A 72089-nucleotide genomic window follows, 5' to 3' on the forward strand; every position below is an offset into this window, starting at 1 on the left:
CATCTAGAAGCATTTTTGATTGTTGTGACTGGGGGTGCTACTGGAGTCTAGAGGGCAGAGGCCAGGAATGTTGTTAAATATCCTACAACGCACAGGACAGCCCCCCAACAATAAACAGTTATCTGGCCCCAAATGTCAATGGTGCCAAGGTCAGGAAACCCTGACCTAAGGATATCTTTCAAAAGACTACAGATGAAATAATGCCATCCGCAGCAACATGGATGGACCTAGAGATTATCATACTAAGTGAAGTAAGTCAGGCAGAGAAAAACAGATAACCGTATGAAATCACTTATATGTGGACTCTAAAAAATAATGTAAATGAACTTATTAACAAAACAGAAATATACTCACAGATATAGAAAACAAACTATGGTTACCAAAGGGGAAGGGAGGGGGAGGGATAAAGTTAGAATTGGGGATTAACATGTACACACTACTATATATAAAACAGATGAACAAGGACCTACTGTATAGTCTAGGGAACTATATTCAGTATCTTGTAATAACCTATAATGGAAAAGACTCTGAAAAAGAATAGATATATACATATATGTATAACTGAATCACTTTGCTGTATACCTGAAATGTTGTAAATCAACTATACATCAATAAAAAACTAAAAATTTAAAAAAAAGACTACGTGGAACACAAACCCATTATAGGTCTCTCTCTCACAAACACATACACTTAACTTTTAGAAAACCAAACACTTTGTTTTTGTAGACACTGTTAAGTGCATGGTGTTCTGAAGCCTAGATCAGGTAACTCTTAACTTGATAGAGACGGTTGTGTGTTTTGCTGGTGGCCAAATGGCCTCTGGGAGCGCCAGTTTCCTGACCACCCCCATCACCCATGCTCTGCGGTGGTCCCTCCTTTCCCACTCTCTGAGACATCTGGAGCATCATCGGGACTCTGTGCCCCCACCGCCCTTCTCATAGTGTGGCAAGCTGCATGGAATCCTCTCCAAATGACCTGAAAATCTCAGATGATTTGTCCCACAGAAATGATGAGTTATTACCTTTATTAGTAGAGGGCTGCTTGACCTAAAAAAATTAATTCCACTTTTACAAACTCTCAGATACAGAAAATGTCCAATTGTAATGTGATTTATCAGTTTCATCATCAGTTAATACCCACAAAGCTGAGCGATGAAGCCATGAGTCCTGTTAGTATGATTTCCGCAAGAACGTGAATATGTTACTTCCAAGTTATTCATGGCACAATATTTGCACAATGTTTGTTTTGGGTCCGGAAAAAGAGGGGAAAATTAGAGCTGTTGTATAACTATCCTAGCAGGGAGGCTCGCACAGTAGATGCTCAATAAATATTTATTTATTTAACAGCAACCCTTGGCTCCTACTTATCATTAAAATTTATAACAGCAAAGCAGCTTTTAAACATGGAATACTGCTTCACAGTCTTCAAAAATGCTTCCTCAGTTCCCTCCCCATTTAATAGTTTTAACAAGACATATTTCATTGAAAACATGAGAGAAGCTAAGTTCTACCCCGCTTCCTGCCCCCTCCAGGGTCCACTGCTTGCTACTGTCAAGATTCCAGAACCCACTTTCTTTCGCATTTTGCCTTTTCTGCTCAGCGTTCCAATCCCACCAACATATTTTATGTTGATGTCAAGAAGACTCCTCCTATAATCATATTTTATTCCACGTTTTAATAAAAAATAAATTGATAAGAATTTTATACCATTAGCCTCCAAATATGTAGAAACAAGAAGTGTTATGTGACACACCAAAGTGAAAAAAAAATTCAAAGCTCTAATGCTCCACAGGAAGTTGCAATGTTCTATTCTTTTCTACAGTCTATGGTTATAGCTACAGTGTCAAAAATCATTTCATCCACAGCATTTTATTTTGGGTCTGTTTCAATAAGGAACAAGAGGTTGCATATTCAAATTTAGTGTCCCCAAAAGGCAGCCACAATTTTCTGTCTCACCTCCTCTGACTTGCTCTGCACCTGAGCCCAGTATGTGTATAAAGTGTGGGGTCACATCACGTGCATGCACACACACACACACACACACTCTCTCTCTCTCTCTCTCTCTCTCTCTGACGGGACGTCCAGTCAATTGAAAAGAAAGAATGGAGCTCTTCAAAGATTGGGAGAAAACCTTTTCAGTGGAATATTTTGTGTGTGGAAGTCAAACTGTTTTTCCCAGGAACACCTCTCAACATTTACGAAAGCCATTGTGATGCATAACTTACCCTAGCAGATTGTACTAGCACTGATAGATTCCTAGTACAGATCAATTTCATAAGAGGCATCTCAATAACAATTCGAAGGCAACCTTCAGGTGCTCAAAGATTGGTGCGCTAAAAATTCCAGTTTAAGTATTAGATGAGTTTTTCCCCTCAAAATAGGAAGCCCTAATGCCATTATAACTACCAGGAGGTATTCAGGGGCAGAACAGCCTTAAAGGGAAAAACGGTAGATAATGAATTAGAGAAAACAGTCTCAATGTGCTCAGTACCGCCTTTCTCTTGCTGTGACCCATGGATCACTCAGTGTGGGAACCACTGCTTTTGAGGTTCTGCCACTATCTTGGGACCTACGGGCAGACTATGACCCAAATACCAAATCCAATTATCAACTGCCTAATCTTGGATAAGTGTCCTAACTTCTCTGAACACCCATTTTTTAACTGTAAAAGTAAAGATAATAATGCTGATTTTAGAGGGTTTTGTGGGGATGAAATAGACAAATACAAATAAAGGGCTTGGAACATAATGGTGCATTCTCCTCTCTGTCTTGGTACCCTTGTTGCTTGCTTCTCACCTCTCTTTTTCTGATAAGCATAAACTGAAGAGCTGTCAAATTATTCTCTGTTTTGCTTTTTAATCCCAGCCACATTTTTGACTTAAAATACTCCTAGAAAAGACATGAAAAATCTTCATTGCAAACTGCAGTGTAAGTCCAAGGAAGTGACTATATGGGGTTCATGGCCGAAAGACCTTATCCCACTGGGCATTAAGAAACATGTTACTAACAAATCTCAAGTTTATGAACTCAGGACTCTGTAAATTCTCTTAACTTAAACACATGCTTGGTGTCTTTGCAGACTGGCAGTCTCCATGAGATTTACCCCTCATTGTGTCATGCAAATAACCCTGAGTATGGACATTCTAGAAGAAACACCAGGAAAACTTCCAACCAATGGAAAAAAGAAAAAAAGAAAACCTAAAGGGAGCAGCATGCATTTTTAAAAATCAGGGTGTAAGAGAATTTTAATGACTTTATTTTTTGTTTAATTAAATTGCCTTTATGATCACTTTGGTAGACATATGGGAACCAAATAACTAATTAAGAACAGAAAGAGCAGTTTTCTCTTTGCCTTTACTAGAGGGTATATAAGGAGAATGACTTGTGAGTAAATTATTAATTCTCAAGTTGACTGAGTGCTTCCTGATGGCTGAGGAAACTTTCTAAGTTTTGTCCACTTGTAACTGGACCCTCCCCCAGATTGCTGATTGAACTTCAGATGGGCACCTGACGCAAGAGTGCCAACCCATTGTGGGCCACAGCCCTGAGTTATGCTAGCGGAAGAGCATGACAGCTTTCTGGCGCTGCCTTGGGTCAAGAACTGTCCTCTGCTTCATACTCCCTGAGTCTGCAATGCACAGTGGCTCTTATTCTGGAGTCCCTGTCTCCCTAACTTCCCCACACATACTCCTGTGATTAACTACCCTTTATCTGAGATACCTTGAGTGGCTTTCCTTTTCATACAACCAGATACAAATTGAAGCAGTGACTGTAAAGATTTCGGAGGATGAACAGCCAAAGTAATCCTGAGAAAGATAAGTGGAGCTGGAGGAACTGGGCTCCCTGGCTCCAGGCTATACTACAAAGCTACAGTAATCAAAACAGTATGGTACTGGCACAAAAACAGAAATATAGATCAATGGAACAGGATAGAAAGCCCAGAAATAAACCCATGAACCTATGGTCAATTTATCTATGACAAAGAAGGCAAGAATATACAATGAAAAAAAGATAGTCTCTTCAATAAATGGTGCTGGGAAAACTGGACAGCTACATGTAAAAGAATGAAATTAGAACATTCTCTAATATCATACACAAAAATAAACTCAAAATGGATCAAAGACCTAAATGTAAGGCCAGAAACTATAAAACTCTTAAAAGAAAACATAGGCAGAACACTCCATGACATAAGTCAAACCAATATCTTTTTTGGATCCACCTCCTAAAGTAATGAAAATAAAAACAAGAATAAACAAATGGGACCTAATTAAACTTAAAAGTTTTTGCACAGCAAAGGAAACCATAAACAAAACAAAAAGACAACCCACAGAATGCGAGAAAATATTTGCAAATGAAGCAACTGACAAGGGATTAGTCTCCCAAATAAACAGCTCATACAGCTCTATGTCAAAAAAACAAACGACCCAATCAAAAAATGGGCAGAAGATCTAAATAGATATTTCTCCAAAGAAGATATACAGATAGCCAAAAAGCACATGAAAAGATGCTCAACATCACTATCAGAGAAATGCAAATCAAAACTACAATGAGGTATCACCTCACACCAGTCAGAATGGCCATCATCAAAAGGTCTACAAACAATAAATGCTGGAGAGGGTGTGGAGAAAAGGGAACCCTCCTTCACTGTTGGCAGGAATGTAAATTGGTATGGCCACTATGGAGAACAGTATGGAGGTTCCTTACAAAATTAAAAATAGAGCTACCATACGATCCAGCATCCCAGTCCTAGGCATATATCTGGAGAAAACCATGGTTTCATAGGATATATGCACCCTGATGTTCACTGCAGCATTGTTTACGATAGCCAAGACATGGAAGCAATGTAAATGTCCATCGACAGATGACTGGACAAAGATGATGTGGTACATATATACAATGGAATATTAGCCATTAAAAAGAATGAAACAATGCCATTTGCAGTAACAAGGATGGACCTAGAGATTACCATACTAATTGAAGTAAGTCAGAGAAAGGAAAATATATGATATCACTCATATGCGGAATCTAATTTTTTAAAAAAATGATATAAATGAACTTATTTACATCAAATTTATGGTTACCAAAGGGGTAATCTGGTGGTGGTGGGGGAAGAGGGATAAATTAGGAGTTGGGATTAGCATACACATATTACTGTATATAAAATAGATAACCAAGAAGGACCTACTGTAGAGCACAGGGAACTCTACTCAATATTCTGTAATAACCTATATGGGAAAAGAAGCTCAAAAAGAATGAATACATGTATATGTATAACAGAATCACTTTGTTGTACACCTGAAACTAACACGACATTGTAAATCAACTATAACAAAATTTTAAAAAATAAAATTTAATTTAAAGAAAGATTTTGGGGGAAAACAGACCTAACAGAATCATCCAGAGAGTAAATTTTTTAATTATATTAAAATTCTAGAATGAACCAAATATGGAATTATTTTGATGGATTATTCTTTCTGCAGGGCATAGAAGGAAAAACTAACCATAACTCTGTGAACTCCAAGCACTTAATTAACCTGATCAAAAAATAATTTTTATCTTATGTTTCATTTGACTCAAGAATTACTTTATTATTAAAAGCCAAATTTCTCTGTTGTTACGAGCTAAAAGCATTATGTATAACATTCTCATCCTCTGAAAGGCTAAACGTACAACACTTTCTGGACCCGTATTAAGTGTCAAACCCTGTCCTAGACACTGTAAGTAGAGAGGAAAGGATAATTCTGCCCTTCCAGTTATTTCCCTTTTAATGTGAGATAAAGACATGCATACAGACTATCATATTTCTGAAAAAATTTGAATGTCTTGACAGATATATGGAAGCACAGAGGGGGCAAGCAATCTGGCACAGAAGGGGCGTGGGCTGGGGGTCCTTAGAGGAACACTTCATGGAGGAGGTGATAAATATTGTTGGCCTGGGAATGAAGGGCATGTCCAGCCATGGAAAGTGTCACGGGAAAATAGGGGAAATAGTTTGGGGTAGGTGGAGCAGGATTCCACGAGAGTGGGAAAAATCTACTGAAGATGAAGAGTCTTCTCTGACATTTACAGGGATCTCAAATTTATCCTGGGGTGTGAAAATGGAAAGAATGAAGGATTTGTTTGAGATCATTCTTATGCCGGTGGTATGGAAGGCGGTTGGAAGGAGCCAAGCCATGTTTAGGGATTTCCCTATAATTGTAACCAGGTAAGAAATAACTGAACCCAGAGTGAGGCAGTGGAAGCAGAAATTATGAAGAAGACACAGATGAGGCATTTAGAAGATAGAACAGGCAGTATTTGGTGACATTAAATATACAGGTGCAAGAGAAGATTACATTTAATATGATTCCCATATTTCTGTCTTTGGCAACTGAGTGAAAGATGGTACTATTTTCTTTCTGCCAGACACAAGCAGCCACAGGAGCAGATGAGCAGACACGGAGGAGAGGAAGGAAGAGCTTAGCTCTGGTTCAGCCCTGTTCAATTTCGCTTCCTAAGAGAGTGGTTTTGGGCAAACCAGTCACATTGCAAAGAAATGTTGATTATTAATAACATTTCTTGTTAAAAAAAAAAAAACACTGAGTCTCAAGAGCAGGGTTAAGGTTGAATTATCCAAATTGTCTTTGGAGATCAGCACATTAGTTTATACATGCTGTAACTTGTCCATACCAAAGGCTTTACCTTGATTTCACTTTGCCCATGTGATGGGTGAATGAGCTGGGCTTAAGTCCAATAAAACTGATGGGCAAATTGCTAACGCAAAGCAATGAAGACTAAGCACAAAGAACTCCTAAGGGGATATAAACTTTTGGTGAGCATGTGAGAAGAATATAGCTTAGTTTAGAGCCAGAAAACTAGAGCAATGGTCTATGTACGAAATGAGGCCAAATTTGAATAAATTATCTGGAAAATTCTCACAATTAGCAAACAGTTTTGCTTGAAAGCTCCAAATAATCAAGGTGTGAGGTGTGCCTGTAGCTTCATAATATCTGGATAACAATTTTGTTTTCTCTTATCCTGTGAGTGATCATAGCTTTCCTCAGAACCAACCTTTTCTCTTCTTCTTCACAGTTAATGGTGTGTACACTGGACCTTCCTCTTGGCCATTTGCTGACTCTCCAGTAGAATGCTGGCACCAACTGGGAGAACATTTGAGGTGTTCTCTCTGGTTCCACAGGCTGACAATTTTGATGGGCCTGTTTTCAGCCAAAGATTCCTCAGTAATATTAATAAAACAATCAGTTTTGTTAGAACTGGAAGAAGCTCTGGTTTTAGACCTCTTAAGGAGGAGCAAATAACGTTTCTTCGGGTTTCCAGGGTGTTGAGTCCCTTTCCTATTGTCATAGGGAAGACTAAATCTGACTCCATATTGGATCTGTTTCTTTTACCTCAGCATTTGTAGTCTACTGCTTTTGCTTCCCGTTAAGAATGTTGCCTAGAACCTGAAATATACAGGAGAGCCCCTTCTCAAGGCTCTGACCTTTAAGGCGATAACACTTTTCCATTCATATAGAGATAAAAAGTTGCAGAACAGAGAATAACTTCTGTCTTGTTGGAGGTTTACAGGAATGTCATGACCTGACCTATGTGGACAGCTGAAGAACAAAGGACTCCTGCACCAAGAAGTTGGTAACAACCAACCACACCCCTCCCTCACCTGGCCTTTAAAATGCTTTGCTGAAACCCTTCGGGAAGTTCAGGATTTTGGGGGGCATGAGCCACCTGTTTCCTTGCTTTGTCCTGCAATTAACCTTTTTCTGTTCCAAACTCCGACATTTCAGTTTGTTTGGTCTCACTGTGTGTCGGACACACAAACTTGTGTTCAGTAACACTATGATTCAGGGTCCCCTAGAACACAAGCCAACACTTCCCAAAGGTGCTGTGCTCTACGTAGGAGGCAGTGTGGGCTTCAGTGCTGGTTTCTGTAGTGCTCTGTCTAGACCCCACTTTAGGAGGGGCACTCACCACCCCTGCTGCCTGAAGTGCTGTCTGCTGTCGGCTTGGCTGAGGCAGCTCTGGAGATCTCTCTCAGCAGAAGAGAGACACCTGTTCACATGTCAGTCCTCCTCCACAGGGGCAGCCAGCATCTAACGGCCTATTGGTGTGGAGGATGAAGATCCAGCCCCTTGGCCTCAATTCTGGGTAAGCCAAGAGAACCACCCCAATGGCAGAGCTCATCGAGGGTTTGGCTGAGAAGCACATCTGCTGTTGCAACCGTATTGAATTCCTTCTCCTATCTGATCCAGCTTTCCTCATTCTGTCACGGGTATAGATCCCAAGGGCACTTTGCAATAAGCTTCCAGTGTGTAAATATACAGCTGATAGTCTGTTTCCTGGGGAAGAAGACTAAGTCCACTTCCTAAATTGTTGTATGACCTGTAACCATGATCAGTCACTGTAATGTTAAGAAGAGCCAGCAGATCAGCCTTCATCAGAATTGAGACCAAGTTACAGATGTATTCACGCATGTGGCATCAGTTAATAATTTTTGACAAACAGTTGTCCTGTCTGTGTATTCTTCCCTGGGTACAGTTGCAATCCAAGAATTATAGCTGGGATTACAAAATGGGAAGCAAACAGCTTGGGGCCAGGTTTTCAGATTCTGGTTTCAGAGCTAGGTGGAATTCGTCTGCAGTTGGTTTTCACCTTGTTGAAAACCAGCCTCAGGAACTCCAGACCATTAAGACATGAGTGCTAACTCTTCTTCATAGGAAGGTGGTTAAAAAGAAGGTTCAGTCACAAATCCAAAGCACCAGCAGTTACTATTTGAGTGCCTTCTGTATATCAAGCCCTTTACATCTTTTTCCATTTAGTCAGGAAAACAGACTTACAATAAAAATATTGTTATCTCCATTTGACAAATGAGAAAGTTGAGATCCAAAGATGTTTCCAATTATTATCTTCATCGTCCTCCCTCTTCCCTCATCCTCTTCAGAAGAAACATGTCTCTCTTTTATCCTAAAAATATTTCCTTTTGCCACTTCCCCCAGACTTGGAGAAAGGCCCCAAATTCTGCTCCATTAGCAGTAACAGCTCTCTCTCCTTTCTTTCTCACATGGTCTTTCTGTAATGGGGTGGACTGGAAAAGTCACTTGATAACATGTCAGCATCCCCAGGTTCTAGATTCTTGGAGTTGCCATAGTTATAAAACTTTGAGCAAATCACAACCTCTCTGCACACTGTGAAATGAAGGAATTGAATCTGTTCCGTGATTTTCTAAAGCTGCCCCAATGAGCACATCTTGACTTCTGATTTGTTCGTGATTTCCTGTGGCAGAAGCACAATTTAGGACTCCGTTGCTGTTTAACGGCCCATAAAATGGGGTCTGATTTTTCAGCTGTCAGAGGTCACATTGCAGAGGAAATAATAGCTCTGAGCCCACGTTCAAACCTATTTATTCTTCAGAGTCCTTTCTGGAATCCAGACCAGTGGGCACGTGCCATATTTTAAGATGAGTTTTCAAGGTCCCATCTCATTATCATTTTATAAAATGTGTAGATATATCTGCTGAAATTGCCCATTGTCATTATAAGAATCAAGTGGACTCAATTTGTTAGGATATCTGGAATTAGAAAAATACACAGAGGTGCCCAGAAAAAGAGTAGGGACAGAAAGCAGTGAGGCAGGAAAGTCAGGGGTACATGGAGATGGGAACAAGAGATGGGGGAGGGGTTAAGAAGAAAGAAGGAAAGGGAGAAACAAAGAATTAGGAAGTAAGGAAGAGGAGGGATGTCCCTGTGCTTCAGTGGTTAAGACGTCGCTCCCAATTGTAGGTGATGTGGGTTTGATCCCTAGTCTGCGAACTAAGATGCTGCATGCCACAAGGCACCAAAAAAAAAAAAAAAAAAGGAAGAAGAAAAGGGAAAAAACTGGTCTGAGTACAAAAAAGGACAAAACAACTGATGAAGCCCTAATTTAGTGTAAAATAAAGAAACCTGAGTGGTCAGCTGTCTCCGTCCTTCCCCCAGCACTGGTAGTGCCTTTAACCTCTGAAGAAAGTTAATCTCCTCGACAAGAAGTCAAGCAAGAATCGAATGGGCGGAACACATCACAGATGTGATAATAAGAAAAAAGCTTTGGAAGAGGAGTGGAATGCACAGAGTGGGAGTAAAGCAAAGTGAGTTCTATGTTTGATTTTGACAGAAGAATTGTTTTTGAAAAAAAATCTGTAATTTCCTAGGCACAAAGCCCTCTTCTGACATATGAGATCATTTATCTACTATCTCTTCAGTGCCTATCTATCATCTAGCTATCCATCATCTAGTTATCTCTATGGCAACGATCACCACTGCATGGAGGTGTTTTGACACCCCAGAACCTAGCTTCCAGAGCAGGGATCTGTCACCTGAGGTGAACACATTGCAAAGGAAGTGTTCTGGGGTCCTTTCTTAAATGCACTGGCATTTCCAAGATAGCGTTTCCGAAGAATGTATTGCTTAGCATTGTAAAGTGAGGTCCTGGCTCTTCAAAGCAATTGTTACTAAGATGTTTCCATTTATTTTAGAAAATAAATCAGGTATAGATTGCTTCTGCAGGTTTGGCTTCCTCATTTCCTCTCTCTCTTTTTTCTCTTTTGAATACGCATTCCTTCCTCCACCGTGCCTGCTGGCAAACTTCCAAGGATTTTTATCAAATGTTCTGGGGAGTGAATTACTCATTTTAGGTTATTTAAATGAAAGAGATGCATAATACCACTTCACATTCAAATTTCATGAAACCCTGCCCATGACCTCTTTTATCTATATGCATCTATATGCTCTCACACCCCAGCTCACCTTTTCTATGAGCCTCTCCCTGGAAGGGACTACACCTAAAACGGAGTCCACTGGACAGTAAACAATCAAAAAGATTTTTTTTCTGGCCACAATTCATAGTTTCAATACTATATATTCTTTCATAATTAATGTGCATTGTAAGCTATGCTACGTCTCTAAATTACACAGCTTCTGATGCAAAAAAAAAAAGGTTTTACTACATGCCTTTGTTACCTTTTAACATAACCTAATGAGTTGTACAAACAATTTAGAGAAACTGAGGACTGGGTTTAATGTCTTTGTAATGAACCCATCAGGAAGAGAGGGAAGAAAGAGGGCAAAAGGAGACAATGGGAGAGAGACCGGCTTCAAAAGCAGGTACAAAGAGCAGTCTTCCGTAGCCATTCATTGGTTTAATTAATGTTTATTGAGCACCTACTGTGCCAGGCACTGGGCTAGAGGCCAAGGGAAAGCCAAGCCCACACCATCTTGCCCTTATGGGACTTAGAGAGGAAGCCATTTGAACTCAAAGAGTGAAGTTAGGACTGGGTGGTAGTGGAGGAGAGATGCATTTTGGAAAAAGAAGGCCTAGAAAAGCATTCGAAAGAGGTCAAAGACAAGTTTAAAAATCTCAGGAAATGTGTGTGCATTTAATTCTGTAAACTTGGGGGGAAACTCATCTAGTTAACATATAGTGAAAATATTATTTACAGTACATTTCCCTAATCATTGTTTAAACCACTGAAAGAAGCAAATGCTACTTTTTAAAAAGGAAGGTTATGGACAAGGCTGAATTAGCTGTTTCTGTCTAGGTAAACAGATGATAAAATATTTTGATAATCATCTCTAAATACAAGGTCAACTGCAATGCACTGCCTACAGCAAAAGTGTATCACCATGTTTCCCATATTTCAAATGTATTCTCTATAGGAAACCGAACATGAGTCAAATCCCACTTGGCTTTATCTCTAAGGTTAAATGAGAAATTGTTGGGGCTTCCCTGGTGGCGCAGTGGTTGAGAGTCCGCCTGCCAATGTAGGGGACACGGGTTCGTGCGCTGGTCTGGGAAGATCCCATGTGCCACGGAGCAGCTGGGCCCGTGAGCCATGGCCGCTGAGCCTGCGCGTCCGGAGCCTGTGCTCCGCAACGGGAGAGGCCACAACAATCAGAGGCCCACGTACAGCACAAAAAAAAAAAAAAAAAAAAAAAATTGTTTGCCCTGAATATTTTCATGAATGTGAATGAGAGGAGGGAATGCCCTAAGGAAGAGCATCTCTCCTCTTGCATCTTCTGCTTCTTTGGGGGATCACTGGCATTTGTTTCCTATTGACTAGATGATTTTTGTTCTCTCAAATATCCACAGACAAGTGCTTTGGGCCTGGTTGAAGTCAGATGTCCCAGAGTGCGTGTACCAGAGATGGGCCTCTAGTAGGGGACTGTGAGAAAGTATTGATCCTGGGCTTCCCTGGTGGCACAGTAGTTAAGAATCCGCCTGCCAATGCAGGGAACACGGGTTCGAGCCCTGGTCCGGGAAGATCCCACATGCCGCGGAGGAGCTAAGCCCATGTGCCACAACTACTGAGCCTGCACGTCTAGAGCCTGCGAGCCACAACTACTGAGCCCGTGTGCCACAACTACTGAGCCCACGCACCTGGAGTCCATGCTTCGCAACAAGAGAAGCCACCGCAAGGAGAAGCCCACACGCCACAACAAGGAGTAGCCGCCACTCGCCGCAACTAGAGAAAGCCCGTGCACAGCAATGAAGACCCAACGCAGCCAAAAATAAAAACAAATAAATAAATTTATAAAGGAAAAAAAATAAAGTATTGATCCCATTTAGTGTGGGGTTCATTTTCTATCTTGGGTGTCCAATGACTCCTAAGCCTTGCACTGATGGCCACAACTCTGGCCATCGTCCCCTCAGCCTTTTGTGCTCTGCATGCCCTAACTTCTGCCCAGTCCCCCAGGGCACAATGTTTTCCCCCCTCTGCCTGGATCCTGCTTCCTGCTGCCCCTCCTAAAGGTTTGGCCAACACCATACACTTGAGGCTGGGCAGTGACACATCAGGAGACCGCTGAGTGGTAGAGCAAACACATAACTCCACCCTTGGACAAGATTCTCTCCAGGCCTTTCACGTGGTTCCTCCAACTGTCTAAACTCTGTCATGACATTGTCACCTGAGAAGTCACTGAAAAGGTGCTGCTTTCAAAACATTTGCTCTGGAGAGAATAACTACCTGGTATATCTCTACTAGCTAGGCTCTGCTCTCCATCCCCATGTCCTTTGGGTCCCTGACTCTCCCCCTCCTGAGCTGGGCTTGGTGTCACTCCACACAGGTGCACAGCCTCTCAAACACTCAGCACACTGTGCTGAGGCTGTTGGAATCTTCCAGGAGACTGGGAGTTCTCAAACATGAGTGCACATCAAAATCACCTGGAAGATCTATTCAGCTTCCTGGGTCTCTTCCCCATGGATTGATTCAGGATGGGGACAGGGTAGGGCACGAGCATTTGCATTTGTAACAAGTTTCCAGGTGATGCTGATGCTGCCGTTCCCGGGACCACACTTGAAAACCACTGTGCTTTCCTTGTATCAATTGAGCTTGGTGTGCTCGAGCTCTCCTTTATACAACACGATACCTTTTCTTTTTTTTCCGTTTGCCTAATTGCCTACTGTTTTCAATTTATATTTTCCTTTTTCTGTTTCCTCCTCTCTTGCCTATGCCTTGGGTCTTCCAGTAACCCTGCTGGGCTTGGTTTAGCTCTGCTCACAGCAAACAGGACAACAATGGTTCCCATCTCTGGCTCCATTATGTTCACCTCTAAAGTATCAGATGTAGTTGCACATTCTCCCAGGCAAACTTATCTGTGATATTTCAAGTGTATTTCATGGACCAGAATAAACTGGCATATTTGAGCAAAGCCCTGTTCTGGCTCTATTAAAGTATAAAAACTGGCATGAAAATCAGGTCTAATGTAAACAGGAGGTTATTATTACTTAGAATCCTATAATGTGCCCATCATATGGATCTCTAGCACATTTGCAAACCCATTTTTACATAATTATGAGAAGAACATGTATTTTATATGAGATGGTGAAATTAAATACAAAATAGAGCATTTTGAAATGGCTGTAATGTTTTAAATGAAGAAATGAAACTGTTTCGAGACATATGCAGGAGAGAAAATTTATAGACAGCAGTTTTTAAGAAGTTCTATTAATTCCAAAGAAAACACAGGATGAAAATGAAATATGCAAAGAATAAAATAAGAGGTCTCCCATAAAGATCAGTCTATGTGATTCAAGTGGCTAGGCTGCCTCCTAACCGTGTGAATTTTACAATGTGATGCTCACCCGTATTAGCATTTCAAGGGCACAATACTTTTGTTACACACTGTTGCGACTGCAGTAATCTGTCCCTTCCTTCTGCTCTCTAATCTCCGGAGGCTCCCAAAGGGAGGAGGATATGGCTGGCTGGTGAATCTTGTCCCTACACCTGTGCCAACCAAGCCTGGTATTTTCTAACCAGTTGCTGGATATTGGTGGAAAAATTAAAGGTACAAATCAAATTCATCTTGTACCCATTCCATTCAGAAAGCATGCAATTTATAATCCAGCTTTTGGAATTGCAGAGTACTTTATTCCATCCCAGAGACTCTAGTGTAATGTCCTACACAAAGGTTATTTCCAGCAAAGCTTACAAAGATCTAAATAAATTTTAGATCAAATGGAAAGACTCAAAAAGCATATATTCTCATTTTAAAATTTAATAGTAATATTTTGTTTTTAATTTTTTCATGTAACATGTCTCCTTACATAAGCATAAATGTATGTGAAATTGTTTTACAAACTTTAAATTGCTATATTAGTTATTTTTACAATTTGCCTTTCATCCAATTTGATCCTCAGTTGTACTGTGCACCTTCTTCCGAGTAGGTGAGCTGGAGATCCACCTATGTGCACAATCTGTTCTGGGGGAGAAAGAGAATTATATTTTCCCCATATCCTAGAGGGAGTTCTTTGGGTGTGTTCTGTAACACCTCTCTTCAGCGGTGCCTGCAGCCTGACTTCGGGAGAATGAGGTCAAGAGCAGCTCCAGTGGGAGTTGCTCTGTTGCTTTGACATTGAGAGCTGTGGATCTGAGACCAGGTGGAGAAAATGCAGGGAAGCTTCCCAAAGTTTGTAGGTGGCTGATGACATGGGCCAAGTGGTACCCGAGGCTGGGAAGGTCCCAATCCTTTAGCAGGATCAGGCTGTATCTCTTGACCCTGTTCTACAAACTGAGGACAACTAAGAGTATTTTCCAACTGGGAACAGGTAAAGGAGGTGATCATAGGGGTTATATGGATGGAACATGAAATAGCACTGAGTCACAGCACGAGAGTACTTTTTCCTCTTAAATTTCTTTCAGCCTTCATTAAGCAAATAGAAAAGAAGCCCTAGAGGTTTCCTAGCCTAAGATAAAGGGACCCAATGGAAAGGATGGGAATAAACAAACATCTTCTCAGCTGCTTCTCATCTACACTCCCTGTGGTTGACTTTCCACATCCTGCTGATGAAGAATGCAATGCTCCCAGCTAAAGACAGAGGAGCTAGGATTTGAACCCAGAATTCTGGTGTTATCTGCATTTATTTCTCCATCTCCCTCTGATTCCCCTTCTGCCTGGACTTTCCATCATGGTAGACAGAGATGTCTGCTTCTATAACTGGTGCTACTCCAATGGGTACATGGAGATTTAAGTCCTGGGGATGCTAACGCTTCCTTCTCAAAGACCTTTTCAATCATCTCTAATAATCTGAGCACAATTCCTCAGCCCAGCTGGCCCTAGAGATGAGCATTGAGTCATGATCTAAAAGAGGCACAGGGTCTGATTTGGACTACGGTAAATGCATCTACAAGGGGGTACTTGTCATTCTACATGGAGTAGGTTTGCAGTCCGGTGGCTGCAGACCAGCATATAAAGATATTGCAGTGGCCCAATGTGCCAAGGGAATGTCTTTTCACTTCTTGGCAAAAGAGGGTCACCAAGAATAAGATTCTGGAAACATATAGGTTCAAAGAAGCCACATTTCTTCGGTGCAATAGGAATTGAGTACATAAGACACCCATAGAAAACCACATGGGGTAGGAAATCTTCTTCAGAAACTGTTGCTTAATGTCAAGACTAAACAGTTGGGCCCCAGGAGATGCTAGTCAACCATCCCCCAAACTTCCACTACCACCACTTATGTTTCACGGATATAAGCATGTGCGCGCATGCATGCACACACACACACACACACACACACACACAGACACACACACACACAGACACACACACACACACACACACACTATCCTGATCTAGTTTCAGTTTTATCCCTGGGGATCATATGATGCCCAAAGGCTGATGTAGGCACTCACCCCTCAAAGAGTATACAGATTCCTTTGAAAGGGAAAAAAACAAAAAACAACGAAAAATATTATGGCTCCCTCCCCAGTCTTGACAGATTCAGTTTATTGTTACATAAATATGCATAAACATGAAATTGTAACTCCTTATGTCTGAAGTGCTCTATATCCATAAACAAAATAAGGTTATAAAGAAAAACAAGTATGTAAGATTATAAAAGAAATTAATAAATCACTTCTCTTCAATATAATGGCTAATATTAGTTTACTGAAACCATATTACTGTTCCCCATGTGAATGTGGTCTGACTGGAAGGGCACAGCTTCTATGGTGTTGTCACATCACCACTGCTTTGTGCTCTGTAGAAATTTATTTTTTTTCACTCTAGTTCTCTATTTAAACCACTCCACAACCCTTAATGTTACAGACACTTCATTGGCACAAACACATTATTATCTCCATATTTAGTCTGTCTCTGTTGCTCCCTGAATAATGTCCTACAATTAAAGTAATACTAGTTGAAAAAGCACTAACTTGATAGTAAACACCATCACAACATGGTCATCCAGATGATCAAGAATACACTCAGATCCATTCTACTTAGATTACCACTGCAATAAAAACACACAGAACACAGAACATCTCACTCAAGGAAATTCACCAGCCCTCAAGAATATACTCAGAGATGCAGATTTGAGAACAATGAACTTAGCTCAGAGGTGTCTAAAAGACAGAATCCATACCCTACAGACAGACACAGGGTCAGACATTTCTAGATTCAAATTCCACCTCTATCACTTTTATTTTTGTGATTTTTAGGCAAGGTGTTTATTCTTTCTTAACCTCAGTTTCCTCATCTGCAAAGCCACAAGAGCAGCCCTTCTACGAACACAACAGTATGGATAAAATGAGATGATGCTGGTCTAATATTTAATACGGTAAGTCCTCAATAAAGTTAGCTATTTCTACAATTTTAGCAACACTCATTCAGCAAATATTTGTTGCGTGTCAAGCACTGGACTTCATGCTGGGGGCTCAGAAAGAAAAAGCAGAGTTTACAACCTCAAGGGGATCAAAGTCTGTGTAAAGCACCTGAGAAGACAGGACAGTGGGACCTAAGTGCCACACGCTAAAGAAATGCTCTAAATATACTTATTGACTGGGGATTGGTTGTCAATCAGCTGCTTTCTTGCCAATTTTAAACGGCAATACAGTCCAATCTTGAGAAGTTTGTGAGGGCAATAGACAAGGATGTAAGTGAGGTTTACCACGGGTTCTGAAACAGGTAATCATTGACACGTTTGGAACTTCATGATTTCCAGGAAAAAGGAGTGAGCTGGAGTCCCACCCTGACACGATTTAGGGTCCCAAAGCTCCCCAAACCTCTGCAAGCAACACATGCCATGGCAAGAGCTTCCTCAATTGTTACATACAAGGAGAAAATGTGTCTCGATTTTGTAGTTCACTTTTGCTTTGAACCAGAACCATTCTTTTCCTCTCTCACTTTTATTTTGAAAATTAAAGCTCAGGAATGTTGGATACTGAAATGAAATGTCCTTCTAGAAAGTTTCCAGCTTCAGTGCCATAATGATCTCAGCAATGGGCCCCAGTGAATGCTAAGTTTTCAAACTCACAGCAAGACTGCAGATTCTGATCTTTGATATTCTGTCATTCCACTCTGCTTATTCAGAAAATGGATCCATCTGTAGGTGCAAAATGCAGTTTTCAGGAAACCGGCACCTCAAAATATTCTGACACAATGTTCCATCAGCAGTCCTTATTGTTAGACAAATAAAGACCATGAAGAGCCAAGAAGACCTGCTGACATCTGCTCAAAACCTGCACCCGCATTTCCTTGTCTCTCCTAGCATTAACTCAAGCTAGAATTCATTTAGGTAATTCCTTAAGCTCAAAACGCTTAGCATGTCACATTTCCACCAAGCCTCATTTATATAATTAGTGCTAACATATGGCCCACAATCAACATCGGAGATTTGGAATCATTTTTAGCATGCCGTTAGACCTGAAGGGGTATGGATTCAATATGGAGGGAAGGGAATTAGGCATGCAAATTCCATTTGCGATAACAAGAGCGTAGCAATGGAAATGTACCCCCAAAAGGTTCAGCTGCTAATCACATAGCAAGCAGAAAGAATTACATTCTTAATAACCTTCACCAAGTGCAATAAAAGGAAACAGAAGTTTGTTTTATGGGATGCTTTTGGTTACTATTGCTCCCCCTAAACTCAGAAGTATTTTACAAACCAGTGCAACCAACTAAGATCACCTCAACAGAATTCTCCCGTGCAGAGTCGGCTTACAGTATCTGAATCAAGACATCCTCTTGGCATCATTCACTAAGAGTTCATAGCCAACACTGTATGATTTACAGCGATCATTCTTTCCCTGGATTGCACTCAGTGGTCTTCCTATTCACGTTTCACTGAATTCTTGTTCCAAAACTTGGTAGCCCAAGTCTACTCTTATTCCTTTCATTTTTTTAGTAGTTAAAAAGCTCTGAGATGATGGCGGATACAAGAAAAAGTATGGCTAATTGATGTAGCCAGGCTCTAGAGTCTTCATAAATCAAAAATTGAATCCATAAGTTAATGGAGAAAGAATTTCCCTAAACCAACACACCTCATTTTTTCTCATAAATCAATATCACTATGCTCTTGATAATAATACTCACCTACACATGCCAGGCAATATAGCGCAACAAATGTAATACCACTTGATCCTCACAAAACCCCTCAAGTTGAAATGATCTTGATTTCACAGATGGGTAAACTGAGGTCTCCTGATCTCAGGTCCCTCAAATCGTAATGGAAGAGAAATACACAGCTTGTGTTTCTAATGACTATGCTATTCTGCTACCAAGTTCTTAATTCCTTGTATACCTTTGAATTCTCTATCTTTCAGCCTCCATGATTAACTAGCCATCAAGTCTTGTTGACTCTTAACACCAGAATTACTCAAATCTGTCTGTTCATCCCAAGTTACCTCATTAGATTAGGGCCTCATTATCTTAAATACAAATTAGAGTAAATAAACACTAAGATCCATTTCAAATTTAAGGTTTGATGCATCTATTTGTTGCTTTCTAGATGGTATCTTCCCAACACTTGATAAACAGAGCTACAGAACTGCGTGGTTTATTATTAGTTCTCAGTACCTCGTGCAATAGTGGCCCCCAGGAGGTGTTAAAATGGACAAATATCTAGATGAACCAGGAATTATGAAACCTGGGTTCAATCTCATTTTTACCACAAAACAGATGTGTGAGCTTGAATAAATCACTTAACTCTTCCAAACTTAAATGAAAACATCTGTAAAATGAGGCTATAGGACCAAAAAAATCTAAGAAAGCTTCCACATCAATACGACCGAATCATTCCTGTAGTACAGAATCTCTGTCTTCCCTTTGGGAAAAAAGTTTATAACCTTCAGCCTGGGATCCTGATTAGCCACACTTTCTTCCCATGGGAATGTTTGATGATACACAAAGAACCACAAGTGCAAAACCTGGAATTACCCCAAAGGTTTGGGCCTCCCAACCTTGTAAACTGGGCAGTTACTTTAGGTAAATGTCAGTCTTAGCTTTGAAAGGAGTTGGAAGCTAGATTCAAGACTTTTACATGCTTGTCTAGGAATGAAGTATTTGACAGTCCACGGGAAAATGAGGCAAAGATAAAAACAATAGTAGTAAAATTTCCATCAGGCCATATTTATTCAGTGTAAAGGAACTTCTTTTGTTCTATGATTCTTCATTTTTGCATTAAAATCATTGAAGAAATAATGAGGTTTTTTGAAAATATCCTTTGACATAATAAACAATTTGGCAATCCAAAGTTAGTCCAATATCTCCAGGAATGCCCAGGAAGGCTCCATTTCCCCTAATAATCACTTATTCTAATTTTGTTTATGATGACTTCCCCACATAGGGTACCATATAGGATACTATGTGCTTCACCTATGACTATTCTTTTCTCTCTTTCAGGGTCTATTAGCTCAGAAGTGAAACCCCTTTAAATTCATCTCCATTCTAAAGTATCAGCAATAAATAAATTTTATATATATATATATATATATATATTTTTTAAACAAGGTGTTAGTACAAGAAGGGGATTCCATTATAGCATGGGATGATAAGCAACTTAAAATTTAATGTTGCCTGGCTTTGTTCTTAAAAGTCCTTTGGGCAACTCCATCTCAGATAATTCTTCACTGTCCTTCTTCTCTACCTGGTTCCCAGTCCTCATTTTCTCTCTAAATTCCTACACTTCTCACAAAGAACATATCAGATGAGGAAACTTAAATGCTCCAAGAGGTTGACTAACTTGCTAGAGTTGACAAAGTCAGTAAGGGACAGAATCAGACCCCAAAGCCAGAGCTGCGTAACTGCAGAGCCCATGCTGTCCCTGGGTCCCATCACTGTCAAGTGGCAGAATGAAATCCTGGGTCCATGCCTTTCCCCCAGTATGTGGTAAGTTAGATTGGCTGCTTATACTAGGAACGCACATAAGCAGGAACTCAGCTGGGTCCAGCTAGAGGAGGGTGCCCGGCAGGATAGTGCCATAGAGAAGCAAGACAAGGAAACAAAAAAACATAGGAAAGGAATTACATGGAAAAGAAATCTGAGTTGTTACTTAGCCAGGCAGTTCACTTGAATGATTATTTTGAAAACTAAAATGATATAAAATCCTTCTGATCCTCTTATCCCGTTGTAAAATATAACAGAAAATGGGATTAACTGAGATCTTTAAACAAAAGACATAGCTCCTCCTTTTCCACACTGCATCTCCTCTCCACACTGTCAACATCACAGACCTGGATCTCAGTCCTGAGAGTTTTTTGAGCCAATGTAGCCATTCCCACCCACAGATCTGCTCCCGTTATTTCCATGGCTGAACATAAGGGACTATTTGGTATGAAATTGTCAAATGCAACTCCTTTGTACTATGAAAACATGAACCCACACGCTACAGCTTTGACTGCAGACACAGACCACTGCCACCATTTAAAAGGAGACGTGTCTGTCTACATTACTGCCAATGATGACTTTTCTTTTCTCCCGAAGTCAGCCAGAGAGTGTTTCAGAGCTCACTTTAACTCTTACACTGCCATCCCCAAAGTTCATTTACATAATAAAGTTAAAGTGGGCTTAAATGAGAAAAATTGTTTTGATGAGAATCATAAAATTTATCTAAAACGAGTGCCATTTGCTTATAAGGAAACGCATGGCACAAACTGTTACTGGTGGGTATAGATTGCACTGTGTTTAACATTCCTCCACACATGTGTGCATGTATGTTAATATCATACTCAAACCACACGTGTTCATGTATGATTACATAAAGGCATTTGTGTGATAATAATGTGCTAACAAATTAACTTCCAGGATTAGAAGAATGGGAACCCAGGGTTAACTTTGTTGGTTGTGCAAATAGGCTCATCAGCTATGATGGTTTCCATGGAAGAATTTAAATTCTAAAAATCATTATCAGAACAGTTAATCTGAAACTAAAAAGTGCTGCATATAGGCTTGAAAACCAGAAACAGTGTTCATCAAAATTGGACCCTAATGAAACTCTTTTTGATTAGAATATTTAGGAAGAATTTACCTTTTCTCTGACCTGATAAATATTTCCTATGGCAAAAGAAAAAGAAGCCTGGCTTTATCGTAATTTAAAAGGACGATTTAAGGCAGTTTGCATTTGTCACCCCTGTAAAACTATAGAACGGTTTGGCAGTTTTTCAAAAAGTTAAACATAAAATTAACATATGATCCAGCAATTCCATTTCGAGGTATATACCCAAAAGGATTGAAAGCAGGGACTCAGACACTTGTACATCAGTGGTCACTGCAGCATTATTTACAGTAGCCAAATGTCCATCAACAGATAAATGGATAAACAAAATGTGATAGATACACACAATGGAATATTATGCAGCCTTAAAAAAGAATGTAATTCTGATACATAGTACAACATGAGTGAGCCTTGAAAACATTATGCTTAGTGTAATAAGCAGACATAGAAGGAAAAATATTGTGTGATTCCACTTGTATGCAGTACCTAGAACAGGCAAACTCATAGGGAAAGAAAAGTAGAATGTAGGTTACCTGGGGCTGGGGAAAGATGAATGGGGAGTTATTATGTAATTGGCACAGAATTTGTTTGGGATGATAGAAAAGTTCTGGAAATGGACAGGGGTGGTTGCACAATATTGTGAATACACTTTATGTTATCAGTTGTACATCTAAAAATGGTTAAAATAGTAAATTTTATGTTATGTGTATTTTATCACAATAAATAAATATATATGTATTAGTCTTTCTGAGTTCAGAGTTATTAAAGCTTAGGATCACAAGACAGTGAGTGATTCTGTCTGTAAATTATTACTTTTTTTTAATTGGAGAGAAACAGAGTATCTACTGGGCTGAAAATAAAAAATAAATCTATGGAGGAAAGAAAAGGCGAGCTGTTCCCTAAAATCCAATCATGGATCACTGAAGTCCTAGGGATCTAAAAGGACAATATACCATTCTTTAACAAATTCCATAGAACAATGAAGACTCTAGGGCTATAGCAGAAATTTTGAAAAGGAGAGGGAAGGTGGATTGTAGACATAAAAGTGCCAGTGTGATGCTTCTGAACTATAAAAAGGTAAATTTCATATGGTCCCAATTAAACCTGGGAGGGTGCCTTGCCTCTCTTCCTACCCTCACCTTAATATTGGCCCAGCCAAGGTTGATCTGATCACCTCTCAAGTCGTCTACCTCTCCCTCCAAAACAGCACCTCTACCTGCACATCATGAACAGTGTGCATGTGTGGGTGTGAGGGGAAAGGTGGGAGGGAGGAGGTTAGCTCCGTCTATATAGGGGCCAGGCAGTAATGTAACAGATCCCGTTGATCACCAGTAAGTATGTTCACCCTTGTCACCTCTGGTCACCTCAAGGTTTAGTTTGGAGATTACAGATGCAGTGTTGCCACTCTTCTGATTTTCCCAAAAGAAGCCAGAAATCTGGACTGGGATTGAAATCTGTTAATTTTTTAAATGTTGGCTCAATTTTTTAAAACACTGTGCATGCCAAATAAAACATCTGTAGACCCAACTCCCTCCACCCAGCTGCCAGTATATATCCCTCTGCTGTATACAGATGACCCAACTACAGTGAGCAATTGCCTGAATAAATGTTTTGATGCAGCCTCCAAGCAGATTTAGAGTTTCCTTTCTACGTGAAACCACAGAGGAATGAGAGTCTTTCCCATCCTCCACATAACCCCTGCCCTCCCTCCCCCCACCTTCCCTTCTTCATTCCCTTTAGCTGATATGGGCCCTAAGATTTGCCTTGGGATCTTGGAATGGAAACAAGTTCCATATCATTCAGGGCATACGTGCATTTGGGTGGCGAGGTGTTGCTGGCAAAGTGAGGTAAGGATGGAAAACCAGATAAAGAGGGACAGGGTCTCCACTCACCCTTGGAGTGAGGGCAAGTTCTGGCACCTGGGTAGGCTCTTTGGGTAAGAGTTACTTGTGTTAATAGGCCCTCTTCAGCTTACTGCACTGCACACAGAAGCAAATTCACATCCATATATTGAATCAAATTGAGTGGCCACTAGTTGTTTCTGGCAGAGAATGGAGAATTGTTATGGAGAAAGATAAAAGGACAAAAATAAAGAGAGGAAGGAAGACAAGAGTTTATTTTTCATTTCCATATGATATATGTTTTACTAGTTATTAAAAACCAGGCATGCCTCAAATGAGACAATTACTTTTCGAAATGATATCCTTAAATTATACGAAAAGATGAATCTTACATTCTTTTATAGACAATAGTCAAGAAAGATTTATTTTTACTTCTCATGACAGCTTCAACAGTCATAGAAGACTAGCACTGAAGATTTACCCAGACTCCTTGTAGATATTTAACCCAGGGATGGCCTCTTCTCTTGGAATTTTGGCAAAGAACACCCTACACACTCCAGAGCATTTAATTAACTGGAGACCATTCTCAAGTACACTTAATTATAGGTCAGTATTCTGACTATATAAATCATGGAAAAGGAAAGGAAATGACACAAAAGCCCTAGACTAATATAATTTATAGCTATCTTAACAAACACAAGGAAAGAATGGTACTGTGCTATAATTAAAGATTAGGTTAGTGCCAAAAATCATAACTTTCTTCCTGGCTTTAAAAGCAAATGTCATGTTAATGATAGTTAACTTCTGATTACGCAGGGATGATTATATATAGTTTGTGGATTATCTATGCCCTCGTTTTCTTTCCATCTTCCTCATGTTGCTTTATTGCTAATTAATCCCTCTATCAGAATTCTGATTAAGGAAAGGAAGACAAGTAGAAAATCAAATTAGTCATTTGGGCTGATCGTTAGCTGCCTCGGATAAGAGTCTTGGTTAAGCTAATGTGAAAAAAATGCCTTTCTGGACTTGTTCTTGATAGTACTTCCTGACTTTTTAACTAAGAGTATCTGAAGTTGAGCATCCTGAGAAGGTTAAATATTATGTTGTAAATTATAGTCTTGAGATATTTTTATTTTATTGTGTGACCTGAGGTCCCAACACATAAAATTAAGAAAACGTCTTCACTCAGTATATTAGTTTATAAAACAAACAGAATCTCAAGAATAATTCTGTACCCCAATCACCATCACACATCTCAAAATTATGATGCTAAATAAGAAGGATTTACACCTATGCCGTATCCGGTACAAGCGTGGACAGGGTGATACAATTTAGAAATGAAAAATTCAGAAGAGTGCTTCTAGAATATAATTTTGAGACCCTAAGAGGATTTTTTTTAAATGGTACATTGTGGCTCTTTAGAAACCACACTGTTTCCAAACAGTTAAGCTCCAGAAGACGTCCAGATCCTCTCAAATAATTATTCAATTGGTGTATTCCCCTAAAATATGAACAAAATTCACCTACTCTGTGCCAATTCATCAGTGATGAAATCAAGAAGATTAACACCGAGCAGAAACAATGAGACTCTGTCAATAGACCTGCAATGAAAATCAGCCAGCAGACGGCCCTGCATCGCAGCTCAGTCAGTATTATGCCATATCAGCGTCGTCACATAAGAAGGTAAAAACAATCCAGTTTCTGAATCTAGACAAGTTCCGCTCATCCTGCCAGGCCTGCCTGAGGACACCCACCCATCTCCCAACGTCAGTCATCTGACCCTAGCAAATGGCAGCGCAGTCCAATTCCTGAGGATTATGAAAGATCAACACAAACCTGGTCATTTTCCAATATCTACCTATAGAGTTAGAGGTGCAGATATTTCCACACATTGACAACAGATCTTTAAAAGTCAACTCACTTCTGTGAAATCAGAGGAGACTGGAGTTGCAGGCTGTGGCGATTAAAATTAAAAAGGCACAAAGCTTGGACAGGGTCAGTTCCAGGCTTTCCTACTGCCTTAGGTTTCATTTTGGGTTTTTGTTTTTCTTTAAGGCATGGTAATTTTGTTTGTTTGCTTTGGAGGTCGTACACCTATGGCTTTCCAGAGAGGGAAAGGAATGAAGTGCGGTTTTCTCTTGGTAACTATTGGAGCTCAGTGGGATGTATACATATAGAATGACATAATGCCTTTGTTCTATACCTAAATGTAACAAAGCAATTTGACTTCTGCTTAAAACCTGCAACAGGGTATGAAAGTGCCTTATGGATTAAATTAGCCAGCTACAGCCCATTACTGAGCTTTGTGAAGAAAATGACAAACATTAATAAACTTCCGCCTTTCAAAAACACCTACCTCTGGAAAACATAAGTTAATGCAGTCACAGTCCAAAAGGAATGGAAACCAATATTATAATACCACATGATATGGTTTGTTAAACACTTCAAGTCTTTAGGGTGCTTTTCGGAACTGCAAAATATTTCTGTCATCTCCCCACTGTAATTTGGTACTCCAAAATACCATTAACTTTTAAATGTACCAATTTGCTTTATGCTGCTTGATAAATCTTATTTGTCATTCACAGACTCTAAATTCATTTTATACCTTATGATAGCTCACTTAAAAACTTTTTCCAGTGCAGCAAATTCCTCAATGATATTTGGTCCTAACAATACAGGAATACAGCCAGGCATTTTCTTCTTTGACATTAAAATGGATATAATTATTTATGGTAGGAAAATTATTTATATTTTGATTATGGAAGCAACCAAAGAACTTACTAAAACTCAGTATAGCTATAGCCTAAGAGGTGTGAAATTATTAGTTTCATGCATTAGACTACAAAAGGACAGAAGTTTCTATTAACAGAGACGTCCAGCTTATTCAACCACAGTTTATAGACCAAGACCAAATCCAACTTAATAAAAGTAAGAAATTCAGAGTGTACGGTATATTCCCTCAGCAGACATGTAAGTAAGAAAGACAAAAGCAGTTTAAATCTTCAAAGTCATCTAAACAATACGTTAAAAAGAGCTATTCTTACCAGAAAGGTCTTCCAGATTATCTCTGGGTTATGTTGATTCAGGCTGAGATGTGCGGGTAACTTTTCCACCCCTCAGCCAGAATGGTAGGCGAGCAGTCATCAGACTGACAACCATTAATGCATGGCATCTGATTTTTCACACCGGAGAGAGCCACAATGGAATGGCTTTGCCTTTTCCCTACTCTGGCTAGCTAAGACCAAGGACACAGCTGACTTTCACAAGTCATGATGAACACAAAAAAGCAGACAATACCTTTTGGCAAAATAACAATTGAAATCACTCCATTATTTATCATTATGTCCTTCAAAGGGAACTTACTTCACTGAGAAGCCGGGAAGTCTCTTAACAAGACAAAAACGTCTTTCTCTGAAGGTTCCAAGGATACTGAAAAAGTTTTCTAGTCTCTTCTTTAGAATGTATGTAGTTTATTACCTTATTGGAAAATACAAAGAAATATAAATGGATATATACATGTTTATGTGTACTTCAGTTTAGAACAGCAACATTTTGTTTTTTAAGGTTTTATCTGATGCTTTCTTACTAGATTATGTCTTTATATGCTACAACACAAAAATAAAGGGATTGTGAAAAAAGTGGTCATAAACCTATTTATGGATATTTTATTTTTTCAAATAAATTGTTTTAAAATGTGTTAAACTGGCCATTGTATAAGTAAGGCTTCTCATTTTCTAGAGCTTTCATGTCTCTGAGTGTTCTAGAACCATCCTGCTCTTGACAAGCTCAGCTATGGATACACACGCTAGGTGTGGTCCCAATTCGCTCTAACCACCAGTCCACACTGCTGCTCCTGGCTGGAAGAGGTAAAAACTCTACTCAAAGACAAGACTGTGAAAGGACAGTGTCACTAAGAAACTAACAAGACTACCAAGATACTCAATTTTATTTAAACTGGCTTCTGAAAAATTCCTTATCAGTGTTCAAAACAACATTTAGGGAATTTTTTTTTGAAAGCTTAGAAAAACCATGTAAAACGTAAAATATTCTTTCCTAATACATTCATAATTTAAACATTCATTACTTTCATGAAGATCTGTAAAGAAAATCTGAAGTGAAATACTATTGTTATTGGTCTTCCTCAATCGAAGGTCAAAAATTCTACTTTAAGAGACTGAAAAGATGTACATATTTTACCCTTGCTTTGTAAAAAAATAGATTCATATACAGGGAAATAACCATAAATTATTTATTTCTTTAATTATGCACCTTCTTTCTTCCTGAAAATTATTTTTCCCTAATTTATGACGTTATGGCTTCACACTGAAAAGTAACAAATCTGAATCATACTTCATTTAAATTTTCTGAAAGAAGACAGATTTCTTCACCTCTAGTTCTCTCATTTAAGGATGTTTTATCAGTAAACAAATTATATAGGCTTCCCCTCTTCCATAATGATTAATTACTTTCTCTGAGCAGGGATAGAAACAAAAGTGGAAGAAAGATCAGCACCTCTACGAGTTCCGTCAGCCAGTGGTAGTTTTCCCAACTGCAATAGCAATTAATTATAATTCAATCCTGCTAGATGTTTCTTGTTTCATTAGTAAATAATATTTTTCTGGTCACATATCAAAACCTCCAACAGTCTCTCTGAATAACTTGCTGAAGACAATACTATTTGTCCCCATATAATTTTTTTTAATTACTAAAAATAACAAAGTAGATCAATCTGATAAACTCAGCCCAGGATAAACATATAGAAGGCTTTGAGGTTGCTGGAAAATTACAACAGAGATATTCAACATACAGATATATCTATGAATATGTATAAAAAATGTGTGCATATGTATATACTTAGAACACATTAAAATGCACGTTTAATGAGCTCTTTAGAGGTGCTAGCGAATATGAACTTAATGGCAATTAAAATGATAAAAGAAAACATATATAAGCACCTTCAACAAATCTAGCAGGTAGGAGTCACTACACAATGAGACAAATGTATGGGTCAGTGCTGGGGCTTCCATGCCCTCATTCTGGTGCTGGGGCATTGGGAGTGGGAGAGAGGCTGGTTCAATTTTAGAATTGTGACTTTGAGACCTGCTGGGAGTCACTGCCTTCTTTCCCTTTTTCTCTGCTTGTCTTGTGGATCAAGAAGTGCACTTAATCCCCCTGGGTGAGGGCCACACTCTAAGGTGCATCACTTCTTTCTCATCAGAGCATATGGTACATGGAATAGGTAAAAAGAAAAATAAAAACAATAAATTTTTCTTTCAAGCAGCCTCCAAAACTTGGGAAATTTTATTGTGGAAATCAAAGGTATCCAAAGATACAGCTTGGCATTTAGTTGGAATCGCCTCAATTTTTCTACCCAATAGTTTTGCGGAAGGACATATAAATTTAGAAACGTTAAGGGACCAACAGAATGGTAATTGCTCTCCAAACAACTAATAGGAAGACAGAGCCAGACTGGACATTCTCTAGCCTCATGATAGCAAAAAGTGCCTAACTCAGTCAACAAATCCTTAATGAGCTCCTGCTATTTGCCACAGGGCTGCCCTGTACTGTTGTGCCAGTGTGCACTGCCCAAATCCTGGGGTCACCATTTACCCTGTAGAGTATAGGAATACCACAGGCAGATGTGTGTGAGAATGCTTACAAAGGCACATGAGAAGCCTACAGGAGCTGTTCAGTGCACGCTTCTGTGACCATACCCATCAGTCCTTTGCACCAGATGTGATGCTAGACCCTGGATTATGTACACAAATTAGACAACTCCCTGTAAACTTCATAGAACAGATGACATTTAGTCTGGTCTTGATAGATTTGTAGAACTGGGGTTGGGCAAAGGGAAGTCAAGATCACTGAAGTATAAAATCAAACAGCCATTGGGATATTTTGCGCTTCTTGTATTCTAGCCATAAGGGAAGTGTAGATAAATAAGGTGGAAAATAAAGACGGTCAAATTAAGAGAAGTCTTAAATGACATGCCAAGAAGTGTAAGGTTCTTCCTTATGTGGTTAGAAGGTGGGGGAATTTTCATGCAGGAAAGAAGAGGAATAATTGGGTCTATGCTCAAAAATATATCCTAAGAATCAGTGGTTCTCCCCAAATTATTTTCAGTTCAATGAAGCACAGTCGAGTGGTTAAAAGCATGCACTGTGGAGCTGGACTGTCTGGGTTAGACTCCCAACTCCTCTAACCTACAAGTTGTGTGATCTTGAGCAAATTACTTAACTTGTTGGTATTTCTTCACCTTTATGGGGATGCATATCTCACAGAATTGACTTAAGGATTAAGTAGTTAATATGTGCAGAGCATTTAGAATAATGTCTGGCAGAGAGTAGGCAGTGTATAAGCATGTGATGGATAAATAAGTATTAACTGAACTCTTATCATGTACCATGCTTTGGATACCAGACACTGGGGATGTAAGGATGAAAAAGACAAAGAACCACCTGCTCTGATGGAATTTACAGCAAAGCAACATTCAATGCCCCATCGAATGGCTTTCACTGGTCTTCTTTAATGGTTGTGAATTAAAATTACTTCCGTTTGGGGAATTTTGTTGAGAATTTTAAGACCGTAAGTACAACCATATTTTGCAATTCCAGCAGGACTCATAGACACAAAGTTAATGGTGGTAAAGCTTCTGCCCCTCAATGCATCCCACCCCCCTTTCATTCAGAACCATCAAAGGGTAAGACCCCCAAGCACACGACCCTCACAGGAAAACTCTGTGCACTCTGTCTAAATGCAGACAACTGTTGTGTTACAATTGTACTTTATACTTGCTTATGTCATTAACTGTGGGGTTTTGTTAACATCTTTATTGGAGTATTACTTTACAATGTTGTGTTAGTTTCTGCTGTATAACAAAGTGAATCAGCTATGTGTATACATATATCCCCATATCCTCTCCCTCTTGCATCTCCCTCCTACCCTCCCTATCCCACCCCTCTAGGTGGTCACAAAGCACCGAGCTGATCTCCCTGTGCTATGCAGCTGCTACCCACTAACTATTTTACATTTGGTAGTGTATATATGTCCATGCCACTCTCTCACTTCATCCCAGCTTACCCTTCCCCCTCCCCGTGTGCTCAAGTCCATTCTCTATGTCTGTGTCTTTATTCCTGTCCTGCCCCTAGGTTCTTCAGAACCTTTTTTTTTTTTTTTTTAGATTCCATGTATATGTGTTAGCATACAGTAAGTCTTTCTGACTTACTTCACTCTGTGTAACAGACTCTAGGTCCATCCACCTCACTACAAATAACTCAATTTTGTTTCTTTTTATGGCTGAGTAATACTCCATTGTATATATGTGCCACATCTTCCTTACCCATTCATCTGTTGTTGGGCACTTAGGTTGTTTTCATGCCCTGGCTACTGTAAATAGGGCTGCAAAGAACATTGTGGTGCATGTCTCTTTTTGAATTATGGTTTTCTCAGGGTATATGCCCAGTAGCAGGATTGCTGGGTCGTATGGTAGTTCTATTTTTAGTTTTTTAAGGAACCTCCATACTGTTCTCCATAGTGGCTGTATCATTTACATTCCCACCAACAGTGCAAGAGGGTTCCCTTTTCTCCACACCCTCTCCAGCATTTATTGTTTGTAAAGATCCTTTGGACCCACCTCCTAGAGAAATGGAAATAAAAACAAAAATAAACAAATGGGACCTAATGAAACTTAAAAGCTTTTGCACAGCAAAGGAAACCATAAACAAGACGAAAAGACGACCCTCAGAATAAGAGAAAATATTTGCAAATGAAGCAACTGACAAAGGATTAATCTCCAAAATATACAAGCAGTTCATGCAGCTCAATATTAATTGTGTTTTAATAGACCCGTTTCTGTTTTCAGTGTGTTAAAATGTTCTTTGGCAGTATGACCTATAAAAAAGAAAAAAAAATTGTTGCTGTTTTTTTTCATTCAAATTAAAATATTCTGTATCAAAGTAGACTCCAGAATGCTGTCAATATCCCTTTTAAAATATACCTAGACATGTAACTTATTGAGCTATCATACTGTGCTAGATTATTATTCACAGTGAGAAATGAAAAAAGGTGAGAAAAACCACAGTAAAATAGGTAGAGTGAGATATACGTTATTCTTCAAAATTATTAAGAAACATTCTTCATAGTTACTCCTTCATACTTACTAAGAAAATGTTTCTTAAGGAGTCAATCCAAAGAAGAAGCATTGACCCCTGTAGCAGCACTGCCCAGGCATTACAGGTAGGCCATACTGATTACATTAATATTGCTATCAGGTAGAGTTTGGAAGTTTTGGTTCGTCTAGAAGTGCTAAGGAGCAGAGCTGAGAGATGGAATAAAAAGAGAGAAAGGAGGGAGAATTTAGCAATCTAGCTGCTAGAAATGAGCCATAAATTACTGTGTTTTTTTAACTCTACATCTTCAGAATCTAGCATGGTGTTTACAATTATGTAAGGGGATTCAACAATTATTTGTGTAGTGAATGAATAATGACCAGTGTTTTTTTAGCTTTTTGGTCTAAAATCATGTTTTCAAACAGCAGAATAAAACTGCTCTTCTTTGCTTTTTTGTAAGTGATAGTTCCAAACCATCATATTATAAACTACAGCTCAGGACATTTTTCCCCTTAAAATGCATTTTTATTGAATATCATCAGTCACTTTTCTGCTTACTCTCAAGAGCATGGTGAGATCTTCCTATAATTTATCCATAAGAATAGCTAGTGCAATGTGCAAACGCAGAGATTTCACTGTGCACTCTAACTTCCAAATCATTTATTAAAATATTAAGTAATGCTAGTACTCAGGTTCATCTGTTAAGAGATTCCATTAGTAACCTGTTGTTCTCACTCTGTCTTCTCTTGGAATATCTGAAAATACTTTCTATTTGTAAATATGTTTGTTAATTAAATTCAGTATCTTATTTTCAAAGAATATTGTAAATTTGACATAATAGTAGGTGGGAAAATATTCATATCATTGCTTTTACACCATGTCTTTTCTAAAGCCCTTTTTCTAAACAAAATAGGCATTTCACTGTTTACAATAAAGACTAGGAGAAAACATGATCAATATACTAATAGTGTGATCATTTCTGGGTAGTAAGATTCTTTTTTCTGTATTAAAAAACAACCCAGTTTCTAGGAATTACTAATGCAAAATAAAGATGATTTGTTATACCAGATTATTTAGAAGCACTATATGTGTTCTATGAAATAAGAAGAGAGAACCTCTAAATGGAAGAAGAGTGCTCTTATAATTGGGGGGAGTTTGAGTGAGAATTTGGTGGCTGAGAATGTGAATTAACCCCAAGTATCTATCTGGGGAGGAACAGTTAGATCTCACTTGGCTCTAAAAACCACGAGAAAGGGACTTCCCTGGTGGCACAGTGATTAAGAATCTGCCTGCCAATGCAGGGGACACAGGTTCGAGCCCTGGTCCGGGAAGATCCCACATGCCACGGAGCAACTAAGCCCATGCGCCACAACTACTGAGCCTGCACTCCAGAACCTGCGAGCCACAACTACTGAGACCGTGTGCCACAACTACTGAAGCCCGCGTGCCTAGAGCCCGTGCTCCGGCAACAAGAGAAGCCACCGCAATGAGAAGCCCGTGCACCACAACGAAGAGTAGCCCCCACTCACCGCAAATAGAGAAAGCCTGCGCACAGCAACGAAGACCCAAAGCAGCCAAAAATTAATTAAGTTTTTAAAAAGGACCACGAAAAGCATCAGCAGACAGTGAGATAAGTTTCTTTCTCAGCAAAAAATGTTAACACTGAAAAACCAGAACCCCAAAACAAGAACTTTCAGTGATTGAGTCTAAATTAAAAAACAATTAAGACTATGGGAAGAGAAGGATCACTTGGCTGAAAGAAAAATCCTTTAAAATTGAAGAAATTCTTTTAAGTATAAAAAACTTTCAAGAGTTAAGGACTATCTGTTGCCCTCACGTCTTTCCATCTTTATATTCAATGATATAATGAAAGCTGTTAAAGTGTAGTTACTAAATACATGTTTGCACCAAAGTTTAACCCATGTATTACACTCTTGATATGTAATAGATGGACTATACTTTGGGTACAAAAAGCATTTGCTCTTTGGAATCGTGTCCACTAAGACCAGGGATACTTTTGTAACGGGTTAATTAACCCCTTCATTTGTAACACTGTATAAGCAATGCTTTCCAAGCCACAGGTTCCTTTGCATGTTTCTGAGTTTTGACCATAGTCTTCAGCTCATATCAGAACTACCACAGACACTCAAGTATTTAAGACATGATAAATAAGCAGATGTTACACAGAGTTTTCAACTCAATACATCCCCAACCAAAGACAAAGATCATGGCCACTGTATCCCATTGCTGTGCAGAAGCCACATGGGCTGCCTCATGTAAAAACACGTCCACTACATGCAATTCTTTTACTATCCTTTTAGGAACAATGGAGTACATAGCTTACTTGGGGATTCAGAACTGGGGAACTCAGAACAAGTTAAGTGATTCCTATATAACAATAAATAAATGTAATGATAGCTAAGCTCCTTCATGAAAATTTCCAGGTTTCATTTTTTTTTCTAAACAGATCCAAGAATCTAGTTAAGTATCAGAGTCATTGAATGAAGTATTTAATTTGATAATATAAGGACAAAAATGGCTCTACAAGAAAAATGTAATTTGAGGATGAGGGCGGTTAGGATAACAACATCACTGGATCAATCTATCCTGCTGGTACAGTAACGGGAGGATGACAGAAGTGCATTCTTCTCATCTTTAGGGGTCTTGTGTGACTCTATAAATTAATGGAATCAACCTTCAATGGTTCCTGTTTGGAAGTTCAGCTGAATTATGGCAAGAAAACATTAAGACTGGCCCTTTCACTTCATTTCTTAAGCCAAGCACATTTGGCTTGAGAATAGGGTAGTGATGGGAGTATCATATTAAGCCTCATTTGGGTAATTTATCCTGATCTAACAATAAACTATTTGAACAGGATAATTTGTTCTTACAGCAGCCTAGAACATAGCATCCAGGGGCTTTGGTTTTCAAAAGCACGCTATATACTTACTTACGCTTGCCCTGTTGTCTTCTCCATCCTGATAGATCCAAAAACAAAGTCCTTATTTTTACCACAAAAATTGCTCTTAATCTCTCTTTCCTTAGCAACCCCATTTCTCCATCAGGTTCGAACACTTTAAAGCCATCATTAACTCATCCTTCTTGTCCTGCTGACTTGCTTAGCTTTCCAGTGATATTTTAGCACCATCCATGGATAACTGTTCCTTTTCTCAATTCAGATATATTTGTGGGTCAGTATTCTCTCTCCAGTTGAACCTGTATTTGAAGGCAAGGACTGTGGCATTTATATTTGAAGCACCACAGAACTGAGCAATGAGCTGCTGGGAAACAATGCTTTGGTTCCCACCACTTAGGGTAAACTATACCCCCAAATGGGCTTCAATTTCATATGTCCTTCACTGCAATCTGGCTCAACAATACTATTATCCTCCTCTTCTCCTAATTCCTAATATCCTAATGTCCTACTGCTTTTGCTTCATTCTCTTTGTTCAAAGACTCAACATTATTGGGATCCTATAGTACATGAAATGCCAGGACATGTCTTCCCATTAACAACCCGCTGCATTCCCAAAAGAGTAGAGGGGGCTTTCAAAACTATATACCATCATGAGATTTTTTCTAAAAGGAGATATCGAAAACAAATATGGCAGAAAATTAACAATTTGTAAACCTAGTTATGAGTAAATGGAGTCCACCATGTTTTCTGTGCTTTTATATGACTATTAGCATTTTATGATAAAAAATAGATTGAAAATGAATAAGTGAGAATAATATATTCTTGCATTTACCAAGTATTTGAATGCCTTGGGTATGCCAGGGAGAGTGTAAGGTTGTAGGGATAGAATTTTTGCTTCATTAATTAATGCATCTCAGAGGGCTGGGGAGAAAGAAAGGTGAGAATAACAAGATTAGACCCTTGTTACTAGGTCTGTGCAAAAAGGATATTGGGGCAGGGGTGCAGGGGAGGGTGCTAGTGTTCAGCCCAGGAACATGTGAGAAGGGATTGCATTGTCTGGAGAGAATTTTTAAATATTTTAAAAATACCAAAAAAATGCTTGTCTGCATTTTATTATTTCCGAGCTTCAGTGATACTAAACAATTTCAGTGATAAAATACTCCTTGCCACTGTCTCTTCTCCTCAGTACATTGCTAGCCTGTGCAATTCAAGGCCACAGTTCTTTTCTAAATACTCAGAAAGCCATATCTGAGGCACCTGAATCAAGGAGTAGCATCCACCACCATGGATCTGGCACAGGGAGTATTTACTTCCACCAGCACTTTGCACACTATTAACTCCTTTATTCTTTACCTCATTCCTGGGGTAAGGAACTTACTCTGCAAGAAGTTAAGACCCTGGCCTGAATCACACCCAGCTGCTAGTGCAAGGTTCTTAACCCAGGCCCTGTAGATCATGTCCTATAAAGCACAACGCTGCTATGTTCCTCCCAAAACATGGACATATTCAAATGCACTAGTATGAGATCTTTGACAACACAGGGTTGTTACGTGGCTTTATATGCTGACGGAGCAAAAATATCCAGATGTGTGCTGCCTAGTACAGAAACCACCAGCCACAATGTCTCAAATGAAAATTAAATGAAATTGAAAATTCACTTCCTCAGTGATACTGGTCCCATTTCTTGCATTCAGTTGCCATATATGGCTGGCGTACTGGACAGTGCAGACAGAGGTCATTTCTGTTACCATGGAAAGTTCTATTGCACTCTCCTGTTCTGGAGTCTAAGGCTTTCTCAACCATGTTTCTTCAGCGGAGCCAAAGGATGCAGAAATCCATCTGAATAACTGTTTTCACAATGTTCTCAAAGACGTTACAAGGTCACTACCATTCTAGATGCAGGGGATGTCTTAGGACATTGGGGCTTAGTTCTTTCTAGGACTCCTGTTGAAAAGGGCTGATTCTAAACTCCTACAAAAATGGAGAGCTTATGACTAGAAGACTGTGATTACTGGATGCTGACAGTTGGAGTCCAGACCCAGCTGAGTCACCAGATTTTACCCTTGAACAAGCCATACAGCCTCAGTGGGCTTCAGTTGTTATTATGTAAAATGATACAACTTGGCATTTGATTTCTAAGATCTCATTCTGTTGAAATTTTTAAAAATCTACGATCACAGAAACCACCCTCCTCACCTCTTCCTACTCCAAATGGACTGTAAGTGCTCTTAAGAAAAATTAAACATTCACCACAACCTACGAACAGGAATATCTAGGTATTTCCTCACACTCTGCCAGATTTTTAAGCTTTGTCAGCTACTAAACTCTAGGGCTGTTCAGTCCCCTTTGTTTTCTCAAGCCTTCTCAATAATTCCATGTGATTCAGCCAGCTGTCTTCAGGATTAAAGAGTCTCCTTTAAGGTGATTCTTACACCTTACCCTAAGTGAAGGGTCTTTAAGGTTACTGCTAAGTCTACTAGGGTTTATTCTTGATACCTTTGCCCAATATTTCAGAAAGCAAATTGTCAGAGCTGAGACTTTGCCTCTACATGCTGCAGATTCAAAATAGAAAAGGAAGAAGGAAGAAAAAAATGAATGCCTATATAAGGTTTTAAAATAACGATTCTATAATTATTGGTAGATCTCAATGGATTTAGTACATCACTAATTATACTGCATTACTGTCAAATGAATTCTTTTAGCATGATTAATGTTATTATGCCAAATCCCAAATTAATTCACAATGAGTATCTTAGAGTCTCAGCAATGCTTTTAAAGGAGGGAAAAAAGATGACAAATTAAGCTGGGCCATTATAGTGAAATAGAGAGAGGTCCGCTATCTAAGCACTTCAAATATATCGCTAGATGAACCTATATATTTATGAAGCACCTTTCTGATCTTAGTTCAGTTTTGCAGTAGATTTCCCAGCTGGGAAAATAACGTGCTAAATGAATAGCTCAAATACTCAGCGTCTTGACCTTTTACCCTTGTCTGAACATTTCTATTGTTTGTGTGTCTTTTCTTGCAAGCTGCCACAAAGAACCCAAGAACAAACAAGAAATATAGTCTCTTTATCAGTTGAATTTTTAATTTATAATTACTCAGTTATTTTTCTGATACATTTAGCCTTGTCCAGTTGTCCCAGGATTTGGGTGTCCCTAGTCAAGCTGACCAGGGAGACCCTGAGGGTTTACAGCCTGAGACAGCAGCCCCCCACCCCCTCTCAGGAGGAGATTCTCAGTGCAGCTGGAAGCAGCTGGCTGCAGCATTGAGCATTTAATCTTTCTCTTCTGAAGGAAAGGCTCTGTATTTCAAACGTGACCCACCTTCTTTACATCCTTTCCCAACATCCATGAGGTAGCCTAGTGCAGTGGTAAAGAGAATAGATTGAAGGTAGGCACCTTGCCTGTATGTCTGGGCTCTCTCAAGCCATGTGTAACTCTGGACAAAATACTTCTATCAGACTCAGTTTCCTCATCTATGAAATGGGAATAATAAATACCTCCTATAAATAACTACAGCACAGGACTGTTGTGAAAATTGAAGGGTTTAATAATGCCTGGCACAGTACCTAGAAAAGTATACGTGTTTGATGATACAAGTTAGCTTTCACTGTTACCTGTTCCCTGCAGAGGAAGGACACAGTTAGCAGCAAAAACCCAGTATTGCCAACACCATCAGCAGTCACTTCCCCTAATACCAAGTATTACGTTAAGCACTTAGCAAACTATTCACTTAACCATGTAGATCTTCATTTCCTAGGCTTAACCAGACAGCAATGACAGAACCAGTATTTGAACCAAGGTGGTTGAAATCCAGTGCCTACAAGTTCATTTATAAAACATTAATGAAGAAGGCGATATCTTCACTTTCTATGAGGAAATGGCACCTTAGCAAAATTACCTTGCCTTAGCTCATGGAACCATGGCATGCAGAACTAGGGATTCAACTGCATTTCCTGACCCTAAGGATACATACCATATGATAACAGACCTATGAGGAAAGCAGCAATGCCAGGCAGGTAACAGAGGACTGCATCCAATCCGAAATCTCCAAGTCAGCAAATGCATCAATCGATACCAGACTCAGGGCATCTGAAATGCATCATTTCTTACAACTGTTGTCTAAGAACTGCTACACTGGGTCACTAATTGCACAGTTATCCTACACAAATTAATACCGTTCCTGCTATTTTTACTTCTTGGTCTAGGTTCAGAAATATTTCAATAAGTCTCAGCATCAGAAAAAGTCAAGAGGTAGTTAACACCAAACCCGTAAACCATAACAGCCCATGCTTAAATTCCTTTCGAAAATATATGCAGTAGTGTTCTTACTGAGATCAGGGTGGGAAAGTGTGAGGAGGAATTGGGGATGCGGGCAGTGGCGGGCATCGCTGAAGACAGGACAGTTCTTTGGAGAAAGGTGATACAGTCTGCACTAGATTATATGGAAGGGTGGTGAAGAGGGGATGATTAGTGTCAGGGATTTGAACAAGATCTGCACGGACCTCCTCAATGATTGGGTGCCGGGAGGAAAAAGGTTGAGCTGAAGACCAAAGTAGGAAACTCATTGGTAAACACAGGCATGTGGTTGTCAGGACTAGAAATGCTGTGTTGACATAAGGTCACCTAAATGCTGGTCTCAGGAATGCCTCATGTTCATCTAAACAAAGACAGTAAGTGCTCCAGAGTATGGAGCTGGGCTGAACTCATGTGAGGTTGGAAAAATAGAGGAAAGGGTGGTATGGACTTCAGGGAGCAGAGGGAGGCAGACAAGTTCATTACACTGGGGAAACCGACATTTTTCCCATTGGCTTTTCACTGGCTGTAGAATAAAAGTATGTAGCACAAAGCTGGACATGCAACAGAATCTCAGTATCTGTATTTGGGATGAAATAATGAACCCAAAGAACGGATAGGTTCATGGGCTACAAATTGCCAGACTGCTCAGTGTTTTAAAAATTGGGAATTACCTTCCAGCATTTATTTGTTGAGAGACTTTACATAGAAACCTGGATTTACCATCTCTTTTGAAAAACAGAGCAATCTGTCAACACTGGCAGCACTTAGCTGGAGCTGAGTAGTAACTGCTCCCTTAGAAAACAGGCAGGTGCCCTTTGACCTGTTTCCACCTGCTTGGGTTTGGAGGCATCTGTCCTAGCAAACCCTGACCTAAAGACATGGCTATAATAGTGGGAATTATAGACCGCAGGAGGGAAAGTGATGCCATAGAAGGATTAATAGAGCTACTTGGGAGTGAAAGAAACTTTGATTTGCCACTCAAACCATATCACCTAAGCAGGAGTAACTGTCTCACTCTGCTCCTGTTGGGGATGTGCTATAAATGCAGCCCCCAGTTAAAAGATGATTGGCAAAGGTGAGCAAGACTGATGGGGATTGATAAACGCTGAGCCACAGGCAGAGAGCAGGCTGTCTGGGGGAGTTTATGACCCATGGAGTTGAAGACAGAATGGACACAGGTTGTGGCATAAACAGAAATAGAATTCAACACAATGGATTGGACAGAAAATGGAATTGGAAGTCAGGAAAGAAGAGTTCCCTTCCAGTGCATCTGCCAACAAGGGTTGTGACCTTGCCCACGGCTGCATCGTCCTCTCCTTAGCTCTTGACTTAATTTCATAAGGGCATGGAAACTAACAGCTGAAGCTAAAATATTTGAGAGACCTGGAAAATCAGAGTGACAACGGCTATGGGGAATATTGCCATTTTATTTTAACATTTTTATTGGAGTATAATCGCTTTACAATGGTGTGTTAGTTTCTGCTGTATAACAAAGTGAATCAGTTATACATATACATACATCCCCATGTCTCCTCCCTCCTGCGTCTCCCTCCCACCCTCCCTATCCCACCTCTCTAGGTGGTCACACAGCACCGAGCTGATCTCCCTGTGCTATGTGGCTGCTTCCCACTAGCTATCTATTTTACATTTGGTAGTGTATATATGTCCATATATACACCATCACTCTCTCACTTTGTCCCAGCTTACCCTTCCCCCTCCCCGTGTTGATTCCAAGTTTTCCAACTTTAAATCTCTGATTATCCTTCCTGAGCTGGTTGTAAGGCTCTCTATTATATATGCAGGAAATTTTTGCTCCACAAATTAATAGGATTAATAAGATTTCTTTTGGACTGTGACCTTAATCTGGGGTGGGAGGGACTGTTTAAGGATCTCAGCACATTCTTGATTTGTATGTAAATGGTGCTACTAATTGCCAAATTGAAAGAAGCCCCAGCAGGACCTCTTCATGGAAACACTTGGTTAACAGCTACTTCACATTGTTAGTGCTCTTGAAAAGTAATAAAATTGCTTTTTATTTTCCAATAATCTTAAATTCAGTCTCTTCAATGTGTATGACTGGCATTCACCCAACTTCTGTAAACAGAAATTTAATTATTATCTTCAACACCCACCAACCCAGCAAACTTGAATAATACCCCATTTTTCTCAGTTGAGGATTAGCCCTCAAATGATATAAACCAAAAATTACATTAAAAAATAAGTCTATATGTGTCTAACAAAGTCATCACAAAATGCATGTACGAAAACCCACCCATTTTACTTCGTAGGCAAAGACCACAGACCCTCCTTGAGCTATGCTAGATTTCTCTTCTTGCATCAAAGCGGATCAGAGTTCATCAGCACCACAGGAAGCCGAAAATGAGGAGGAACGGGAAGTTGCTCTTTAGCGCTCTGGAAAGTCTGATGAGAAGAAATTAAAGGCACCACAGCCAAGAAGGAGACAGAGTAAAATTAGAAGTCAGATAAGGAACTAGAAAAGCATATACCATTCAGGCTCTTTCAGGAAAGATATCGACAAAACCCAGTACGTATCTTAGGAGCAAATACTTTCATCCAAGATTAAGATCTCTGAGCCAAAAAGAAACAGTGAAAATCTAGCCAATTCCCCTACATCATCATCATCATGGTAATAAGGGTTGACATTTAAGCTCTCAGTGTGCTAAATGCTGTGCTAAAGTACTGTTTATCTCATTTGATTTTTGTAACATTAGTAAGAAGTAGATACTACCATTATTCCTGTATTACAGAGGAGTAAAATAAATCATAGAGAGGTTAACTTCTAGAAATCACACAGTAAGAATGAAGGGAATCATATACCAGATTCCATTCTCATAGCCACAAAACTCTACCATCATATCACTGTAGAGAGAACCCTGTTTTTTGAGTTCCGCCAGTCTTTATGTTTCACAGCTATTTGTAATAAATGGGAGATACTAACATATTCCTGTTTTAAGTGTACAATTCAGTGATTTTCAATGAATTTACAGACATGTGCAACCACAGCCATAATCCAGCTTTAGAACATTTTCATCACCCCAAAAACAGCCTTCTTGTCATTGGCAGTCCACACCTGTTTCTTCCTAGGCAGTCATTTACCTATTTTCTGTCTCTATAGATTTGCCTTTTCTGGACATTTCATACAAATGGAAATGCAGAGTATGAGATCTTTTGGTAACTGGACTCACTCATTTAGCAAAATGCTTAGGCGATTCAAGCAGGTCACGGCACATATTCGTAGTCTGTTCCTTTTTACTGCTGAGTTACATTCCATTGCATGAATAAACCGCATTTTGTTTAGCCCTTCACCAATTGGACGTTTGGATTATTTCCAGTTTTTGCGACTATGAAAAATGGAACTCTGAGCATCCCCTTTTAAGTCTTTACAATCATACCTCATTTTACTGTGCTTCACTTTAATTGCACTTTACAGATACTGTGTTCTTCACACATTGAGAGTTTGTGGCAACCCTGTGACCAACAAGTCTATTGGCGCCATTTTTTCCAACAGCATTTGCTCATCTCGTGTCTCTGTATCACATTTTGTAACTCTCGCAATATTTCAAACATTTTCATTATTATTACATTTGTTATAGTGATCTATGATCAGTGATCTCTGAAGTTACTATTGTATTTGTTTTGGGGCGCCATGAAACGTATCCATATAAAATGGCAAACTTAATTGATAAATGCGTGTGTTCTGACTGCTCCACTGACAGGCTAGTCCCCCATCGCTCTCCCTCTCCTGGGGCATCCCTATTCCCTGAGATAGAATAATATTGAAATTAGGCCTAATCCTACAATGGCCTCTAAGTGTTCAAGTGAAAGGAAGAGTTATACATCTCTCACTTTCAATCAAAAGATAGAAAGGACTAAGGCATGTCAAAAGCTGAGATAGGCTGAAAGCTAGGCCTCTTGCACCAAACAGCGAAGCTGCAAATGCAAAGAAAAACTTCTCCAAGGAAATTAAAAGTGCTACTCCAGTGAACATGAATGATAAGAAAGTGAAATAGCCTTATTGCTGGGCTGAGAGAGATGAGGAAGCTGCAGAAGAAAAGTTTTAAGCAGAGCTTGATTCATAACTTTTAAAGAAACCATCTCTGTAACATAAAGGTGCAAGGTGAAGCAGCAAGTGCTGGTGTAGAAGCTGTAGCAAGTGATCCAGAAGACCTAAGATCATTCATGAAGGTGGCTACACTAAACAAAAGATTTTCAGTGTAGAGGAAACAGCCTTATATTAGAAGCAGATGGGGGCTTCCCTGGTGGCGCAGTGGTTGGGAGTGTCTGCCTGCCGATGCAGGGGACACGGGTTCGTGCCCCAGTCTGGGAAGATCCCACATGCCGCGGAGCAGCTGGGCCCGTGAGCCATGGCCGCTGAGCCTGCGCGTCCGGATCCTGTGCTCCGCAACGGGAGAGGCCACAGCAGTGAAAGGCCCGCGTACCGCAAAAAAAAAAAAAAAAAAAAAAAAAAAGCCATCTCATACTAATGTAGGTCTTACTTAAAAGCGAAATGGCCTGTTGCAAACTTTCAGAAGGTGGGGGTTACCCGTATCTGTAAACTCTGGTCCTTTAGTGGGCACAAATTACTTTAGACTCTTTTTTTTTTTTTTTTTTTGCGGTACGCGGGCCTCTCACTGTTGGGGCCCCTCCCGTTGTGGGCCTAGCTGCTCCGCGGCATGTGGGATCCTCCCGGACTGGGGCACGAATCCGTGTCCCCTGCATCGGCAGGCGGACTCTCAACCACTGCGCCACCAGGGAAGCCCAAGATGGCTTATTTTGGTAAACACTAAAATCCTCTTCAGGTTTCTTTCAGTTAGGAAAAACATTTACTAATGTAGGCGTTTTATAAAAGTGAAGTGGTGTACTGCAAACTTTCAGAGAGCAGGGGAAACCTGTAATTTCATGTGCCTCTCCCCCCAAGACTTTATTATGAAAATTTTCAAAATACAGAGAAGTTGGAAAGATTGCACAGTGAATATCCATAGATCAGTTAGATTCTATAATTGTTAACATTTGATGTGTTCACTTTATCACGTATCTATTCATCCATCCATCATCTTACTTTTTGATGCATTTCAAAATAAATTGAAATGTATATTATTAAAGTTTAAAATTGTTTTCAATATTTTATTTTTAAGGCAAGTATATAGTGAAATGCACAAATTTTAGGTATACCATTTGAAAAACTTACATACTGTTTCTCAGTTTTTGAAAAATTCGCGTACTGTTTTAGCTCAAATACTATCAAGATATAAAATATATTTATCATCCCAATTTTTCTCATGTCCCTTCCCAGTCAATTGCCCCCACTCCAACAGCCATTGTTTTGATTTCCTTTATCATAAATTAGTTCTGTCTCTCCTTCCACTTCATAAAAACTTCATACAAATGGAATTAGATAGTAGGTACTCTTGTGTAATGCTTCTTTTACTCAGCAAAGTATTTCTGAGATTCACATATGTTGCTGCTAAGTGTTCCACTGAATGAATGTACTGAAGGTTGTTTATGCAGTCTCCTGTGGATGGACACCAGGGCTATTTCCATTTTGCAGCAGCACAACAAACTTGCTATGTACCTTCTTGTACAAGTTTTTGTTTTTTTGGGTTTTTTTGCACAGCAAACACTTAGGAATGAGACTGATGAGTCATAAAATAAATGTGTATTTAATTTTATGAGAAAGTGCAAGACTTTTTTGCAAAGCGGTTTTGTACCATTTTACACTCCCACCAGCAACATGGGAGATTTCCCATTAATTGTTCCACATTGCCACCAACATACCTTATGGGAAACACCACTCTCCAGGAGTGAATACTACTCCCTAGAACATCAGACATCATGGGTGTCACAGAGGATGAAATAATAGTTCTACAATATTTCTAGAGGGAGTGAGCAAGTTAGCCAGTCCAGGCTTCCACTATTGCAAACAGGAGACCAGGACCGCCGCAGGTGTCTAAGGGACACTAAGATTCAGCAGAAAAAGCCCTGGAGTAAAACATCACTGATCAAGAGACACAAGACTATGTTGGTCTTCATCTCCTACTGCTTTTCTGTGGGGCCTTAGGAAAACCAAGGTTAGAAGAGAATCAAGACTGGTGGTCCCTATGAGTCTTTCCAACTTTCCCTTTTGTCTTCTTTGGCCCTGTGACCGAGTGGAGGAGAATGTCACACTTCCCTGCAAATCATGAAGGCAGCTCTCTCTCTTCACTGTGTCCTACTGCTTTCTGTGAAAGCACCTTTTTCTTTTTTCTCTCTCTCTCCCTTCCTCCCTCCCTCCCTTCCTTTCTTCCTTCCTCAGACATAAACACTTGTGCTCTCTTTACAAGGAAATAAACGGATAGGGACAGGCGGGGTTTTTTTTTCATCAATTCTCCATGCCCACTAGCCAACAAACCTCCTTCAAGCTCTGAATGCTCTCTACTCCTGCAGTAGTTAACACTCTGCTTCCTCTGCACAAAGCTGTCCTCTCCTTGCCCCTCCTCCAAGTCTGCTTCCTTCAGCCTCAACCTGGAGGCACTAGGGCTTCCTTTTCCAGCTTGGTGATCAAGCGCTTCATTTCTTGACTTCAGAAATCCCATTCCTTCTCCTGGAGGATATCACTACAGATTGATCATTCAATTTAATGCTTTACCTCTTCACCTGCATTTGTACAGACCCAGAATCAACTGATGATATTTCCAGAAGAATACTGTTTGGTGAGTCACCAAGGCTGAGAAAGTCACCTCATCTCACATTTCAGCTGGAGCAGATCCAAAGTCACACGTCACACAGACAGTGCTGCATAGCAAATACATATGTAATGCCTGAAGATGTTTTTCCTTTTCTGAGAAGTTTAAGAAGCTCTTTCATTACAGATGGCAATAGGCACATGAAAAGATGCTCAACCTTGCTAATTATTAGAGAAATGCAAATTAAAACTACAATGAGGTACCACCTCATACCAGTCACAATGGCCATCATCAAAAAGTCTACAAATAACAAGTTCTGAAGAGGGTGTGGAGAAAAGGGAATCCTCTTACACTGTTGGTGGGAATGAAATTTGGTGCAACCACTGTGGAAAACAGTATGGAGGTTCCTCAGAAAAATAAAAATAGAGTTACCATATGATCCAGCAATCCTACTCCTGGGCATGTATCCGACAAAACTATAATTCAAAAAATACATGCACCCCCATGTTCATAGCAGCACTATTCACAATAGCCAAGATATGGAAGCAACCTAAATGTACGTTGACAGATGAATAAAGAAGATGTGTTACATACATACAATGGAATACTACTCAGCCACAAAAAAGAATGAAATAATGCCATTTTCAGCAACATGGATGCAACTAGAGATTATCATACTAAGTGAAGTAAGTCAGAAAGAAAAAGACAAATACCATATGATATCACTTATATGTGGAACCTAAAATATGACACAAATGAACCTATCTATAAAACAGAAACTGACTCATGGACATAGAGAACAGACTGGTGGTTGCCAAGGGGAAGGGGGTTGGGAGAGGGTTAGAGTAGGAGTTTGGGGTTGGTAGATGCAAACTAGTATATATAGAGTGGATACACAACAAGGTCCTACTGTATAGCACAGGGAGTTATATTCAATATCCTGTGATAAACCACAATGGAAAAGAATATTAAAACAAGAATATATATATTGTGTGTATGTGTGTGTGTGTGTGTATATATATATATATATATATATAAAACTGAGTCACTTTGCAGTGCAGCAGAAATTAACACAGCATTGTAAATCAACTATACTTCAATAAACAAAAAATACTAAAAAAAAAAAAAAGCTCTTTCATGAAAAAAAAATTGGGGCATTTATTCTCCAATTAAGAAACTTGTCCAATGGATCAGGCATGATTTCCCAGCAACTGAGGAATGTGGCCTTTGGTCTAGAGCTGCCCTGCCCAATATGGCAGTCACCTGTCACATGTGCTACGAAGATGTGCTCTAAGTGTAAAAGTCACACTCATGTTACAGAGGGTACAGCAATGCTAAAATATGCTGATTATTTTAAAACATTTTTTGCACATTGAAATATTTTTGGATATACTAAAATTAAATGAAATTGTTAAGATTTCTCCTGTGTCTTTACCTTTCTCAATGTGACTATCAGAAAACTTAAAATCCCATATTTGACATGAATCACATTTCCATCGGACAGCGTGGATCCAGAGCATTTTAAAGGAAGGTCTTCCTTTCCCAACAGTTTGTTCTTATCCACTTGACCTTGAACATTTCTCATCTAAAGTCAACAGAATAAGTGCTTCAGAAATGTTTCTTATAGAAAGGTTTTTTTTTCCTCCACTAAGTACACAGTTTTAAACAATCACTTCTATTTTTCAAGTCTGATTTTTAAAGTCAAACAGTATGGATCTCCATGTGCTACACATGGTAGCTGGGTCTCCTGTGCAAAGCCCAGGGGCTATATCCACTTTCAAAGGCAGGACAAGTGTCACAGAAACAGATCACAGAGAAGCATATTTGTAACATGCATGTGGTCAGGACCCGCTAATAGTATCTCTGTTAGTACTGAGATGACCACATCCTTCTGACCATTGTATTCTAAACATAATCAGCCTAAGATGTCATATGTGCCATATCCAGAGGCCTCCTTTTATGAGCAGGGTGAGGCCCACCTGAGAAGGAGTAATGCATGTCTTGCCTCTATAATCCTGGAGCACCCCTTCCCACCCTGAAAAGCTTCAAAGCTTCAGAGTGGCAATACTCCAGGAATCCAAGACCTCTCCCCTGCCCCATCGCTGAGATGCCACAGGAAAGCCCTGGAAAGGGTTATTGCTCAGGAGATGTGCACATGTCTGGATCCTTCCTGTGCTACTAAGGGATGTTGCTTCATTTATACATTCCCTGCCTCTGATCCCTGAGTGGTAACATGCCGGGGCATACAGAGGGAGGGGTGGTGTAGGACTTGGAAGGATAGCATCTCTGATCCCTCTCTTTCTAACGATGCATAACTAGTGTCCTGCACTACACAATTCCATGTGTTGTTGGCACTGTCTCGGCCACACCCATCTTCTCCCTGTGGCTGTAGCTACCTTCCACATCTGAATGACTTGTACATATTTCCACTGCAGAGAAACAGACAAGCTGGCTTTACAAAGAGCTTTACAGAGATAGTTTGATTTCCAAAACAAATTATTCTATTGCTAAGACACAGTGAGTAAACCCAGACTGTTAGTGGGTAGTGATGAAGTACTGTGTTAGACTGGACATCCAATGTTCTTATATTACTTCTAGGCTTATTTATAAATTTATAACTATTGACCCGACCATTAAAATTGATACTTCTCAAAAAAAAAAGTTGAAAATACAGGACCATAAAGACCAATGTCCATGATGAGCTCATGAACAAACCCAGATTGTGAATCATCCTACTTTAAAGCATGTGATTGTTTTTGATGGAAGGAATTCCTGGCATATTGTTGTCCACTAGTTATGACAGACATAGGGACATAGGTAGAAAGCTACAATATTTTCTGTAAATAATACTTCCTAATATATTATTTCATTTAATTTCTTTTTTTGTTATTGTTTTGGCTCTTGGATTTTCATTCAGTCTGGCCATCACTGTCTTACTGGTTGGGGAGATCAGCTGGGTTTGAGATTTTTTGCTGTTATGATTATTCTTAGGGCACAGTACTCTCTGTAGTGATAACCTGTGTTTAGGGTTGGGTTAGTTTTTCAGAGCACTGACTGTTTGCCTTTTTTTTCTTTTTTAGTATCTTTATTGGAGTATAATTGCTTTACAATGGTGTGTTAGTTTCGGCTGTGTAACAAAGTGAATCAGCTATACATATACATATATCCCCATATCTCCTCCCTCTTGCGTCTCCCTCCCACCCTCCCTATCCCGCCCCGCTAGGTGGACACAAAGCAACGAGCTGATCTCCCTGTGCTATGCGGCTGCTTGCCACTAGCTATCTATTTTACATTTGGTAGTGTATAAATGTCCACGTCACTCTCTTATTTCGTCCCAGCTTACCCTTCCCCCTCCCCGTGTCCTCAACTCCATTCTCTACGTCTGTGTCTTTATTCCTGTCCTGCCCCTAGGTTCTTCAGGACCTTTTTTTTTTTTTTTCAGATTCCATATATATGTGTTAGCATGCGGTATTTGTTTTTCTCTTTCTGACTTACTTCACTCCGTATGACAGACTCTAGGTCCACTCACCTCACTTAATTTCAACCTTGCTGTTCTAGAAAGAAATTAATGCATAAATTCTTTCTACAAGTATATTTTTCACTCTTCCCATGCGTTAAGAGACAGGTGTTAACTATATTTCTGTATTCAGTAGTATAGGTGATCTTTGACTTAAGAAAAAAAAACTTCTTACATTTGCTGTGTCCCTACAGAGTTGTCTGTAAACTGAAGTAAAAGCCAGAGGAAAAAAACCCTCTGTTAAGCCAAGAATAACTACCTTAAATGTATACTGTCACTTCAGATACTCATGGGTCAAGCTTTCTTGAAAGAAGAAAGACCTACCTGTACACCACAAAAACATCACCAAAAATCATCATTAGATTCAAATTCTTTCTAACCACCAAATCTATTGGGTAGTTATTGAAAATACTCATGGAATACTAATTTTAGAAAGGGTGTCAGATGCAACTTAGTTTAATCATATAGAAAGATTTTCTCTTCCTGAGAGAAGTGGTGGCTTCTACTATTTAAATACTCCCAGTGATAGACCTCGTTGCCCTGTTCCCGGGTTCTATTTTTATGTGTTTCTATAATTATTAAAAGATTCTCTCTGTTAAGCTGAACTGTATCTTCCTATAACTCCATTTCCATCCTCCCTACAGGGCCACCCCATAGCAAGCCTCATTCATCTTATCACCTGACAAATATCATGTTTAAAGACACCAAATATTAACTGCCACTTGCTGAGATTTTACTGTGTACTGGGCACCATATTAAGTATTTACATGTATTATGAATTCACTCCTCATAGCAACACAAAGAAATAGGTGCATGAATCCTCCTTCTACAGGTGAACAAATGGAGCAATGGTGAGGTTCCCTATCCCATCAGAGACAACCTAGATAGTGGAAGAGTGGGCTTTGAACCCTGGTGCCTGATACCAACACCTGCACTCTGGACACCCAAAGACACACATTTTAACCTGAACTGGTTCATGTATAGATCCTCTACTGCCATCCATGGAGGAAGCATAGGACCCAGGTTTATTCAAATTTTTGCAGTGTTAAGATGATACTACTTTACAGAAAAAACAAAAAATAAAAATTGAGTAACTCTTTGACATTAGGTAACACTTACGCTTGATCCCACTCCGTGGAACTATTCTTCCTAACCTTTTTCTCCAAATATGCATCAGAAATTGTTTGTTTCTAGTGTTTTCTTTCAGACATATCAGCTCATTCAAGGGTTGGTGTTCTGAAAGTAATTCTCAGAAGTTTGTACCACTCCTTTTTACGTTACCTCGGTAAAAAGTTCCTCTCTATATTTTGTACAAGTTATTTTCTTTCACAATCGAATAAGCTGCACAATCCCAACCATGTCACTTACTGAGAGGTCTGTTCATTTATTTCTTAAGAATTCTAATTCTCTTACACAGTATATTGTAGCTGTGAACAAAGCCAAATAAATTTCCTCCAAGAGAAAATATGGTTTTATCCTAGAGATACTTTTAATTATTAAGCAGTCCAACTTAATTCATCATTAGGGCCCATAATGAAAGGCAATAAGGCAATTCAGAAGGAATGAAGCAGAGGTGCTATAAAATAAAATATAAAGTCATAACATTTATCACAGCTTGAAGGAGAGAAATTTATTCTGCTGGAAGCAATAATTTTAGATGTAAAACTTGAGCTGTTAAAGAACTTATGTCCACCCTGTGGTACATAGAATCTGGCTAGCTGTTCACAAAATGCAGTTCCTTTCCTTTTGGACACAGTTGGACTATATTCCTTGTGGTTGAAAGTAGCCAGATGTGTGGCCAATGGAATGGAGCAGCCATTTGGGGGGTCTGCACATAAAGTCCTTCCTTGTAACTGTCCAGTCTTTTCTGCTTCTGGTTAGCTGTGATGGAGATGACCCCCAGGCCAGTCTGAGACCCATACATCGAAAATTGTAAGGCTACAAAACGGAAGGAAATGGAGGCTTTAAATTCGAACTTGGAGAAGACCTGCCAGATCAGGAGGACTTCAAGGTAGACTCTTAGGTGAGTGAAAAATAAAGCTCTCTTACATGAGATTTGAGGGGTCCAAGTTGTATCTATCATAGCAGCTAGCATTATTTGAACTAACACAGCTCCCGTTAATAAGCATAGATATCCATGGGTCCTGAGAAATCACAAAGCTTAATATATTTACTCTATATTTTATTTATTAATTAACATCTTTATTGGAGTACAATTGCCTTACAAGGGTGTGTTACTTTCTGCTTTATAACAAAGTGAATCAGCTATACATATACACATATCCCCATATCTCCTCCCTCTTGCGTCTCCCTCCCACCCTCCCTATCCCACCACTCTAGGTGGTCACAAAGCACCAAGCTGATCTCCCCGTGCTATGTGGCTGCTTCCCACTAGCTATATATTTTACACTTGGTAGTATATATATGTCCATGCCACTCTCTCACCTCATCCCAGCCTCCCCCTCCCCCTCCCCGTGTCCTCAAGTCCACTCTCCACATCTGTGTCTTTATTCCTGTCCTGCCCCTAGGTTCTTTAGAACCTTTTTTATTTTTTATTTTTTTAGGTTCCATATATATGTGTTAGCATATGGTATTTGTTTTTCTCTTTCTGACTTACTTCACTCTGTATGACAGACTCTAGGTCCATCCACCTCACTACAAATAACACAATTTCGTTTCTTTTTGTGGCTGAGTAATATTCCATTGTACATATGTGCCATATCTTCTTTATCCATTCATTTGTTGATGGACACTTAGTTGTTTCCATGTCCTGACTATTGTAAATAGTGCTGCAGTGAAAATTGTGATACATGACACTTTTTGAATTATGGTTTTCTCAGGGTATATGCCCAGTAGTGGGATTGCTGGGTTGTATGGTAGTTCTATTTCTAGTTTTTTAAGGAACGTCCATACTCTTCTCCATACTGCCTGCATCAATTTACATTCCCACCAACAGTGCAAGAGGGTTCCCTTTTCTCCACACCCTCTCCAGCATTTATTGTTTGTAGATTTTTTTGATGATGGCCATTCTGATTGGTGTGAGGTGGTACCTCACTGTAGTTTTGATTTGCATTTCTCTACTGTTTGTTGGCAATCTGCACATCTTCTCTGGAGAAATGTCTATTTAGGTCTTCTGCCCATTTATGGATTGGGTTTTTTTTTTTTTTTTGATACTGAGCTGCATGAGTTACTTGTATATTGTGGACATTAATCCTTTGTCAGTTGCTTCATTTGCAAATATTTTCTCCCATTCTAAGGGTTGTCTTTTTGTATTGGTTATGGTTTCCTTTGCTGTGCAAAAGTTTTTAACTGTCACTAGGTCCCATTTGTTTATTTTTGTTTTTATTTCCATTTCTCTAGGATGTGGGTCAAAAAGGATCTTGCTGTGATTTGTGTCATAGAGAGTTCTATGTTTTCCTCTAAGAGCTTTATAGTGTCTGGCGTTACATTTAGATCTTTAATCCTTTTTTTTTTTTTTTTTTGGCAGTACGCCGGCCTCTCACTGTTGTGGTCTCTCCCGTTGCGGAGCAAAGGCTCTGGACGTGCAGGCTCAGCGGCCACGGCTCACAGGCCCAGCCGCTCCGCGGCACGTGGGATCTTCCCTGACTGGGGCACGAACCCGTGTCCCCTGCATCGGCAGGCGGACTCTCAACTACTGTGCCACCAGGGAAGCCCGATCTTTAATCCATTTTGAGTTTATTTTTGTGGATGGTGTTAGGTTTCATTCTTTTACATGTAGCTGTCCGGTTTTCCCAGCACCACTTATTGCAGAGGCAGTCTTTTCTCCACTGTATATTCTTGCCTCCTTTATCAAAGATAAGGTGACCATATGTGCATGGGTTTATCTCTGGGCTTTCCATCCTGTTCCATTGATCTATGTTTCTGTTTTTGTGCCAGTACCATACTGTCTTCATTAATGTAGCTTTGTAATATAGTCTGAAGTCAGGGAGCCTGATTCCTCCAGCTCTGTTTTTCATTCTCAAGATTGTTTTGGCTATTCGGGACCTTTTGTATTTCCCTACAGGTTGTGAAATATTTTGTTCTAGTTCTGTGAAAAATGCCATTGGTAGTTTGATAGGGATTGCATTGAATCTGTAGATTGCTTTGGGTAGTAGAGTCATTTTCACAATGTTGATTCTTCCAATCCAAAAACATGGTATATCTCTTCACCTATTTGTATCATCTTTAATTTCTTTCATCAGTGTCTTATAATTTTCTGCATACAGGTCTTTTGTCTCCTTAGGTAGGTTTATTCCTAGATATTTTATTCTTTTTGTTGCAATGCTAAATGGGAACGTTCTCTTAATTTCACTTTCAGATTTTTTATAATTAGGGTATAGGAATGCAAGAGATTTTGGTGCATTAATTTTGTATCCTGCTACTTTACCAAATTCACTGATTAGGTATGGTAGTTTTCTGGTAGCCTCTTTAGATTCTCTATGTATAGTATCATGTCACCTGCAAACAGTGACAGCTTTACTTCTTCTTTTCCAATTTGGATTCCTTTTATTTCTTTTTCTTCTCTTATTGCTGTGGCTAAAACTTCCAAAACTGTGTAGAATAATAGTGGTGAGAGTGGGCAACCTTGTCTTGTTCCTCATCTTAGTGGAAATGGTTTCAATTTTTCACCACTGAGAACGATGCTGGCTGTGGGTTTGTCATATATGGCCTTTATTATGTTAAGGTAAGTTTCCTCTATGCCTACTTTCTGGAGGAGTTTTATCATAAATTGGTGTTGAATTTTGTCAAAAGCTTTCTCTGCATCTATTGAGATGATCATGTGGTTTTTCTCCTTCAGTTTGTTAATATGGTGTATCACACTGATTGATTTGCGTATATTGAAGAATCCTTGCATTCCTGGGATAAACCCCACTTGATCATGGTGTATGATTCTTTGGATGTGCTGTTGGATTCTGTTTGCTAGTATTTTGTTGAGGATTTCTGTATGTATGCTCATCAGTGATATTGGCCTGTAGTTTTCTTTGTGACATCATTGTCTGGTTTTGGTATCAAGGTGATGGTGGCCTCGGAGAATGATTTTGGGAGTGTTCCTCCCTCTGCTATATTTTGGAAGAGTTTGAGAAGGATAGGTCTTAGCTCTTCTCTAAATGTTTGGTAGAATTCTCCTGTGAAGCCATGTGGTCCTGGGCTTTTGTTTGTTGGAATATTTTTAATCACAGTTTCAATTTCAGTGCTTGTGATTGGTCTGTTTATATTTTCTATTTCTTCCTGGTTTAGTCTCAGAAGGTTGTGCTTTTCTAAGAATTTGTCCATTTCTTCCAGGTTGTCCATTTTATTGGCATACAGTTGTCTGTAGTAATCTCTCATGATCCTTTGTATTTCTGCCATGTCAGTTGTTACTTCTCCTTTTTCATTTCTAAATCTGTTTGAGTATTTTCCCTTTTTTTCTTGATGAATAACCAAGAGATCACTGAAGAAATCAAAGAGGAAATCAAAAAATACCTAGAAACAAATGACAACGAAAACACGACGACCCAAAACCTATGCAGCAAAAGCAGTTCTAAGAGGGAAGTTTATGGCAATACAATCCTATCTCAAGAAACAAGAAAAATCTCAAATAAACAACCTAACCTTACACCTAAAGCAATTAGAGAAAGAACAAAAAAATCCCCAAAGTTAGCAAAAGGAAAGAAATCATGAAAATCAGATTAGAAATAAATGAAAAAGAAATGAAGACACAATAGCAAAGATCAATAAAACTAAAAGCTGGGGGGCTTCCCTGGTGGTGCAGTGGTTGAGAATCTGCCTGCTAATGCAGGGGACACAGGTTCGAGCCCTGGTCTGGGAAGATTCCACATGCCACGGAGCAACTAGGCCCGTGAGCCACAACTACTGAGCCTGCGCGTCTGGAGCCTGTGCTCTGCAACAGGAGAGGTCGCGATAGTGAGAGGCCCCCACACTGCAATGAAGAGTGGCCCCCGCTTGCCACAAGTGGATAAAGCCCTCGCACAGAAACAAAGACCCAACACAGCAAAAATAAATTAATAAAAACTCCTACCCCCAACATCTTCTTTAAAAAAAAAAAAAAAAACCTAAAAGCTGGTGTTTTGAGAACATAAACAAAATTAATAAACCATTACTCTATATTTTATATTTACCATTACATGTCATCTGGTTATACTAGTGTTTATTTATCTTTGAATGAGTTTTTGCTAAGGAATTTCATTATTAGATGGAGTAAAAAGAGTGAAACATTAATGTTAGAAGGACTAGGCCTGAGGGAGAAAACTATAAAACTTACTTGAAAGCCTTTGAAGGTAAGGTAGAAAGGCTAACAATTTAACTTTTTCCCAGCATCCTCCTCCCCAGTTTCTAGGCTTAGGTAGAACAATATTTAAAATAAGAAATTCAATATTTAGCTTTCCAAAAAATGAAAACAACATGAAAAAGTAAAACAGGAAGCGTTACAGAGTAAGACTGTCCTAGGTTCCTATCCTTTGCTAAAAATGCAGCTAGGAAGACCGAGATTTACATTTGCTGTGAGAATTAAATAAAACATTCAAGCACCTAGCATATAGTAGCTTTTCCATAATCCCTGACTAGAATAATTGAAAGCTGACATTCTTCTTTACTTTTTAGACATATTTCAGAGAAAATATGTTGAAGTTAGACACTTGGTAGAGAATACACACACAGACACATATACACACATGAATATTAACAGTTACTCAGCAAGTATAGGCATCTATGCAAACATGCAATATATACATTATTAAAGTCCTTATGCCCTGGAAAATTACACATTAAAAGTCAGAGGTGATAGAACAAAAATAGGTCAGGGCAGACCATTCTAAATTTATGCACCTTGTGATCAGAGTACAAACAAAATAACAAGCCTAATAAAAATTCTGGCACAGTCGAAAGACATGATGAATCCTTAGTAAATAAAACTACAGTATATAAAAGAATTTTAATTTACAAACAAACAAAAAGGGTGGGGTAGCCTGATGGAAGTAAGTTAAGAGAAGATTAAAACTGAGTCTTCTTCCTGCATCTTGCAGCAACATGGATGGACCCAGAGATTATCACACTAAGCAAAGTAAGTCAGAAAGGGAAAGTGACACAAATGAACATATCTATGAAACAGAAACAGAATCACAAACATAGAGAATAGACTGGTGGTTGCCAAGGGGTAAGACGGTGGGAGAGGGAAGGACTGGGAATTTGGGATCAGCTGATGCAAACTATTTTATATAGGATGGATAAACAACAAGGTCCTACACAATAGCACAGGGAAATATATTCCATATCCTGTGACAAACCTTAATGGAAAAGAATATGAAAAAGAATATATATATATGTATAACTGAGTCACTTTGCTGTACAGAAGAAATTAACACAACATTGTATATCAAACATACTTCAATAAAATGTTTTAAAAATTGAGTCTTGGAGACAAGGTAAAAATGCCAAAAGATGAAGACTAGCATAATAAATGCTTCCCAGACAGAACATGTAGGTACACCAAGTCAGGAAAACACATGTAGAAATGGGCCAATGCACACAACCACATTCCCTCATAGCTTACTGCATTCAGCTGTGTTAGTAAACTTTAGTATGTTAAACATTAATGTGCCAGGAAAAACCAATGTGACCGCCATGTTTTTTTCTTTTTTACTATTCTTTTATTGAAGTATCATTAATTTACAATGCTGTGTTAGTTTCAAGTATACAGCAAAGTGATTCAGATATGTATGTGTGTGTGTGTATATATATATATGTGTGTGTGTATATATATATATACACACACATTCTTTTTCAGATTATTTTCCACTATAGGTTATTGTAAGGTGTTTAGTTCACTGTACTATACAGTACATCCTTGTTTTTTACCTATTTTATATATAGTAGTGTGCATATGTTAATCCCAAACTCCTAATTTATCCCCCCCCACCATGATCGCCATGTTTTGACATCACTCTCCTATTTACCAATTGTGTATGTGTCAATGTGTATTACAGAAACATGTATTACAGCAGAATAGAGTAGGGGATCAACGAATATTTGTTGAATGAATAAATGGATAAATAAGTGCCTTACAGTTCTATGGGGGTAAAGACAGGCAAGTAATAAGAATATGGAGTATAAAATTTGTAGCATAAATCCTGACTTGGGTCCAAGTCGACAACTTATTGGCATTTAATCTCTTGGAGACTTGGTTTCTTCCTCCTTAAACAGTCCATCATGATAATAACTTACTTCCCAGGGTTATCTTGAAGAGTAAGAAGGATTTCTTGAAGAGTAAACATGCTTTGCTGTGTTTAATGGACTATACAAATGATTAGTTACCACTATTACCAATAGCGTGTTTCTCTGTTGAAGTGCTCAGCAAATGAACACTTCGTGGAAAACTGAGGATTCGGCTAGATCATGATGGGGAGTTGCACATGGACAGTTGAGGGATCTGAGAGAGCAGAGTGTGGGTCGAGGTTACAGAAGATGGAAATAAAATAAATTCACATTTTACCCAAACAATAGTGAGTCAACTAGATTGATAGGTTACTGCTGATAGGTTTTTGCTGACAGGTTACTGCTGGTAGGTTACTGCTGATAGGTTACTGCTGACAGCTCCTAGGACTAGAAACGTAAGATGGAGTTAGTCTAGTAAGAGGCAGTACACATCAATGCATTTCCTTTTTTATTTTTTTCCCTATATCTTCTCTACAATGTGAATTAACTTTCATGTTAGCCAAAAAACACAGAACTCGCCATTTCTCAAGAACTACACAATTTTAGAGCTAGAAAAGGCTTGGTGTTTATATAGTCAATTTATCCTCCTCCCACTAAGGTCTTTGATTTGACCTTATTTCTGCTCCTCAAGAAAGCATTTCCAAACCAAAGCAGCTAAATTCTGTTCATTATGTTGAACTAAGCTACACACATGTATTGGTCTTATCAAAGAGAAGATCCAAATTGTTAGGCTTCTTGCTTCATTGATTTTCCTTGACTGAAGCCGTTCACGTATTGGCTTTCAATGTGCAGAGCATATGGTGACTGCAGTCTCTTCTAGTATAGATTTTACTGCTACATATTTTAAAAAAGAAAAAGAAAAGAGGTGTTTGCAAAAAAAATAGTAACATTAATATATATAGCTACTGTATGTTACACAGAGGTTCTCTTTAACTTTAGACAATTTTTTAAAGGAAGAATTTAAGGGAGCAAACACCATAAGTATCAATCACTCTGATGATAAAAATCCAAGTATACTTGACCAAATACGTGGACAAGAATCAGTATTTCATCTCCAAGCTGACCATCAGGCAAAGACTTGGAATATGCTGTAATACTGCACAGGACTTATGCACAGTCCTAGGTTCAGAAAAAAATCCCATTCAATTCCCAAGCTTTTCTGGGAGGCTGATAAAGACACAAGACCTTCTTCCCCAGTGACCCCCATAAACCACAGTCAGGTTTAGAACTGCACAGAGACCAATTCCAAAGGGAGTTCCTTGGATCACTCATCCCTAAGGTTTAGAATTATAGAGGGATGACTTCCAGGGGGTGTTCTTGGACTATCTGTCCCCAAGACAGTTGCAGAGAAGATTATTTCATTGTAAGATAATTTTGGAAAACATTGTTTACTGGATTCCTCTACTGGCAATGTGCAAAGTTCATTTGCATATAAAAGGCATGAAGAAGTGTTGCTGAAAACAATATGTTTAGCTTTATTTCAGACAGTGTTTAACCAGATATCTACCCAAAGAAACTTTCTTTTCAGATACAGTTTCTCTACCCCAGCAAAGCACTTTGGGAAAAATGTGTTTAAAGCCTCTGTTTATTTAGGAAAGAAGCAAATTTCTTAAGCGGACTCTATACATCATCCTGTATCACTACTCACATTCCTCTACTCCTCTAGTCACAGCTACCATGCTTCTGCTCAGCTCTTCTTGCCCGTTGTACTAAATCCAGGGAATGTTTCTGACTCAGTTTGACTTTTTAGCACACTCAGCAACATGCAGCAGATATACCTATTGCTTCCTTTCCAAAATTTTCGTTTTCTTGGCCTCTCCGTATATCCCTTTATCTCTTCCCTCTCAATCTTCTTATAGCCAAGTCTCTTTTCTAGTCTGGTACCACCAAGAGTGGGCCCTAGACCAGTAGCATCAGCATCGCAACCTAGGGGATTTTCAGAAATGCAGAATCTCAGCCCTTACTTCAGACCCTACTGCATCAGATCTCTCGGCTGGAGCCTTGGAAACTTGTTAACAAGCCCTCCAGGTGATTCTGATACTAGTTTGAGAACTTTTACTCTACCCCCCATTCTGGTTCTTCTGGGGCTTGCCAATGGTCGTTTTCTCCTGGATTCAAATACCATCAACACACCGGTGTCTAGTATAACACTTATTGTATGGTGGGTGCTCCATAAATATTGGGTGATTAAATGAACATACAATTCCAGTCTACATCTCTAGCCAGCCCTGAATACTCTGACCAGATATCTACATTTGATGGTCTTTTGGCCTCTCAAATTCACCACGTACAAAACTGCCCTCTTTTTCTTCCTTCCCTTAACCCGACCCAATAATAATAATTAACACTAAATGTTATTTTTATGCTCCAAGCTTCCTGTGAATTGTCTCACTTAGTCCTGTCAACACTACCTGTGAGGTGTATATGGTTAGTGCAGCATTACAGGTAAGGAGTCTTGAAGATCAAAGAGTTAACCTCGCCAAGATCACAAGGTTATAAAGGCTGGAACTCCCATACACCTTCAGGTATCTCTGATCCAACAATCTGAACTGTAATGTCTTCAATGGCACGCCTTAATCTGGTTATTTGTTATACTATTTTCACCAAAAATCTGTAACACATTCTAGATTTTCCTTCTGCCTGCATCTTTTACATCCAGTCAATCCAAACACTAGTACTCATCCATTCTCCAAACCCACTTTCGTAATTGTACCCCCAAACTCCAGTATCTCTCCCTGGAGTCTGACAAAATCCTCTCTACTGGATACCCACCCCTGGCACCATTGCCCAGCTACTAGCCATGGCAAGATTTGTAACACACACATAGGGCTACAATACCCCCTCCTTTATCTCGTCTCTGCAGAACACTCATCAACACTTACCACTGCGCATAAAATTGGGTCCAAACTCCATCTCATGAGCTTCAAGGCCCCCTTTTTCTGTTCCTCTTCATCAATTACCACTGCTTTCTTCCAACTCTACCCATTGGCTACAGTGACCTTTTTTCAATTCTTTGAATACAGTGGTTGCCAGAACTTTGCACTTATTCTTTACTACCTTCTCTCCCTCCCTCTACCTGGCTATTCTTATACTCAGGTATCCATGACTCCTCCTTGCCTAGATTAGATCCTCATTCGATAGGCTGTCTCCACACTCATTTCTTCAGTCTAATTTTTGTTGAGATGTGTGTATTCTCTGAGAGGGGCTGGGGGCTTCCTTCTATATCCCAGGGCTCAGCTCAATGACTTAAGCCTGGTTAAGTGAATACAAAAAGTCACCAGAGCATTCACTGTCTTGTCCAGTGCAGACAAGGAAACCAACAATTAAAACACTGGGCCTTAAGTGCTTTGATAAGTGAAATACAACTATGGTAAAATAGTCCTGAGTGCATTTGTAACAGAAAACCTGACTCAGTGGTATGAATGGATGTTGATCAATAGATGTTAATCAGTTGGCTGATGCCACGGCTCAGCGATGCTTTCAAGGATCCAGGCTCTAGCAAGGTCTACGATTTACCATCCTTGTGGTGCAGGACTGTTCCTTGTTCTTGTCTCACGCAAGATGACTGCTGCTTCTCCAGCTTTCAAGTGGGAGGAAGGAAAGAAGGGCCAAGGACAAAACGCTTGCCAGCCCAAACTCTTTTTTTCTTTTCAAATGGAGAAAAGAAGGCGTGTCCAAAAGCCCCACTCTAGTAATCTCCCCCAGTGTTGCACTGGCCAGAACCATGCCACCTGGGCATCCCCAAAGAGCAGGGGGCTGTGGTCAGAGGTGAGTCGGCCTGTCAGTGCTGGGTACCATCACCGCAATCACCAGAGCAGAAAGATGAGCAGAGTGAGAACAGATGTGCTCTGAGGCATAAAGTAAGCAGAGAGTTTTTCAGACTGTGCTAAACCCAGCCTTAGACAATGAGAAAAACAAAAAGAGATACAATTGGATTTGTGTTTTAGAAAGCTCATTTTCACTACAATTCTAATCACATCCGAAACTACCAAATCGGGAACTTCCAAGGGCCCAGGGTAGGAAGAGATAGCTTTTCACGCTATCATCTGTGAAATGAGTAAATCACAGAGTCACCGTTCTCTAAGTTAGCACTGTGGTAGAAGCTTCGGTTAAATTTAATTTAAAAAAAAAGAGAGAGAAAGAGAGAAAGAAAGGGAAATATGGCTTAAGAAAATTAACTGTAGCCAAGAAAGAATGACCCATGATTCTAAAAGTACAAAAAACAAACTGGAGCAGGGTACGTGCTGCGTGCCAGACATCTTCACATACTGTGGCAGCCACAGATTCACCTCACAACCTCCAGCAACGGGGACAGTTCCGGTGCCAGGACCCCGCAGCTGTGTGGAGATTTTCTTAGATGGCCTGGAGGTACCGCTTCCCCAGCCTTGTTCCCTCCATCCTTCCCTGGTCTCTGGCCCTCTTCGTTTTCCCAGGCTCCCTCCCCACCGTCTCTCACAGGCTTTTTCCCCAATGACATCCTTGCACGTTTAATCTCATCTTGGTGTCTGCTTCTCAGAGGGCTCAGAAGAACACGTTACATCATTTAATCCTCAGACAGTCCTAGGAGGTCAATGCCACCTTTTGCACTTCAGGGACGAGGAAAGTTAAAGAACTTGCTCAACCATAGGCCCCCGTTTAGTTAGTTAGCGCCAGAGTAAAGCGTCCAACTATTTTATGACAGTAAGTCCCTACATACGAACCTTCAAGTTGTGAACTTTCAAAGACGTGAACGTGGGTTCGCATGTCCAATCATGTAAGTTAGTTCCTGTGTCTGGCGCACACTGTCATGTGTGCATCCGCTACAAGTGGTTGTGCTTTTGTGTACTTTACTGTATAGTACTGTACAGAGTACAGTAGTACAGTATGTTTATTTTAAGCCCAGGATGTCTGGAAGCAAGTGCAAAAGCAGCAGTGATGTAGCTGGTACTGCTAAGAAGTGCCAACTGTTGTACTGCACTACTGTACTTTTCAAGGTACTGTACTATAAGATTAAAAATGTTTCCTTTATTTTTTGCATTTGTTTGTTTTTTATGTATTATTTGTGTGAAAAGTATTATAAACCTATTACAGTACAGTGCTATATAGCTGATTGTGTTAGTTGGGTACCTAGGCTAAGTTTGTTGGATTTACGAACAAATTGGACTTACGAACTCATTCCTAGGTAGTGGACTTGCAGTATTTTTTTTAAATTAACATTTGATTTTTCTCCACCTTAAGGAAAAAGATTCCACGAGACACACATGGAAACCGAGGCCAGCTTCACAATCAGACTGCAACTGTGACCTGGGGAACAAATGACAGAGTGGTAGCATTCCTTCAGAGAAACACTCTTCTCACTTCCAGGACCTGTAACTTTGGTACCAGAAAGACTATAAAATGTGACATCTCCCAAAAACTATTTTACATTGTAGCAGTTAAATGTCTGTTTTTTTGCAATTAAGTTGAAATCGCCTTTTAAAATGCACGGTTCCTCTGTGTTACCAGACTCAAAATATGTTTCTCAAAATATGCTCCCTTTACTGGCCCTGACCTGAAAATTCACCAGAAAACATGATGTATTCCACTTGAAGATCAAGGCCCTGAACAGAGATTTACTGGAGACTTCTCTCATCTTAAGAGTTGCATTGTTAACATTTTATTAGTATACTGACTTTTTTTTCAAGTGTTTGTCATTATTGGTAATTTTCATGGTTACTTAATCTATGCCATTTTAAAAAGTCACTCTGGGTCCAGTTTCCCCTTTATTTTTCTGTTTTATAAGCAAAGGTATCTTGGCTTGGAGAAGGACCAGGAGAAATTGAGCCTTTGCCTCCAGTTTGGGGCTCAGTCCCAGGGCAAATCCCTCCAGTCAATCAGGGCGTTCCTGGGCCTTGGTGGCCCTTTCTGAAAAGCCTGATCACATCACCTGTCCAGGACGTCGGAAGGATTTTGAACAAAGATGAAGCATACACAGCTGACCCTGGAACAATGCGGGGATTAGGAGCCAACCCCCCACCCCACCCCGCAGTTGAAAATCTGCCTATAACTTTACAGTTATACTATATATCAAATCATCTGAATGCTTTTAGACATACGTATCATTTACACAAAACATTGAGTATTTTAGAGAAGCTCTTGGTCATCGGACCTGGACTACTGCATTCCTGCAACCTGGTTCACATAGAATTTTGTTTTAATATATTTTTATGTTTGTGGTCTCATGCTACTTCTCCACCACAGAGCATTTTAATTTTATTTCCTGTGGTCCAAAGGCTATCCTACTGTAAAAAACAAAAATTCTTTTGGGTTGAATTATCATTACAGTTATTATCGTATTTTTGAAATTAAATATTAAAAACTCTTGGAAATTCCCTGGCAGTCCAGTGGTTAGGACGCTGTGCTTCCACTGCAGGGGGCCGGGGTTCAACCCCTGGTCAGGGAACTAAGATCCTGAAAGCCGTAAGGCCAAAAAAAAAAAAAATTCTTATAGCTATTATACATAAGGAGAAACTGTATTAAAAATTTATTTTAGTGAGATGGAGCTTTAAGCTTTTTAGTCAACCTTGGAAGCATCTCAGAAGGTTTTTCTAAGACTTATCAAATGACTATGAATTATGCCTCTTACTCTTTTGCTCAGGGATACCTCATTTTTCTCAACATACTTTGAAAGATTTGGAAAAATCAAGTATTAACTTAAAAACACCCTTCCCAATATAAAGATGATAAAATACTTTGATCTTATCAAGTGCTTTGTATTGGTGCTAACCAACCTTTAAACTACAGATTTAGTGCTTGTAATTTATGTAAAATGGCTACCATATAACTAGAATGGCAAACTCACTGTCAAACCAATCAGCCAGATGAGACTGACTTACTTTATCATTTTTCATTTCAAATAAACATGGTAAGAAACATTCCTCACGTGACCAGAACACTCTTTATTTCTGAGAGAGAGGCAGATGGGCGGGGAGTTAAGCCATCTCGGACAAGCCAGGAGATGAAAAGGGGTGGTTGCGGAACAGTCTCTTCATTCTCATTTGACTCTACAATATATTTAAATTCAGAAGTTCTCGACACAAACCCATTTATCCATTTCTATCGTCTCAGACTGTCCTCAACAGAATATGGCTGAATCTCAAAGCTCTAACAATGAGCACGGGCAGGATTCTGGAGGGTCCGATGTGTTCCTTTCTTTTGTAAAGTGGAAAAAGTTGGGGAAGAACTGGTTTCAACTAAGGATGGATGTGAGGCTAGAAAACAATTCCCTGGAAACTCACACTTTTGCTCCATTCATTTACTTTCTCCAGAAGGTTTACAGGTTAGGTAGAGAGGCACACCCCACACATAAAACCTAACAAAGGGACTTCCCTGGTGGTCCAGTGGGTAAGACTCTGCCCTCCCAATGTAGGGGGTCTGGGTTCAATTCCTGGTCGGGGAACTAGATGCCACATGCATGCCGCAACTAAGAAGCCTGCATGCCACAACAAAGATCCCAAGTGCCACAACTGAGACCCATCACAGCCTAAATTTAAAAAAAAAAAAAAAAAGCCTAACAGAAAGAAGGAGAAGTGTTTTGGAAGCAGTGTTCATCGTCTCTGGGGACCGACCAGTAAATCTGATCAAATTCTAGATCTGCTACTTCCCAGCTGTAGGAACTTGGACGAGGTGTGTAACCTTCTTGAATCTCAGGAACAGCATCAATCTCATATGGACAGTTAAGGGGTTACATGAAGATATATGTATAAACACTTAGCACCTGGTAAATGCTCAACAAAATATCAGCAAGGCACATATAAACACCTAATGACTATATAGTTTAAAGGTGCTTCCAAAGAAGTGAAAACTTGGAGAGGAATTGCTCCCTCCCGCTGCCAATCAGAAGAGGTTCCCCAAAGGAAGGTGACCCAGGCATCATCAGAAGACTTAGGACAAGAAAGAGGAGCTGACAGAGATACTGGGCAAGTATTTGAAATCTCTTATGTATGGTCTTAAGAATTGGTTATCACAGGCTTTGGTGACATTGTGCTTATTTTTATTATTATTATTATATTTTATTTTTTTGCGGTACGCGGGCCTCTCACTGCTGTGGCCTCTCCCATTGCAGAGCACAGCCTCCGGACGCGCAGGCCCAGCGGCCATGGCTCACAGGCCCAGCCGCTCCGCAGCACATGGGATCTTCCCAGACCGGGGCACGAACCCGTGTCCCCTGCATCGGCAGGCGGACACTCAACCACTGCGCCACCAAGGAAGCCCTACTATTATTTTTTTAATCCCCATAACTTTGGATTTTGTTCTTTTCTCATTCTGTTCTCTTTCTTTCAGATAAGGGCCCCATGATAATGCCCACTACTTTCCAATCCTTTTTATTTCCTTTCAAGATACTTTTTTTTTTTTTTTGGCTGCACTGCATGGCATGTGAGATCTTAGTTCCCCAACCAGGGATCCAACCCACGCCCCTTGCACTGGAAGGGCAAAGTCTTAACCACTGGACTATGATGGAAGTCCCCTGAAGATATTCTTAATTTCATTGGTTTGTGTCTACCCATCATGCTCCTGGGCTCAACTGAATATCCCATCACACACGGGCAATTCTAGCCCCCAGCATACCAGGAAAGGGCACAGCCTTTGAGATTGTTCTGTGGATGACATGTACAATCATGGTGCGATCCTGTTCTTTCCTTTTTCATGCCATCTGCCATCAATTCACACCAAGATTTTTACCAATTTACACTGAGTCTTATCCCTAAGATATTTAACAGAACATAAATTCCTGCTGGTAGAGGGAAGAAAGTAAAAGATAAGATGAATATTTTAAGTCTTGGATTATGGAGAAACCTATCATATTTTAGTCTTCCAATACTGGATCAATGAACCTTGTACGCATGTATTCCAAATTATGTAAATGGGTTATTATTTTAAAACTAGAGAGTTATCTATTGTTTTGCATTCTTTCTGTTATCAGCATTCAACTTTTCCCTATAATTTTATTACACCATCACTTTCACAGTATGGCTGTTCAAACTGCATGTGCTACTTCGCTCAAATTAGACCCACTTAGCAACATTTTTAAGAACTAAAATTGTGCTGAAACGCATTTACATCAGCCCTCTCATCTCATCTTTAGAGAAACCGGCAAACAACTCTATTGTACCAGTTTTCAAAAAATATTTCTTAAAGCAAGCTTTGGCAAATTAGATAATTACTAAGCAAAAACAATATGGGGCTCAACATGATGCATTAACAGTTTCTAATGTTATTGAACTGAACGACAAGAGAGGCACTTTGTTCTTACTTACTTGGCAGACAATTATTCTTTGCTCCAGCAATACTTCATGTGCATACTTCCAAGGAAGACTCATGAATGCAAAGGTTCATTAAGGGAATGAGAGAATCGATTGTAAAATGGAAAAGGCCGGGTGAGGTCATATTTCAAAGAGATGAATATGGTACACTCCATTATGTTGTAATCAGCCCCTCTCTTTCATTCCACAAACTGTCATAGTTAATCCTAATTTTTAAAAAAGGAAAAACAATTCTTGCAGTCTTTGGACCACCTTCACCCTAAAGCCAGGGAAGGAGTCACACATGCTGCAGGCATTTTCCATTCAACGCCATCCTTGGAGTCCACCAAACCAATGTTCGTGACCATTTTTCTCCTTAATAAGAAAAACATTCAAATGCTACTATTATTGCTGCCCTGGCAAGCCACACTTAACAGATGGTACTTGCCCTGTACATGACACTTACAACATCAATCAAGACTGAATTTTATCTCAATTTATTATGGTTGCTGTCCAAATGAAAAAATGCTTATATCGTAAAAATGTCTTGCAATATAAATGTGCTAATGATGTAATCACAGGTTTCAGGCAAAAAAAAAATCCTGATTTGGGTTAAACATTTGCCCATCCTTCCTCCTAAATTTTTCATTGAGGTTAAACATAACAAAATAATGGAACCATTAAGAGGAAATGCTGGCACAAAGCAGAAGTCACATGTTAAATATTTTATATCTTTATGAGGGAGCTTTATTATATTTTCCTTCTTTAAGAAGAGAGTTGATATTTCCAAATGATCTGCGATAAATGACTTTAATTTCACTTTCATTTAAGGCTCATCTGCAATTTTTTTTTACCCCTTGAAACAACCATTCATCAGGGAGCAACACTACCCAGGCTATTAGTCTGGAATTTATCCTCGGCCACAGCTGTTGGCTGGCAGAAGCTCCTCTGGGTCCTACTCAGATCCCACTGAGCTTCTGTCCCCAATTAAGGGGAGAGGAGAGGAAGATGTCAAGAGATGCTTTTCACCAATGGCAAAGAAAATCAGGCAATGTTCTGCCTCTCACATGACTGACCAGTGACTGGATCTTTCGACAAACAGCCCAGCAGGTTTCTCAAGAGGCTGGAAGGTCTGGGAAATAAAGTACCTATTCTAGGCTGCAAAATCTTCTTCAGTGGTTCTCAAACCTAAGCATCTGGAAAGCTTGTTACTCTTTCCATTCCAGAAGGTAAGGCCAGCTTCATGATCATGGGAACTTTTGGCACAGGGCCTCCTGCTTGGTTTAAGGCTCTTCTGGTTTTGTCTTGAAATTTTAAATAATTTTTGAACTAAGGGCTCCACATTTTCATTTTTCAATGAGTCCTACAAATTAAGTCCTGGTCCTGACAGAAGTTCACAGGTACAGCAGAACTGACATTTCTAACAAGATCCAGGTGATACTGCTGCTGCTGGTCTGGGGACTACACTTTGAGAACTACTGCTAGAAGTCAGATTGCTAAATATTTGATTTTCCAAGCCATCTCAAGAAAGAGATGGTCATGAAACATAATTCTGGCCAATGAATTGTGAATAGAATTCTACTAAGGACGGCCTCCCTTCCTGCACCCACATAACCCTTCCAAAAAATAGATTCTCCATTGTTCCCCCTGTCCTTCCTGCCTGGAATGCAGTGGTAGGGCCTGGCAGCACAGCAGCCATCTTGCAACAAGAGTTAAAGCTGAACATGTTGGAGCAGATTTCTACCCTAGGGAAAGGAGGAATTCCTAGGAAATAGAGCTGACCAAAAAAAGAAATCTGTGTACTACAATTATTATGTAAAATGCAAACGTGTAAAAAAGTATTCATCCCAAACCTTACCAAAACAAAACACTGTCAACAATTGTGCATTGTGCCTTCTGATATTTTCGTTCTATACAAAGGGTTATTTTTGGACATTGCTGTGATCATACTGTATAATCCTACTGTATATTAGATTTTGTATCTTAATGTAATCATAGAAATAGTAATTACCAAGGCTGTTGTCTAATTGTACTTATCATTCTCATGATAAAAATGTTCTGAAATTGTTTGTGCTTCACCGTTTGCAAGGCTATTTCACAAGCACTTTCTCACTTGCTGACAACAATCCTATGAGTTGGGCATGAGAGGGAGCAAGGCCCCAGTGCAGTGATGAAGCATCAGAGCTACAGAAACGTCCAAGGGTGCCCAGCCCACCAGCTAACAGAGCAGGCACCCAAACTCTGGGCTTGACTCCTAACCCCATACCTGTCCACTCCAAAGGGAAAAATAATCTCTTTTCAAGGTCATACAACACCAAATAAGCCATGAGGTCTAAAGTCTTTACTTCCTCTATTTGTCCAATGAAGGAAGTTGTACTAACTTTTCATTTTCCCCTAGTTCTAAGAGATGCCTCTGGGAAAATAAAGAGGTTCCATAATGAGCATGTGCTGGAAGTCTGAATTCTACAAATTTCTTCTTGGCAATTCACAATGCAAATTATAAAGTAAAGGTTCTTAAAAGCCCTGTAGTTATTTTCAAGTTTTGTTTAAACCAAAATTTGTCAAAGTTATTTGACCATAGAAGACTTTCTTCAAGGAAAAAAACTCATCAAAATTTCTCAGCACGTGGTGTTCTATGGTTCTGTTGTGGTATTTTCTGGATAGAAGCCCCTTCTGGTTTTAAGATTTTATTGAGTACAAGAAATGGAAGACCCAGAAAAGGAATGACCACATCAAGTTATCAAGTATTAATTTTGTACCCAAAACATTTTATCGAAATAAATATATAGTTTTTAAATATAGTTTTATATTTTTAATATACTTTTATAGTGTATAATTATGGCCTTTGTAAGGATTAAGAAACTTGGTCACTCAATGTCATGAAATTTTTATGAAAATAAAAGTGGGGTATTAAATCCAGGAGCACTCTTCCCCTTTACAAAAGCATTAATTCCAGACAAAAGAAATTTCTTTTGAAAAATGCCATGATCAAGAACTACATGTTACCCAAAATTAATAGCCTTAACTTGAGTTGCAGAAATCACCCTGAGCATTTTACTCCATATATTTATTTTACTATTAGGTTTTTCAACGAAGTTCACTTTTGTCCCATTTAACTGAGTTAAACAGTTATGCCTAAGGTTAGAAATTATGAAATTATGGATACGAACAACTACCCCAAATGGCAATGCCCTGCTTTATGAAGGAGGAGAGATAGGGCATGATGCTGGCTTTACACGTTTATTTAATTAGCAGCAGTCTAATTTAGACATAAGTGTCAGAGACAGACATCAGGGATGCCAAATCAGACAGCCTCTGACTCCCAGCCATTTTCCACGAGCTCAACTTACAGACAACAGCTTCCCATTCAGACAAATTGAGACGTGTTATTTTCCTCGAAGTCTGGCCAGTGGTTGGATGTGAAGGGTTAACTTCTGGGTGAGTTCAACGTGTGCGTTATTTTTCTGGGTCAGTTTCTATAATAGCTCAAATTCTGGTAGGAGACATATCTAAAATTGAGGTTTATCTTTCCATTCTATGAGTAAATATTGCTCCATGTTAAATTCATCAGTCATTCAAAGAAGTCTAGGTTATTCTAGCAAGCTTTGGAGAAATACTGAGATAAGCAAGAGGGAGGGTATGGACTATACTCTTTAAAGTCCTTTTTTATTATAATAAAATGTGCATAACAAAATTTGTAACTTTAACGATTTTAAGCGTACTCTTCAGTGATCTTAAGCACATTCACCATGCTGTACAACCATTGCTACCACCCATCTGCAGAACTTTATCATCCTAAACTGAAATTCTACCCATTAAATTATAACTCCCCACTTGTCCCTCCCCTCAGCCCTGGCAACCACTATTGTACTCTCTGTCTCTGTCAATCTGACTGTCCTAGGTACCTCATATAAGTAGAATCATACAATATTTTTCCTATTGAGTCTGGCTTATTTCACTTAGCATAATGTTCTCAAGGTACATCCACGCTGTAGCATGTTACAGAATTTCATTCCCAATTAAGGCTGAATAATATTCCATTGTATCTATATGACACATTTTGTTCACCCATTCATGGATATTTTAATCGTTTCCACCTTTTGGCCATTGTGAATATTGCTCTTATGAACAAATATCTGTTTGAATCCCTGATTTCACTTATTTAGGGCATATACCTAGGAGCTGAAATGCTGGATCACATGTTCATTCTACATTTAAATTTTTTGCTGAACTACCAGACTGGTTTCCACTGCAGATGCACAATTTTATATTCCCATCAGCAACAAACAAGGATACCAATTTCTCTGTATTCTCACCAACAACTGTATTTTACAATAGTCATCCTAAAGGCTTCACTGTTTCCTTTAAAAGACCCAATTGTAGGGAGCAAATGGGAGAGAGATAATTAGTATATGGAAAAAGAAAAAGATGTAAATTTCCATTAATCCATAAGCGCATTTTAAACATTAACACTTAGATAAATAAGCCTTTTTTTAATCTGTAGCACTGGTTCTCAAAGTGTGGTCTGTGGATGCATGTTCTAGGACTCCACCCCAGACCTAGTAAATCAGAAACTTTGGGGGTAGAACCCAGCAGTCTGTTTATATGAGCCATCCAGGTGATTCTGATGTGCAAAAGCTTAAGAACCACTAATCTAGGGCTCAGGATTACTAAGAAGCAGCTTGTAAAAAATGCAATCCAAGTCTACCTGGGAGCTGCCTATAATCTAAATAGACTGATAAAATCAATTTTTACTCTACCTATTTAATGAATTAGCTGTGTAATATTAGTCCACAAGATTCTGAGCCCCGGTTCCTTTATCATAAATCACTGAGTATACGATCCAGCAATCCTACTCCTGGGCATATATCCAGACAAAACTATAATTCAAAAAGATACATGCACCCCTATGTTCACAGCAGCCCTATTCACAATAGCCAAGACATGGAAACAACCTAAATGTCCATGGACAGATGAACAGATAAACAAGATGTGGTACATATATACAATGGAATATTACTCAGCCATAAAAATGAATGAAATAATGCCATTTGCAGCAACATGGATGCAACTAGAGATTATCATACTGAGTGAAGTAAGTCAGAAAGAAAAATACAAATCCATATGATATCACTTATATGTGCAATCTAAAATATGACACAAATAAACTTATCTATGAAAGAGAAACAGACTCACAGACATAGAGACCAAACTTGTGGTTGCCAAGGGGGACAGGGGTGGGGGAGGGATGGATTTGGAGTTTGGGATTAGCAGATGCAAACTATTATATATAGAATGGATAACAACAAGGTCCTACTGTATAGCACAGGGAACTATATTCACTATCCTGTGACAAACCACAATGTAAAAGAATACCAAAAAAAGGTATATATCAATATATGGATAACTGAATCACTTTGCTGTACAGCAGAAATTAACACGACATTGTAAATCAACTATACTTCAATAAAATAATTTTTAATTTAAAAAATAAATGGTTCAGTAAATCAAAA

This window comes from Grampus griseus (genome assembly GCF_964374135.1).
Source record: "Grampus griseus genome assembly, chromosome: 5".
NCBI classification, from domain to species: domain Eukaryota; kingdom Metazoa; phylum Chordata; class Mammalia; order Artiodactyla; family Delphinidae; genus Grampus; species Grampus griseus.